This window comes from Oncorhynchus kisutch, linkage group LG2 (genome assembly GCF_002021735.2).
Source record: "Oncorhynchus kisutch isolate 150728-3 linkage group LG2, Okis_V2, whole genome shotgun sequence".
Taxonomy (NCBI): Eukaryota; Metazoa; Chordata; class Actinopteri; order Salmoniformes; family Salmonidae; genus Oncorhynchus; species Oncorhynchus kisutch.
The window spans coordinates 12,379,517-12,450,942 of record NC_034175.2 but is presented as its reverse complement, the minus strand read 5'-3'; the positions used below and the strand labels follow the sequence as shown (position 1 = coordinate 12,450,942).

Genomic DNA, 71,426 nt, shown 5'->3' with positions numbered 1-71,426 from the left:
TACTGTAGCTGCAACTTTGTAAACCTTCAATTGTCCTAATATTCTACCCACCTCCCCTATATCTAGGTATGTTGTCACTAAGACGTCAGACCATCTCCCTGACTCATGACAAACCTTTGCGTCCTAAGGCAAACCCTTGGCCGCCAATTGGCGTGCCAGAGGGAAATATGGCAGTCCCATGATAACATAATTATCTATGAGGATGACTAAGAGAACTAACCAAATAACATGGAAAACAGTCAGAAAAAATAGTAACAATAATAGATAATATTAATATAAATAATAACAGCACAATCTTATACAGGCTAATAGCATCTCAGCCCAGCCTGCTCAGTTCATTGGATTCAATTGTTCGTACAAAAAAAGAAAAGCAAGACATATTTAATGTAGTCCTCATTATATCCTGTTGTATTCCGACAAAAAAAAGGAAGAACGAAAATGGAACATAGATTCTAACGGCCGCTAATGACTGCAAGTACAGAATTTGTACAGAATTTGAATTTCCAGATGCTGTAGAGGAAGAAAACCGCTCAGGGATTTCACCATGAGGCAAATTATGACTTTGGAACAGTTACAGAGTGTATCACTTTACTGCAGTCAAATAACCTAGTGGCATCATGCAGGGAATGTTAGTCATATTCTTTCATAATTTCATCATTAATACACCTATTTTTGGTCAGAAAATCCAGTGTTTCCATGTCAAATGGTTTTGTTCTATTTCAGTCTTCTGTGATGTAATATTGGGATGCAAACTCAACATTATTACATGTCAACTCTATATCTGACATGGAGGACATTAATTACTTAAAAATCATACAATGTGATTTTCTGGATTTTTGTTTTAGATTCTGTCTCTCGCAGTTGAAGTGTACCTATGAGAAAAATTACAGACCTCTACATGCTTTGAAAGTAGGAAAACCTGCAAAATCGGCAGTGTATCAAATACTTGTCCTCCCCACTGTATTTCCAGGTCTCTCCAGAGATGTTAGATCGGATTCAAGTTCGGGCTCTGGCTGGGCCACTCAAGGACATTCAGAGACTTGTTTCAAAGCCACTCCTAAGTTGTTTTGGCTGTGGGCTTAGGGTCGTTGTCCTGTTGGAAGGTGAACTTTAGCCCTAGTCTGAGGTTGGGAGCGCTCTGGAGCAGGTTTTCATCAAGGATCTCTCTGTACTTTGCTGTGGTCATCTTTCCCTTGATCCTGACTAGTCTCCCAGTTCCTGCCGCTGAAAAACATCCCCACAGCATGTTGCTGCCACCACCATACTTCACCGTAGGGAAGCATGCTACATCACTGGGTCAAGCTTCCTGCCATCCAGAACCTATATAATAGGTTGGTGGTGGAGGAAAGCCCATAATATCATCAGAGACTCCAGTCACCAAAGTCATAGACTGTTTTCTCTGCTACCGCATGGCAAGCGGTACCTGAGCGCCAGGTCTAGGACCAAAAGGCTCCTTAACAGCTTCTATCCCCAAGTCAGAAGACTTCTGAACAATTAATCAAATGGACACCTAGACTATTTACATTGACACCCCCCCCCCCCGCCTCCATTTGTTTTTACACTGCTGCTACTCGCTGTTTATCATCTAAGTATAGTCACTTCACCCCTACCTACATGTACAAATTACCTCAACTAACCTCTACCCCTGCACACTGACTCTGTACCTGTACCCCCTGTATATAGCCTCGTTATTTTATTGTGTTACTTTTTATTATTTTTACTTTTTTTTATTTGGTACATATTTTCTTAACTCTCCTTGAATCTTGAACTGCACTGTTGGTTAAGGGCTTGTAAGTAAGCATTTCACGGTAAGGTCTACACTTGTATTCGGCGCATGTGACAAAGTTTGATTTGATTTTAAGGAGACTGCATTGCGCAGGCAGATGGAATAGAGTAAATAGGCATTTTAAAGTCATATATTTAGCTGGTGGTAACTTGTGGAATAGACACTGGCTGGAATGTGGTTTTAACCAATCAGCATTCAGGATTAGACCCACCTGTTGCATGAAGGAACATAGATTAGGTTACTTACATTGTCTGCACTTCTATTTCTCCAGGATATAATATGATTTACATGTCCTCTGTTGCTGATTATGAAAGGGAGGACCGGAGTGCTACGAAACCCAGTCTCTAAGCAGTTGATGAAGATAATCCTGGAACCCCTGTGGTTGGGGTGAATCACATCCCTTGTGCTTTTCTGTAAAACAATTACGTCCATTGTGGGATGGGTAAGAGACAGTCAAAGAATCAAGTAAAAACAGACAGAACTTTATTTTGTCTTGTCAGACCTGTCATAAATAAGAAATACAAGAACATTTGATTTCAAAAACTCTATATTTAAGAACTATTTGTTAAACATATTTCCTCTCACAAACAAAGCGTTTTCTGTTTGGAGCTCTTTTTTGAGTGTCTGTGTTGGAGATCTGCTGCTCTCGCACTGAGAAGGAGAGGCTTGGGAAAGATCCTTTTCACCCAAACATAATTTAAAAAGTGCAACTAGAACCAGTCAAAACAAAATGCATCGAAGACACTTGTTTATTTTGGACCGGTGCAAATATCTATACACTGTGAAAGCCTCCGGGTCAAAATGACCCCCAACATTCCACAACACATCAGTGTGTCCACATTTTGAAGTTAGGTTCATGACCCTAAATGAGGAAAAGTAATTTAATTTCATGGAGAAAAAGAGAGGTTAAGTAATGTTTTAGACAACTCAAAAGTAGAAATGGATCAAATTGACCAGCAACATAATAGGAGTTTTAAAGAGTGTTGATTGCTCCCACAGCAATGAAAAATTGTCACAAAAGAAGACATTCTTGTCTTTGCAGTTTCTTCAGGAACTTGTTTAGGGCAGCGAGGCAGCTGTAACATTCTAAACCCTTCGATAGCACTGCAGTGGGCCAGAAATGATTATTCTCTTCCCTGTGCCAACAAAGGTGTTCAAGAGAATGTTCAAGCTCTGTAAGGTCGCATCCAATTGACGGTCCTCTTTGTCCTTTCCAGTAACAAGGATGACATACAGGTAGCAATGTACTTCTGGCAAGCCACTCAAGATCTGATCCATTGCCTGAAGTGCCCCTTGTCTGTCACGACAGTCAGCAGCTCCTTTGACTTTTCATCCACATGCATCTGCAAGTAGGTGTGGCAGAGGTCAAAATGCTGAATTTATAACCCCCAGCTAAGCCAGGGAAAAGGTTGTTGATGTGTGGTATTGGATACTGCTCAGCGGACAACACAGGGTTCATTGTGAATTTAAACACCTAAAGTTGATGTCCCAATCCCCATAAAAAGATGTCAGTTTAATCCACCGCATCCGCCTATGTCTCACTTCTGCGGTGAAAGGTGGTAGAGCTAGAGGGGTGTTTGTCAGACCATGAGAAATCATGAAAATCGGTCTTCTCACAAAATAGTCTGTAGCATCCGAACGGTTTGGACTACAAAATTATTACCCCCTCTATGGAAAGATGGGACTCATGAACGCAATGGTGTTCTCTGTTTTACCCATACATACATTATTCAAACATGCTGGTAATTTATGAACATTTGAACATCTTGGCCATGTTCTGTTATAATCTCCACCCGGCACAGCCAGAAGAGGGCTGGCCACCCCACATATGCTCTCTCTAATTCTCTCTTTTTTCTCCCTCTCAGAGGACCTGAGCCCTAGGACCATGCCCCAGGACTACCTGACATGATGACTCCTTGCTGTCCCCAGTCCATCTGACCGTGCTGCTGCTCCAGTTTCAACTGTTCTGCCTTATTATTATACGACCATGCTGGTCATTTATGAACATTTGAACATCTTGGCCATGTTCTGTTATAATCTCCACCCGGCACAGCCAGAAGAGGACTGGCCACCCCACATAGCCTGGTTCCTCTCTAGGTTTCTTCCTAGGTTTTGGCCTTCCTAGGGAGTTTTTCCTAGCCACCGTGCATTTACACCTGCATTGCTTGCTGTTTGGGGTTTTAGGCTGGGTTTCTGTACAGCACTTTGAGATATCAGCTGATGTACGAAGGGCTATATAAATAAATTTGATTTGATTTGAAGCGTCTTGGGACTCGTCTGAAGTTGGTACAGCCAATCCACCAACTGTAGTGTCCGAACAGTTTAGGCTACACACTAATATGACCTATCTGTTGAAAGGCGAGACTCTCACAAACAAGTACATGTTGGTTGTTTTGCTCTAGGATGCCCAATGTCCTCACAAGACTCATCTGAAAGTCCACGGTACAAGTTGTATAAGGGCACAAGGCGAGACCCAAATGCAGACACAGGAGATGGCAGATGTTAGAGCTCCGATATTTATTATAACAAAGGGAGTAGGCAAAGGCAGGTCGGGAACAGGCGAGAGTTCATAAACCAGTCCAAACAGTACCAGACGATAAGCAGTCTCGAGGTCAAGCCAGGCAGGGGTCAGAAACCAGATCAGAGTCCAAAACAGTACAAGGGGATAGGCAGGCTGGTAGTCAGAACAGGCAGAATGGTCAGGCAGGCGGGTTCGGAGTCAGGACAAGCAAGGGTCGAAACCAGGAGGACTAAAAACAAACAGAGACTGGGGGAAAAAAATAGGAGCAAGGAAACCCGCTGGTTGACTTGGCAAACAAGACAAACTGGCACAGAGAGACAGGAAACACAGAGATGTATACACCGGGGATAATAAGCGACACTGGAGGGGTTGGAGACAATCACAAGGACAGGTGAACCAGATCAGGGTGTGACAAGTTGAAAACATCTATGGAAGTATATATGGAGGTGCATGTAAAAAAAAAGTTTAAAAAAAAGGTTCCTGATTTTTCTTACATCACTCAAATGTAGGGCAAACACTACAGAATAAACTTCCTTTTCTATCTGTTGTTCTATGTAATGATTCTGTTATTCAATGTGTTTGTATGGGCTAATAGCATGCCAAATAGATGCCAAATACAGATTATTTCAAAGTAGCCACCCTTTACCTTGATGACAGCTTCGCACACTCTTGGCATTCTCTAAACCAGCTTCATGAGGTAGTCACCTGGAATGCATTTCAATTAAGAGGAGTGTGCAAAGCTGTGATTGGTCAGTTTTGTATACAATTACATTAAGAATCAAATGTTTTCAGGTAAAATTTACTTTAATTAAGGGCTCGATTTAATCCATAATGATGAAGGTCAGCTCCATAGTGCTATTGAAATTCTTCAGCGCTACTGATTGAATTGAGCCCTAATAAATGTTGGGAACATTATCTTATTGGACCATATTCAGTAAATAAAAACATTTAGCATACTCAGCTATTCCTCTCTTGAATCAGCAGCCAATATGAAACTTGTACAATATGTCTGGAGCATGTCCTCACTCACTTCACACTTTCCAATGATGTGAAGAATCAATATTTGAGGAGGAAGAGAGACGGGGAGTTACACAAAGGGAAAGTTAGGTGCATGTCAGTCAGCACCTCAGTACATTTCCATAGCTTGTGTCAGTACATTTCCATAGCTTGTGTCAGTACATTTAAATAGCTTATACTGTATCTCTCGTTGGCTGGCCCTCGCTTCATACTCGTCGCCAAACCCACTGGCTCCATGTCATCTACAAGACCCTGCTAGGTAAAGTCCCCCCTTATCTCAGCTCGCTGGTCACCATAGCATCACCCACCTGTAGCACGCGCTCCAGCAGGTATATCTCTCTGGTCATCCCCAAAACCAATTCTTTCTTTGGCCGCCTCTCCTTCCAGTTCTCTGCTGCCAATGACTGGAACCAACTACAAAAATCTCTGAAACTGGAAACACTTATCTCCCTCACTAGCTTTAAGCACCAACTGTCAGAGCAGCTCACAGATTACTGCACCTGTACATAGCCCACCTATAATTTAGCCCAAACAACTACCTCTTTCCCTTCTGTATTTATTTTATTTATTTATTTTGCTACTTTGCACCCAATTATTTGTATTTCTACTTTGCACATTCTTCCACTGCAAATCTACCATTCCAGTGTTTTACTTGCTATATTGTATTTACTTTGCCACCATGGCCTTTTTTGCCTTTACCTCCCTTATCTCACCTCATTTGCTCACACCGTATATAAACTTGTTTCTACTGTATTATTGACTGTATGTTTGTTTTACTCCATGTGTAACTCCGTGTTGTTAAATGTGTCGAACTGCTTTGCTTTATCTTGGCCAGGTCGCAATTGTAAATTAGAACTTGTTCTCAACTTGCCTACCTGGTTAAATAAAGGTGAAAGGTAAAATTTAAAATCCATAGCTTGTGCCAGTACATTTCCATAGCTTGTGTCAGAACATTTCCATAGCTTGTGCCAGTACATTTCCATAGCTTGTGTCAGAACATTTCCATAGCTTGTGCCAGTACATTTCCATAGCTTGTGTCAGTACATTTCCATAGCTTGTGTCAGAACATTTCCATAGCTTGTGTCAGAACATTTCCATAGCTTGTGTCAGTACATTTCCATAGCTTGTGTCAGTACATTTCCATAGCTTGTGTCAGAACATTTCCATAGCTTGTGCCAGGACATTTCCATAGCTTGTGCCAGGACATTTCCATAGCTTGTGTCAGTACATTTCCATAGCTTGTGCCAGGACATTTCCATAGCTTGTGTCAGGACATTTCCATAGCTTGTGCCAGGACATTTCCATAGCTTGTGTCAGAACATTTCCATAGCTTGTGCCAGGACATTTCCATAGCTTGTGTCAGTACATTTCCATAGCTTGTGTCAGTACATTTCCATAGCTTGTGTCAGTACATTTCCATAGCACGTGTCAGTACATTTCTGATATTGCAGAGTCACATTGTTGACACATCATCACAAAATAGTACTAAATGCTTTTATTTCCATACAGATATTGAAACAGACTACAGATATTACAAATGTAACTACTCAATCTCATATACACAAAATGTATTTCTACTGAAAAGGTGGACCTTGGTGGTCCTGCTATTGGAAGTATGGAACTATTACTGGGTATTGAGATTTGGGAGAGAACACTTTCCTGTTTATATTACCCTTTGGATTGTTCCACAAAAAGAGTGACTTTTGGGTAGTGTTATATTGTCAAAAAAACATCTTTCACCTAATATTATCATTCTGTCATAAGGAACACACATTCACATTCCCTATTCAAGAGGTCAAATTAATTAAAAAAATGGCAATTAAAGTAACAGGGTTGACAATTTGATCTTAAAACAGCCATAACCCCCTGCAAACTCAAAAAAAAACTTGAAACAATTCTAGCCCATCTATGCTCAACGCTAACAGTTTTCTACCACAAAACAAGAGAAAAAAAACCATAGAACCAGCTTATAATAATTTTTTATTTAACTAGACAAGTCAGTTAAGAACAAATTCTTATTTACAATGACGGCCTACACCGGCCAAACCCGGATGACACGGGTCCAACTGTGCACCGCCCTATGGGACTCCCAATCACAGCCAGTTGTGATACAGCCTGGATTTGAACCAGTGTGTCTGTAGTGACACCACTAGCATTGAGATGCAGTGCCTTAGACCGCTGAGCCACTCGGGGACCGCCGCACCACTTGGGGACCACTGTGCCACTCGAGACCGCTGCGCAACTAGAAATAGTTCCAGCATATTAACATTTGTCTAGTTTACATAACAGGCTTGACCTTAAAATGTGGGACAAACGTAAATGAATCACTAATGCAAGAAAAAAATATATATATATGTCAGAAAAACATGTCAAAATATAGTGTTTTGGCACCTTAGCGAATCTTTATTCATATAAAAAATTGGATATATTACATTTTCCATGTGGTTTGTATTAAAGGGCACTTCATTTAATATAGCAGGCTTTAAAATGTCTACTTAAAATATCAAAGAGACGCAAAAGGCACTCTATTTGAAGAACGACCCCGTTATATTCAGCCCTAAACCTCAGCTCACTAGGCTGAAGACAAAACTACATTCCAGTCTTTGACAGAGAAAAAAAAGTGCTTAACTTCAGACAAACACGCTTTTTAATGCAGGTGGTTCTCGGATGGCCCATGTCTATCCCATAGAAATAAAATCTCATGCTATACTGGACAAAAATATAAACGCAACATGTAAAGTGTTGGTCCCATGTTTCATGAGCTGAAATAAACAATCCCAGATATTTTCCATACGCACAAAAAGCTTATTTCTCTCAAATGTTGTGCACAAATTAGTTTACATCACTATTAGTGAGAATTTCTCCTTTGCCAAGATAATCCACCCACCTGACAGGTGTGGCATATCAATAAACTGATTAAACAGACTGATCATTACACAGGTGGACCTTGTGCGGGGGACAATAAAATGCCACTCTAAAATGTGCAGTTTTGTCTTACAACACAATGTCACAGATGTCTCAAGTTTTGAGGGAGCATGAAATTGGTATGCTGCTTGCAGGAATGTCCACCAAAGCTGTTGCCAGAGAATTTAATGTCCATTTGCGGGACCGTCTGAGGCGGTGCTGAGGAGTATTTCTGTCTGTAATAAAGCCATATTGTGGGGAAAACTTCATTCTGATTTGCTGGGCCTGGTTCTCCAGTGAGTGGGCCTGGCTCCCAAGTCCTGAGTTTATACCCTCCCAGGCCCACCCATGACTGTGTCCTTGCCCAGTCATATGAAATCCATAGATTAGAGCCTAATTTATTTACTTCAATTGACTGGTTTCCTTATATGAACTGTAACTCAGTAAAATCTTTGAAATTGTTGCATGTTGCGTTTATATTTTTGTGGTCTATACATTTAATGGTATTATAAAGTACATAGCTTGTCAAACCAAACACTTAAAAAAATCCAGATTTCATAACATTGAAATGTGTCATCCTTGCTGGCTACTAGCAAGTTGGACTGAATTAAATGCCTGGTTTGCAACAGGCTGGCTGCGGTAAGTGTATCTTGTTCACTAATACCAATGGTTCAAATGTCTTCATGTCTTTAATAATTTCACCATAGAAAATACTACTTATAAAACATGAACACATCATTGTGGTACAGCAGTTAAAATAATAATTGTTCACACCAATACTTGGTTCACACTAACACCAACCTGTATTAAACATTGTACAAATATATTTACACAGTGTTTCCATCACTGTACAGTAGAACAACTTTGATTTTAGAAGTGGGGGGACATACATGTTTTTTTAATCCAGTCGGATAAACACTACAAACAGCCTACCTGACCGCTCGGAGGCTTCTGCATGGTCCTAAAGCACAGCATTGCCTCGTTTTTAAAATCCCATTCCAATGATAACATCAGCAGGGGACAAAAATGCAATTTCAGAATGTAGGGGGAACCTGTCCCCCCATCCCCAGTCAAAGTTGCGCCCCTGTTATTATAAATGGATGGTTTCAAATTGTTAACATGAAAAATGCTCACAGCATTACAACATGTTTGGCAATTGTTTCTGTGCAAACCCATACATTTTCCTGTAAAAAGAGTAGGTCTACATTGTATTTTTTGCTCGTGAATATGCACAGCACATTGGTACATAACCATTGGGCTGTATCCTAAGTCCAGTTGATGTGGATTCTATGACAGCAGTACAACACTACAATACTTTCTAATTAGAAGAGCACACAATCTTTCACACGTTCAGGAGGTGAAACGCTCTGGAATGTTGCAGAAAGAAATGCTTCCTATAAAGCTAACATGATTTCCTATTCTATATGACAGAGAATAGTGTCTGTTCTACATAATATATATCTATCTGAACATTCTGTTACATTGCACCCCAATGAGTATGATCCTGGTAAGAAGTCACTGATGGTGAATTGACAGCAAAGCCCATAGGTATAGATATGGTCTTGGTCCTGTTCATAGAGATTTGTTCATTATGTGAAATTATCAGTATGTTTGCAAACACTAAATCACATACAGCTATTGCTACAAGTTGTTCTTGGTCATTTGACACCAGTCAGACTGTATTCAGTCATAACCGAGTCAGATGAAGGTCTACCTTGTACATCCAGGCACTCAACATATCTCACAACTCATTGAGTAATCTACAGAATATCTACAGTAAACCAATGGGATACAAAATACTTCACCATAATGAAATTTAAGGGAAAAAATATCTTAAACATTTTGTGGCGCTTTAAATAAAGAGGGTTGACACACTGTGTCTCAAAGAATCTGCTACTGAAAGCTAAACATTAAAGGTCCAATGCAGCCATTTTTATCTCAATATCATAGAATTGATGGGTTACAATTAAGTACCTTACTGTGATTGTTTTCATTTAGAACGGTCAAAAATAAACCAAAATAGCTTCTTAGCAAAGAGCTATTTCTCAAGCAAAAATGTTGCTAGGACTGTCTTGTAGAGGTCTGAGTGGGGAAGGGAAAACTAGCTGTTATATGCAGAGGTTTGGATCTCTTTCTTATTGGTCTATTTACTAATTGACCATGCTCCATCCCACCAAACAGCTCTTACACTAAAAGGGGATTATAATAATGTTCCCAATTTCACTTTATTATTCCAACCTCATAGCCTGGAAATACAGTGCCTTGCGAAAGTATTCGGCCCCCTTGAACTTTGCGACCTTTTGCCACATTTCAGGCTTCAAACATAAAGATATAAAACTGTATTTTTTTGTGAAGAATCAACAACAAGTGGGACACAATCATGAAGTGGAACGACATTTATTGGATATTTCAAACTTTTTTAACAAATCAAAAACTGAAAAATTGGGCATGCAAAATTATTCAGCCCCCTTAAGTTAATACTTTGTAGCGCCACCTTTTGCTGCGATTACAGCTGTAAGTCGCTTGGGGTATGTCTCTATCAGTTTTGCAATTTTTTTCCCATTCCTCCTTGCAAAACAGCTCGAGCTCAGTGAGGTTGGATGGAGAGCATTTTTGAACAGCAGTTTTCAGTTCTTTCCTCAGATTCTCGATTGGATCATTGTCTTGTTGGAAGACAAATCTCTGTCCCAGTCTCAGGTCTTTTGCAGACTCCATCAGGTTTTCTTCCAGAATGGTCCTGTATTTGGCTCCATCCATCTTCCCATCAATTTTAACCATCTTCCCTGTCCCTGCTGAAGAAAAGCAGGCCCAAACCATGATGCTGCCACCACCATGTTTGACAGTGGGGATGGTGTGTGTTCAGGGTGATGAGCTGTGTTGCTTTTACGCCAAACATAATGTTTTGCATTGTTGCCAAAAAGTTCAATTTTGGTTTCATCTGACCAGAGCACCTTCTTCCACATGTTTGGTGCGTCTCCCAGGTGGCTTGTGGCAAACTTTAAATGACACTTTTTATGGATATCTTTAAGAAATGGCTTTCTTCTTGCCACTCTTCCATAAAGGCCAGATTTGTGCAATATACGACTGATTGTTGTCCTATGGACAGAGTCTCCCACCTCAGCTGTAGATCTCTGCAGTTCATCCAGAGTGATCATGGGCCTCTTGGCTGCATCTCTGATCAGTCTTCTCCTTGTATGAGCTGAAAGTTTAGAGGGACGGCCAGGTCTTGGTAGATTTGCAGTGGTCTGATACTCCTTCCATTTCAATATTATCGCTTGCACAGTGCTCCTTGGGATGTTTAATAAAGCTTGGGAAATATTTTTGTATCCAAAACCGGCTTTAAACTTCTTCACAACAGTATCTCGGACCTGCCTAGTGTGTTCCTTGTTCTTCATGATGCTCCAACAATAAATGTCGTTCCACTTCATGATTGTGTCCCACTTGTTATTGATTCTTCACAAAAAAAGACAGTTTTATATCTTTATGTTTGAAGCCTGAAATGTGGCAAAAGGTCGCAAAGTTCAAGGGGGCCGAATACTTTCGCAAGGCACTGTATGTACAAAACACAGGAAATCTTTTTGTTTTTTTACTGCACTGGGCCTTTAAACAACGCAATAAACCATTCACAATATTATTTGTTCGTTTTTCACTTCTGAAATATTTTGGATGTAGTTCTAAGCCCTGCTCAGAACCACAGCTATAAAATACAAAAGTTCACTATTATCACCCAGTAAGTGTTAGATGCCAAAGGACGACTAGGGCTAATGCTAGGTACAGATCTGGCGGTCTGTCCACCAGCAGCACAGCGGCAGAGCCAGCCTGCCCCGGGGGGAGAAAGAGGGCCTTTGGTTTGTGGTGTGGCATGAACCACTGCACCAGGAGAGTGAGGTACTGTTCTGTTAAGACAGCCATGATACGGACGGTAGGTTGTCGATCAGTCGATCCTATAACTAGCGGGTCCAGTCAGTCTCAGAGCCGTAATGTAGCAGCTCTGCCTTGTGTCACTCTGTCTGTCAACCAATACGTCGGTCTTTACGCTGACACAGTGCTGACAGTGCGCTCTCTCTTCCCGCTGGCCAGGTTCCTCTTCTTACAGTAGGTGTAGAGGGCCGTCAAAGGGATACAGCAGACAGAGGAGGCTAGGAGGAGGCCGATGAAGGCTTGGGCGTAGGGAGGATACTCCGTCACCACAGACTTCCCCTGGAGGAGGGGGAAGACAACAGGACAGGCAGAGATCAACATTGTATTTGGGTGCAGCATATTCTGTTCCAGTGCTTTTCTTTCATTCATGTATGACTGGTACAATCAAGTCTCCCTTTGGGGATGTATAAAGTAATACCTTATCTTACCCGTTTTTTGGGCTGAGTGCTTGTTAGTGTAATGACAGGGTTATTGATAAGATATTGGAGATAAAAAGAGAGGCCTTACCAGTTCTTTGTTCCAGGCCTGGTATGTGGGCGTTCCTCCCTGGATGTAGTTGACGATGTAGAAGATGAATAGGGCAATGAGGAGGATAGGACTGACTCCTGCCAACATGATCTTCCAGTAGCAGTTAAGACGATGACCTAACATGTCTTCTACATCCTTCTCAAACCTGGAGAGGGAAAGGTTGCAGGAGCATTGACATGAGGACTCTGTCGATTAAGGCAGCCCCCCGCACCGCTCTGATTCAGAGGGGTTGGGTTGAATGCGGAAGACACATTTTTGTTGAATACATTCAGCTGTGCAACTGACTAGGTATCCCCTTTCCCTTTCTAAAATACTTTCATATATTTTGTATGGGCAAAAGACAACCATGGTATTTTAGTTTAAACATTCATTCAACATTCAAAGGAAATTGCTTATACGCTTCTTAAGCCATTTTGCTTTTAATAAACAGTACAAGCCCAACTTAAAAAACTACAGTGCAGTTCAGTCAAAATCCTGAGAGAAGAGTGAAAGGAATGTGAGGTATTTGTAGATGATTATGCTAAGTGTTGTTTGGCATTACTGGTCACAATACAGCTTTTATGAGGTACTTTAAAGACTTAACTCTACTGGCTGCTAACACAACTGCAGTAGGGCTACACATTCTCCAGTAGAAACTGTTTCAAATAATGTCAGCTCAACTATTGATTCTTGGAGAAAAGGTACTGTATGACAAGATGTGTTAGTTTTTCTGATTTCGAACAGCAAAGGTGATGATGCTTAGAAAGCTTCTGAAATGAGTCATTCTTCATTATCAATATTGTACACACACACGCACGCACACACACCTTTTGATGCCATATATGTAGCAGACGGTGATAACTTCAATGAGGACGATGAAGAGCAGAGAGAAGGTGGCTCCATAGTCGTTGAACATGGTGAACCAGTAGTTCCCAGAATGGGTGGTGAAGCCCAGGCCAAGCAGCAGGCAGAATAGACACACCAGACCTACAGAATATGACAACACACCTGTTAGTCACACACACACCAGACCTACAGGTTATGACAACACACATGTTAGTCACACACACACACCAAACCTAGAGTATTGGCCCACTCCAAGGTTATCTCTGTCCTGGCAACCCAATGGTTGAACCAGCTTCCCCCGAAGTTAGGACAGCAGAGTCCCTGCCCATCTTCTGAAAACCTATCTCATCAAATAGTATCTTAAATAAGATAATAAATAAGACATAAGAAAAACGTACTTACTACGATGGTGTTATGTAGTTATCTCATCTAGATATTTTAAGATGAATGCACTAACTGTAAGTCACTCTGGATAAGAGCATCTGCTAAATGACTAAAATGTCAAATTTAGGATGGGACGACACACCTGTTAGTCTCTCTCTCACACACACACACACACACACACACACAAGACACGCCCGGGTCCACCCTAACCCTAGTTTCATGTTCACACCTTAGCTCAATTCTTACCCTCAACCACGACCATAAACCTAGCTTCATGACCACACCTTAGCTCAACCCTAACCCCCTCTTCCCCCCTTCCCCCTCACCATTGAGTGTTTTGGTGCTCATGTAGCGGCTGATGAACTTCAAGTCACTGAGGGGGGTGATGACGGCGATGACGTTGCCCAGCATACTGCCCATGCCCAGCAGCAGCAGCATGATGAAGTAGAGCACAGACCACAGCTGAGACACGGGCATGTTCTTAATGGCCTCACTGTACACTATGAAGGCCAGGCCTGTACCCTCAACAGCCTGGGAGGAGGGAGAGAGATGGAGAGAGAGAGTTTAGTGGATATTCAGTCCTGCATAGTGCAAAAGTTTCAAGTCAATATTACATTTTTTGCTTTCCTCCATTGGAAACTTAAGTGGGATGGTTTATTAAAGACAAAACGGAAAATCCAGAAGAGCATTGAAAAATGAAATATTAGCATTAATTGTAACTGCAACAGCCCATGATATTTGCCACATCTCACTACCACCACCACAGAGTCAAATAAAGTTGCATAGGTGACATTGAACTATGATTAAATATGAAATATTTATAGAATGGTGAGTGAAGTTTTGATTGCCTCACGGTAAAATCAATGTATTTTGTTGCTACATGATAACATATTGTCAGGAAACCAGAGGTATGTTGTTAGATTAAGGGCTCGATTCAATCCATTTTGCGGAAATTCTGAGCTATAGCGCAAAAATGTTAAGGTAAGATCAGATTGAGACGACTTATGCAGCATTTACCCTGAATGCTGTCTCCGTTAACGCGGGAACATTGCATTTCAATTTCAATCTCGCTATATCGCAGAACTTCTGCGATTCAGATTGAATCGAGCCCTAAGAGAAGTAGCAAATGAAGTTGTCTTATCAGTATTTTGCACAAGTTTTCCTATTAGTTCATTTGAGTTGTGTCTCATCATGACCTACCGTGTCTAGTTCAGCCTCTAGGTCACAGGTCTCCAGCCTACCTCCCAGACTGGCAAACTGTTCTGGGTGTGTCCTGTTCAGCTCAGCGATCCAGTGGATGACATTCTCCAGACTGATGGTGTCCTCTGCTAGATCAAAGGTGTTCAGGAGCAGCAGTCGCACCCTGGGAGAAGAGAAATGTCAGTGTCATGAAAGGACAAGTGGTGTAGCGCAGTTTCTCTGAAACTTTTTTTTAGGTGGGGGAGGGGGCCAGGTAACTTCCTGCAATTCTACAGATTTTGCCATGGGGCAGAGAGAAAAGTGTGCAGTTTTAAAGCAAATTTCCTGCTATTCTATGCATTTTGCCATGAGGTTGAGAGAAGATTTACCAGTTTTATAGCTAATTTCCTGTAATTCTAAACGTTTTGCCATAGCTTATGACATTTAGACATTTTTGGTTTGGGACCCCCCAGCCCTTTCCAGTCGCTGCATGCTACGTCACTGGAAAGGGCATTTATGATCTGAATCATACAGTATATCTAGCCCCTTATACAATCCCTCTCATCGCTGATCTAGATTTCAATGCCTTCCCAAGTCCAAGCACCTGCCATTTCTTCCATTTGTATGTCTGCAGAAACTGCTACAGTCTACAGACGTTAAATTAATTGTATATGTTTGACCTAGAATTTTTTACGTTTGTAGTGGCTTAGTGCTGCTGACTGGTGTCACCTACGTCTCTGAGTTGAAGGTTCAATGCCAAAGTCAATGAGACAACCAACCAGACCGCGACCCCAACCAGGGCCTCACCTCTCCAGGCAGCTCTCGTAGTTGAAGGTGGCCTTAAAGCCATAGATGGAGAAGGTGACGATACTGGCGAAGATGGAGGTGCTACTGTTGACCATGGACACGACGATGGCCTGCTTCTCAAAGTTGTTGTTGTACTGGTTGTAGCTGGCAAAGGCGATGAGGGATCCAAAGCCCAGGCCCAGAGAGAAGAAGATCTGAGTGGCTGCGTTGATCCATGTAGTGGGGTTAGCCAGCTGTTCCATCTAAGACAGCAAACACACACACATTAGTAAAGCATATTAGTAGCACACACACATACAGTGTCAAGAAACAGTATGTTAACCCTTTGGAATTACCTGGACTTCTGCATAAATTTGTCATAAAATTTGATCTGACAACAATAGACAAACACAGTCTGCTTAAACTAATAACACACAAACAATTACTGTATATGTTTTCATGTCTTTATTGAACACACTGTGTAAACATTCACAGTGCAGGTTGGGAAAAGTATGTGAACCCTTGGATTTAATAACTGGTTGACCCTCCTTTGGCAGCAATAACCTCAACCAAACATTTTCTGTGATCTGCGGATCAGACCTGCACAACGGTCAGGAGGAATTTTTGACCATTCCTCTTTACAAAACTGTTTCAGTTCAGCAATATTCTTGGGATGTTTGGTGTGAACTGCTTTCTTGAGGTTATGCCACGGCATCTCAATTGGGTTGAGGTCAGGTCTCTGACTGGGTCACTCCAGAAGGCGTATTTTCTTCTGTTGAAGCCATTCTGTTGTTGATTTACTTCTGTGTTTTGGGTCGTTGTCCTGTTGCATCACCCAACTTCTGTTGAGCTTCAATTGGCGGACAGATAGCCTTATATTCTCCTGCAAAATGTGTTGATAAACTTGGGAATTCATTTTTCCGTCGATGATAGCTAGCTGTCCAGGTCCCGAGGCAGCAAAGCAGCTCCAAACCATGATGCTCCCTCCACCATACTTTACAGTTGGGATGAGGTTTTGATGTTAGTGTGCTGTGCCTTTTTCTCTCCACACATAGTGTTGTGTGTTCCTTCCAAACAACTCAACTGTTGTTTCATCGGTCCACAGAATATTTTGCCAGTAGCGGTGTGAAACATCCAGATGCTCTCTTGCGAACTTCAGAGTGGCTTCTTCCGTTGTTTCCTGCCATGAACACCATTCTTGTTTAGTGTGTTACGTATCGTAGACTCGTTAACAGAGATGTTAGCATGTTCCAGAGATTTCTGTAAGTCTTTAGCTGACACTCTAGGATTCTTCTTAACCTCATTGAGCATTCTGCACTGTGCTCTTGCATTCATCTTTGCAGGACGGCCACTCCTAGGGAGAGTAGCAACAGTGCTGAACTTTCTCCATTTATAGACAATGTGTCTTACCGTGGACTGATGAACACCAAGGCTTTTAGAGATAGTTTTGTAACCCTTTCCAGCTTTATGCAAATGAACAATTATTAATCTTGGGTCTTCTGAGATCTCTTTTGTTCGAGGCATGGTTCATTCAGGCAAATATGTTTGATGTCCTCTGTGCCCATATGAATAACCCCTATAATGTAACTGGAATGATGAGATCGATGTTCTTCTTTTATGTTTAGGTTTTATTATTTCACTGCCATACTGTGTTCCATCTTGTCTAGCCATCTTGTCTCAAGAGGACCACAATGGAAATAAGTCCCAGACATTATAGTGTGTTATCCTCGATGATTTTATTCATGTGCATGTATGGCTTTTAGGTTTAATGTGTGCTTGTTTTTTTAAATGGTCGAATTAATAAACTAAACCAAACTAGATGCTTCTTATGAATAGCAAACTCAAATGTTGTGAGTGTTTTTTTATAGGGCAGGGCAGCTCTAACCAATATCTCCAATCTCGTCTCAATGATTGTACTCAAGGTTAGCTGACTCCTGACTCCAATTAGCTTTTGGAGAAGTCATTAGCCTAGAGGTTCACATACTTTTCCCAACCTACACTGTGAATGTCTAAATTATGTGTTCAATATAGACAAGAAAAATACAATACTTTGCGTGTTGTTAGTTTAAGCACATTGTATTTGTCTGTTGTTGTGACTTAGATGAAGATCAGATCTAATTATATGACCAATTTATGCATAAATCCAGATAATTCCAAAGGTTTTACGTACTTTTTCTTGCCACTGTATGTAAAGCAGGATTAAACATAACAGAACAATGTACATGAGCTACCATACCTTGGCTGTGAAAACGTAGATCTATTGCATCTCATCTATGCCGCTCTGTCTTTGCTCATCAATAAATGTATATGTACATATTCTTATTCCATCCTTTTACTTAGATTTGTGTGTATTAGATAGTTGTTGTAGAATTGTTAAATTACTTTAGATATTGTTGCACTGTCGGAACTAGAAGCACAAGCATTTCACTACACTTGCAATAACATCTGCTAACCATGTGTATGTGAACAATCAAATTGTATTGTATTTGATCAATAATGTTCTTTCATTCATCTAATCATTCGTACCTTGGGCGTGAACATGTACTTCACACCGTTGATGGCTCCGTGAAGGGTGACCCCACGGATGAGGTAGATGATGAGGACCAGGTAGGGGAATGTGGCTGTGAAGTACACCACCTAGAGAGGGGAGAAACATCAGGGGGATTCAGGGTCAAAGTTCAACTATGCTGCACTGATTGCCTGTTTTCTAACACAGATTTGGCCCACTTGTCCTACGGTTTTATAACATTGCTCGCTGAATTTACTGTGAAGTTGTAGGTGGAAATGAACTTGTTTGTGTATGTCTTTCCATCAATTGATAATGATGTTATTACTTTTCTGTTATTTATCTCTGTATTGTTGGGAAGGGCCGTATGAAACCATTTCACTGTTAACCTACACATGCTTACGAAGCATGTGATGATTAAAATGTGATGTGATTTATTTTGATGAACCTCTAGCTGCGTGCCAGCTATTCTTCATGGAACAGTTTCATTTAAGTCTCCTTCCAGACTCACATTAAGCATCTCCAATCCAAAAATAAATCTAGAATCGGCTTCCTATTTAGCAAAAAAGCATCACTCACACATGCTGCCAAACATACCCTTGTAAAACTGACTATCCTACCGATCCTTGACTTTGGCGATGTCATTTACAAAATAGCCTCCCACACTCTACTCAGCAAATTGGATGCAGTCTATCACAGTGCCATCCATTTTGTCACCAAAGTCCCATATACTACCCACCACTGCAACCTGTAAGCTTTCGTTGGCTTGCCCTCACTTCATATTTGTGGCCAAACCCCCTGGCTCCAGGTCATCTATAAGTCTTTGCTAGGTAAAGCCCCACCTTATCTCAGCTCACTGGTCACCATAACAGCACCCACCCGTAGCACGTGCTCCAGTAGGAATATTTCACTGGTCACCTCCAAAGCCAATTCCTACTTTGGCCGCCTTTCCTTCCAGTTCTCGCTGCCAATGACTGGAACGAATTGCAAAAATCACTGAATCTGGAGACTCATATCTCCCTCACTAACTTTAAGCATCAGCTGTCAGATCAGCTCACAGATCATTGCACCTGTACATAGCCCATCTGTAAATAGCCCACCCAACTACCTCATCCCCATATTGTTATTGATTTATTTTTTGCTCCCTTGCACCCCAGTATCTCTACTTGCACATTCATATTCTGCACATCTATCACTCCAGTGTTTAATTATTAAATTGTAATTACTGTAAGGGTGTGAACTGGTGTCAGAGAAGTCAGACACAGGAGAGAAATAACTGTGTTTCCAATGGCGCAGTTTATTTACAAAAAAATAATAAAAATGGGTAACATAACCCGACGCACACCAGTACAGACATACACATACACTTACAATAAACAATCACCGAAAAGGACATGAGGGGGAACAGAGTGTTAAATACACAACATGTAATTGATGGGATTGGAACCAGGTGTGATGGAATACAAGACAAAACCAATGGAAAATTAAAAATGGATCAGCGATGGCTAGAAGGTCGGTGACGTTGACCGCCGAACACCGCACGAACAAGGAGAGGGACCAACTTTGGCGGAAGTCATGACAATTACTTCGCCACTATGGCCTATTCATTGCCTTACCCCCCTAATCTTACCTCATTTGCACACACTGTATATAGATTTTTTCTATTGTGTTAATGACTGTACGTTTGTTTATTCCATGTTTAACTCTGTCGTTGTTTTTGCCGCACTGCTTTGCTTTATCTTGGCATGGTCGCAGTTGTAAATGAGAACTTGTTATCAACTTGCCTACCTGGTAAAATAAAGGTGAGATAAATAAAACAATTGTAAAAAAATAATAACGTTTTTGTTTCTCAAAATTACTATCACATGGTTAATCAGAAAAATCTGAATTAAAATGATAAAAATCTCACCTAATGCAAGAGCACCAGCCTTGGACACATGGACACATTGATACACTGTGATCCATTGGCGGCTAAAGAAATTAGCACATGGAACTCAGAGATAGCCTATAGGCCAATGCAGCAGTAGGCCTATAACTTTCATCGTCAACTTAGTAAAATAGGCTTAACACAAATTAAAACAGTAGAAAATATCCTGATATAAATACTGTTTTTTTCAATCGGATTAATCTCTCTGCCTGTCTGCCTCCCTTTCTATCTGTCTTGATTTGAGCTATCGCTAGTGAAGTGAAACATTGTATCAACTCAGCAGGTTGGCGTGCTCAGATGTGTGCGCTCCCTCCATGTTATGATAGAGAAACCATACACATGCTCATTTCTCACATTGAGCACTCCAAACAAAATACATAGAAAAAATTAGCAAAACTCCTAAATAAACCAAAACGTGTTTCTCACAAGTATAGCAGGTTGTGAACTCTGCAAACAACGTTTCCACTCCAAGAATGAGAGTAGTAAATTACTGTAATACATGAATTAACAGAAATGTCTGTAACTGTTGGGGTTCGTTTCCTTGTTACTTATCAATCATTGGCTCATTGGTGAAATTAGCATTATGACAATATCTTTAATTAAATCATTCAAAAACCTTTATTAATGTAATTGCAGACAGAAGTTGACACCAGGAACATAGCACGCATGTTTCCCAGTAAGTTCTGCAAAATATAAAAGGTCCCAAGTTATTTTATTAAACCTGAAGTCTAGCCCTAGTGATGTCACTGCCTACATCATTATCTTCTACTCCTGATACCAAAACCATGCCTACTCATCACTAAAACTCTTGTTTATATAGCGATCTAAAAGCCTACCAGTAAATGTCCAAGTTGATTTAGAGTGGAATGTCTGACTAATCTCTTATCTCTTACACTCCCCTGCAGAGTTCTGTCTTCACAGTCACACATTTCTCAGACAGTTTCTTCATAAGTGGCAGAGAGCCTAGAAAAGTACTGTGGAACAATATTAAACCTCATAATGTATATATACTGTTAATCTGTAGTCTAGGACCCTATAAAAGTAAGGAGGGAGGGGTCTTATAACCCCTCCCCTTCTCTTAATACAACATAAGCATAATCAATTATTATAATACATCAAACATTTGGTACAGCCCCTATCATGACCCCTAGGTGAACCCCTTTCATAACCAAATGACAGGGGATTAACGTCACCTTGACATGGCTTTACATGTTACATACTGTATGTAATGGGGAATTGATCAAAAATAAACAAAGGGAAAACAATTCACACAATAAACCAATGAATGTGCAAGAATTGTTGGAAGACATTGGAGCACAATATTGAGAGCTGAGTGCATGCATTCTGGAGAGAGACGCAGACACATTTTCACCACACGCGTTCCCTTATTCTTGTCTCAACATTTTCAATTATACTCAAGACACATTATCTTCACACATTTTAGATGCTTTTCACGGACATATGCAACTCAATAATCAGCTAGGCCTGCGAAAGTATTCACCCCCCTTGGCATTTTTCCTATTTTGTTGCCTTACAACCTGGAATTTTTATTTTTCATTTTTTATGTTTGTGTCATTTTATTTACACAACATGCCTACCACCTTGAAGATGCAAAATATATTTTGGGATGAAACAATCAAGAAATAAGACAAAAAACAGAACTTGAGCGTGTATCACTATTCACCTCCCCAAAGTCAATACTTTGTAGAGCCACCTTTTGCAGCAACTACAGCTGCAAGTCTCTTGGGGTATGTCTCTATAAGCTTGGCACATCTAGTCATTGGGATTTTTGCCCATTCTTCAAGGCAAAACTGCTCCAGCTCCTTCAGGTTGGATGGGTTCTGCTCGTGTACAGTAATCTTTAAGTCATACCACAGATTTTCAATTGTATTGAGGTCTGGGCTTTGACTAGGCCATTCCAAGACATTTAAAAGTTTCCCCTTAAACCACTTGAGTGTTACTTTAGCAGCATAATTAGGGTCATTGTCCTGCTGGAATGTGAACCTCTGTCCCAGTCTCAAATCTCTGGAAGACTGAAACAAGTTTCCCTCAAGAATTTCCCTGTATTTAGCGCCATCCAACATTCCTTCAACTCTGACCAGTTTCCCAGTCCCTGCCGATTAAAAACATCCCCTGGGGATGGTGCTCTCAGGGTGATGAGAGGTGTTGGGGTTGCACCAGACATAGCGTTTTACTTGATGGTCAAAAAGCTAAATTTTAGTCTCATCTGACAAGAGTACCTTCTTCCATATGTTTGGGGAGTCTCCACATGCCTTTTGGTGAACACCAAACGTGTTTACTTATTTTTTTCTTTAAGCAATGGCTTTTTCTGGCCACTCTTCCGTAAAGCCCAGCTCTGTGGAGTGTATGGCTTAAAGTGACCCTTTGGACAGATACTCCAATCTCCGCTGTGGAGCATTGCAGCTCCTTCAGGGTTATCTTTGGTCTCGTTGTTGCCTCTCTGATTAATGTCCTCCTTGCCTGGTCTGTGAGTTTTGGTGGGCGGCCCTCTCTTGGCAGGTTTGTTGTGGTGCCATATTCTTTCAATTTTTTTATTATGTGCTCTGAGGGATGTTCAAAGTTTCTGATATGTTTGTATAACCCAACCCTGATCTGTACTTCTCCACAACTTTGTCCCTGACCTGTTTGGAGAGCTCCTTGGTCTTCATGGTGCCCCTTGCTTAGTGGTGTTTCAGACTCTGGGGCCTTTCAGAACAGGTGTATATATACAAAGATCATGTAACAAATCATGTGACACTTAGATTGCACACAGGTGGACTTTGTTTAACTAATTCTGTGACTTCTGAAGGTAATTGGTTGCGCCAGATCTTATTTAGGGGATTCATAGCAAAGGGGGTGAATACATAAGCACGCACCACTTTTCCATATTATTATTATTATTTTTATTTTTTATTTTTTTAACAAGTAAGCTTTTTCATTTCACTTCACAATTTGGACTATCTTGTGTATGTCCATTACATGAAATCCAAATAAAATCCATTTAAATTACAGGTTGCAATTATACAAAATAGGAAAAACACCTTTTCAAAAATGCTTTTGCAAGGCACTGTATTGCCATGCGCGCTGTCAAAATTGCTGGCTTCCAAAATAGGCACAGGCCTACGCACTTGTGATTGGAAACAATCAACAGATAGATTTTTTTTTAAATGAAGAACTTAATGATCCTCTGTGGCTAAGTCAAGTTCTCTGGTAAAGTATTTTGAATGATTGTATTTAGACAGGAGTAATTATGTAATTTTGGCAAAACATCAATTTACTTTAGGGGAAGTGAGCAAGTCAGTGCACTGTGCACCCACCAACTTTCCTTTCTAATTCGCAAGTGGCTGAAATCAGAGATTTGTATATAATGACGAGATTCTCATTTCTCCACACTAACAATGCGAGTCGTTCAGCCAAAGGAATGTAGGCTACAAGCTTAGGTCTGCATATTATGACTATAGAAACGCATTGGGCTTATTCAGGACAGATTTAGTCAAGAATGAGCACCCTGGATAAGAGTGTCTGCTAAATTACAAAAATGTAAAAATGGAATGTAAAAATGTAGCAGATGTATCAGATGCTGTCTGGCCAGAAAAAGTAAGGCATGCCATACTCCTTTTGTCCAGAGAGCATCAGATACATGGTCTACACATAAGGAGACAGAGGGGTGCTGTTTCGCTCGCTCGGATGCTTTATCTGAGATTGATGCATCTTTGTGTCTGTGCGCATCTCGGTCAAATAAATCATTCATATTTCAATATTTCATTTGGACGGGCAAGGAGGTACGGCAGGGCGTGCCAGACCCCCTAGGGCCCGCCCATAACACCAGTTCTGCCATGAATCCACTGTGAACAGCAGACCAGAAAACAGTTCTCTGTCTGTGTTGACACGGTATCCTTTACTTTCACCCTGGCTTATCTCCTCAGAGACTCCCACTCTACATAGTTATGTAATGAAGTAGGCCAAGGTTGTCAAAAATCACTCTCTCAGCTGATGTTTTCCTAAGTTCAGTAAAGATCCATTGGATCTGCTTCTCCTTTCCCTGCTACATAATTCTGAGTTGGCAAACTGCAGCCACAAACTTTGACTGTTTTATTCGCAATGCCTCAATGGACAACTATCTGACCATATAGAATATTGAACTGTTTGTACCTTGTCTCGCCATTACAAATAACTTTCTTGACCCTTTCCTTTGTTATCGAGGTCACCTCTCAACTGACTTTTTTCCTCTGCTCAGTAAAAATACAGGTAACTGCCAAAATTAAGGAAACACTTGACTAAATGAGGGATACAACGTATACTGAAAGCAGTTGAGTTAATTAAGCAATTTACATCCCATCATGCTTAGGGTCACGTATAAAAATGCTGGGCAGGCCATTATTTTGGCCACCATGGCTATGCCCACATAGGATGGCAATGCCCCCATTCACAGGGCATGAGGTGGCACTGAACAGTCTGATGAGCATGAAAATGATGTAAACCATATACCATGGCCATCTTATTCACCAGATCTCAACCCAATTTAACAGTTATGGGAGATTCTGGAGCGGTGCCTGCAAGAGCGTTTCCACCACCAGCAACAAAACACCAATTTATGGAATTTCTCATGGAAGAATGGTGTTGCATCCCTCCGATAGAGTTCCAGACACTTATAGAATCTATGTCAAGGTGCATTGACGCTGTTCTGGCTCGTGGTGACCCAATAACCTATTAAGACACTTTATGTTGGTGTTTCCTTTATTTTGGCAGTTGCCTGTATGACACAGTAGACAATAGTGACCTATGTCCACTAGATATTCAGCTAGCATGACATAAGGGTACCATAACTGTCTTGACCCTGTCCATCATTACCGAGCTGATCTCTGACCTCTCACCTTCCCAGTGGACTTGACCCCCTTGACGATAAACAGGTAGACAATCATCCAGGCCAGCAGGAGGCAGAGTGCCTGTCCCATGTGAATCCCTCCGTTCTCCTCAATGGACCCGGAGATGTCCAGGGTCTCTCTGTAGAAGAAGTACTGAGTGGGCGTGGCCCGCTCACACTCCTCCACATGGCCAGTCAGGTTGCTGTTAACCGGGCACTCTGCCCATGGCAGGACCGACTGGGGCAGAGTGGGAGGAAACAGCACAGGTCAGGTCAGGCACAGGATGTTACAGATAGCACTAGAGCAATGAACTGCATTTTCTAAGATTCCAAACAAAACAGTCTGCACAGGACCAATAGTGTGTCCTCAAAGCTGAGTGAGCCTGTTGATACATCTGGTAATAAGATTGTAACAAGTTATTGAAGATCGTCTACATTTTATGATCGCATCATACATCTGAATGGAGGTCAAATACTATGAATTGCTCTATTGAAAATAAAGATCATTTTGCCATTGTGAGACTGGAACTAACCTGGAATGAATGAAAGAGGTACCAGAAACTCCATGCATTGATGACATTGTAATAGAGACATAGGTACATGGAGGTCACAACACTGGCCAGACCTGGAACCAGCAGAGAGAGGAACAGATACATTTAAACTATAAGCAGATATGATCTAATTTGCATCTTTGATAAGGATACTTTTATTAGGTTGTTGAAATACATTTGCAGTGTTGGGAAGAAGTAAACTACATGTTTTTCAACTATTCATTTAATTACATTTAGCTTACATTTTAGTAGCTTACATTTTAGGGTTCTTTGGATGTCCCCATAGCAAAACTCTTTTTGGTTGCAGGTTGAACCCTTGTTAGTTCCAGGTAGAACCCATTTGGGTTCCATGTAGAACCCTCTAGTTAATTACTTTGTTGCCATGTAGAGGTGTAGTTAACTACACAAACTACATACTACATTATTTGCAAAAAGAATAGACAATATGTAGGCAATACTTTCCTTTCTTTTTCAGTCAGACCTGCCTAATTCTCACTTGAAGCATAGTTTTTGTGTTTAATAAGCTAAATTACACATTTTGTTAACATATGACCCCAAAGTGATCTGTTCTTGCAATTTGAAGTCAACGACATTTTAGATTTACGTATGATAATTTGTATGTAGTGAACTACTTTTTCAAAGTAACTTTAGTTAAGTAAACTATATTTTTCTTCCAGTGTGAAGAAATTAGCTTAAACTATAAACTATATTATTAGAGTAGCTTGACAATACTGTACATTAAACACAAAAGTACTGGTCTAAATGTAACAAAACCATTTTTAAAAACGTGTGTAATGTGATAAATTAAAGGCAAATGTATGTACTTTATTCAATGGCAGTGTGCACCCATACATGTGTAGCACTCTATGTGCAGTGTCTACTGTCCCCAAAAATATTATTTAAAGTAATAAAGAAAAAAATGAAAAAAGACAAAAATGACTGTGGACCGTCGCAGGAGGTCCCGGACTGTGGACCGTCGCAGGAGGTCCCGGACTGTGGACCGTCGTAGGAGGTTCCGGACTGTAGACCGTCGTAGGAGGTTCCGGACTGTAGACCGTCGCAGGAGGATCCGGACTGTGGACCGTCGCAGGAGGATCCGGACTGTGGACCGTCGCAGGAGGTTCCTGACTGTAGACCGTCGCTGGAGGTTCCAGACTGTGGACCGTAGTAGGAGGTTCCTGACTGTAGAACGTCGCTGGAGGTTCCGGACTGTGGACCGTCGCAGGAGGTTCCGGACTGTGGACCGTCGCAGGAGGATCCGGACTGTGGACCGTCGCAGGAGGATCCGGACTGTGGACCGTCGCAGGAGGATCTGGACTGTGGACCGTCAAAGGAGGTTCCTGACTGTAGAACGTTGCTGGAGGTTCCGGACTGTGGACCGTCGTAGGAGGTTCCGGACTGTGGACCGTAGTAGGAGGTTCCGGACTGTGGACCGTCGCAGGAAGCTCTGGACTGGAAACTGTCGCCGGAAGCTCTGGACTGGAAACCGTCGCAGGAAGCTCTGGACTGGAAACAATCGCCAGAAGCTCTGGACTGTGAACCTTCGCCAGAAGCTCTGGACTGTGAACCGCTGCCGGAAGCTCTGGACTGGGAATACGCACTGGAGGCCTAGTGCTTGGAGCCGGCAAAGTCGGCACCGGACTGGTGACACGCACTTCAAGGCGAGTGCGTGGAACAGGCACAGGACGTACCGGACTGGGGAGGCGCACTGGAGGCCTGGTGCGTGGAGCCGGCACAGGACGTACTGGGCTGTGAAGGCGCACTGGAGACCTGGTGCGTATAGCCGGCATCAATTGTACCGGTTCGATGACACACTTTGCACGGCAAGTGCGAGGAGCTGGCACAGGACGTATTGGGCTGTGAAGGCGTACTGGAGACCTGGCGCGTGGAGCTGGCACAGATTTGACCAGACTGATAGCACGCTCCTCAGGACGAGTACGGAGAGCTGACTCAGGTGGCATTAAACTGATAACACGCTCCTTAGGGCAAGTGTCGTGCTAGTGTGCTCCCTCTCCGGCCTCTAGGTCACCAGGCTGCTCGTTATGACGCACACTTGTCACCATCGTTACGCGCACCTGGACTCCATCACCTCCCTTATTACCTTCCATATATATGTATGTCACTCCCTTGGATTCCTTCCCCAGGCGTTATTGATTCTGTTCCAGTGTCATGTCTGTGTGTTGTTCGTGTTACTTGTTTTACGTTGCGTTTATTTATTAAAACACTCACTCCCTGAACTTGCTTCCCAACTCTCAGCGCACATCGTTACAGTAGAAAATAGTAAAAATAAAGAAAAAGCCTTGAATGAGTAGGTGTGTCCAAACTATAGACTGGTACTGTATATTCAGTACTCACCCACTCCCCCCAGATAGGGGTTAATAGCTCTCCATGCTCCAATGCTGCCCAGACGCATCTTCTGGCCAATGGCTAACTCCATGTAGAAGAGGGGTACCCCCAACAGGACCAGCATAAGCAGGTATGGGATCAGGAACCCACCTGAGGACAGAAAAAGGACACACATACAGTATATTTGACCATTCAAAACACCTGCAGTAGCAGAGACAAAAACACACACATGATCTATAAGGTGATGCACCGAGCTTCAGATTCATATGACACCCAGAAAATGTGTTCTCATTCTTAATAGTTCTATTTCATTTACATAATGCATGTGGCCTTGGTCCTTGTATTCTGTTGCATTTTTCTTCTCCCTATATATTAATGGAAAGAAAGGGTGCAGTGCAGTGCAGTGCTTCCTTCATTATTCTTTGATCAAGGGTCTAACATCTAAACAAAGCCTTATTCATGTTTCTACTGGGTTCTGTTCCCCCTGGACTTTCTCAGTATTCATGACAATCACAAAAAAACAGTCTGGCCTGGGTCACCCCATGACCCATGGGACTGAAAGCAAAGTGACCTGTCTACTGTGATTTCCAGTCTGCTAGTCTGAGTCGTCGACAGTAATTACGGTAAGCAGGCAGTGGGGCAGAGAGTGAAGGGGGCAGGGGGTGAGGAGGGACAGGGGAGCAGGGGAACATGCTCAGTGACACAAACACAAAGTCAAAGAGAGTTTAGAGAAGGGTCAGCCACTGGAACCCCTTTGGGATTCATTAATTCACTCGTTCATTTATTTACTCATCCATCCGTCCATTCAATTTTAAATTAATTAATTCATTCATTCATTCAGTGGGTGAACATAATGGTATTTAAAAGCATGTCATTGTCCATAATTTAGCAGTTAGATGGAAGATTCCATGCTTCTAGCACTCAAATTCTTCATGCTACCTTCCCTTGACTGTAATGAACCCTTGTGAATGAGTGTTCACACAGAAACAGCATGTATAATCGGATAAGGATTAGACGGAAGTTGAAATAGTTGGATATATTGGAATAAATAGCTTCCCTGTACTGTAATCTCAGATTCCTCAAGATGTTGCACAAGAAATACATGATTGTAAAAGCACGTTATTGTGATGTGTATCAGGTGATTATTTACACTATGACAAATCATTTTTTGAACACTGTAAAATAAATAATGCACAACGCAATGGTAACATAACCTCTAACCTCTAATGTCCCATCTTTCTGTTTTACGTTGTGATCTGTTAACAATGAGAGGGACATGACATTTTATAGGATTTTTGGGACCTCCTGTCATTTGTCAACGCTCATGATGTACTGTTTGTCCTACATGTATGCTTGAAGTCCTGTCATTAGGTGTAAGCTTGCTGTAGATTATTAGTATTGAATAGGTTCTCCTAAACCAGAGCCTCATAGGGATATGCAAGGGTAGAGCAATTTACATGGTAGAATAACAAAGGTTTACCATTTCATGAGGTAATTCAAGTCTATTTTTCTTCTGTCATCTTATCTCTGTCAGTGTCAAGTTGGTGGGGCATTGCCTTAATGTTACTGTCCAGTGTTTCCAGAATTCAATTAAATATGACCTATAATTGAACTTTAGTTCCAAAAGGCTATATCCCCACATTTTTCATATTTGTGTTTTTTCACCAAAAAAATGATTGCTTATGGGTACCTTCATCCGTGTGTAAAATATTACTGTTGTCAGATTTTCTATTCATAGATTTTTTATGTATATTCAAATGTTTTTGTTTTTTTGCAAAACACCATGTATCCACTGGAATGGAATGTTCATATCCTGTATATATGACAGTGATATATGGCTGTCTCACCTATCTTAATGCACTAACTGCCACTCTGGATAAGATAAGAGCATCTGCTAAATGACTAAAACGTCAAATGTAAATATTTTACATACAGATCTCACATTACTATAGCGATTCATTTTTTATTAAAAAAATTATAATATTGATTTTACAAATGTATAATTTGTACAGTTCTTTAATAAACATTTCGTTATTTGTCACATTTAACTGTATAAAACCCAGCAGTAGTACTTATTTCTCAAGTTTTTCAAAAAAACATGATTATTTGTTTCTCTGAAATGAAACCATTAAGTGATTTTAAACAAATACATGTCTGTCAATGAACAAGCACATGCCCTGATTAGATGGTGAAATAACACAGTCATCTCTTTCATAAGTTCTTTAAACAATAAGACCTAATTTACCAACATTTCTGGAAAAAATATATATAACATTTTGGAAGGAAACTCTTCAATTACTTACAATATGAGTGAAACAGTTTTCCTACCAAAAATGGTATGTTAAAAAGCAGCTTTTCTGTGTTGGAATGGTGTGGGCCAGTGGAGGCTGCTGAGGGGAGGACGGCTCATAATAATGACTGGAACGGAGCAAATGGAATGGTATTTGATACCAGTCCACTCATTCCACTCCAGCCATTACCATGAGCCAGTCCTCCCCAATTAAGGTGCCACCAACCTCTTGTGGTGTGGGCATACCCCAACAACAGAATGTTGTGGGTGTATACCAGTCATTCAAAATATTAATGCGAGTAGATCACTGATTGGCCAGCTCATGCCCCTCTAGACCGCTGATTGGCCATCTCATCCTCCTCCACAAACTGATGATGGCACTAAGATCACACTCAAACGCACTCAACACGCTGTATAGAAAATCCACATCCAGAAAGGGCGCTTCTCGTGGCCGGGGATTTGAATGCAGGGAAACCTAGAGTTTAGACTCGTTTTTACCATCATGTAACCTGTGCAACTACAGTCAACAAAACTCTAGGTCACCTTTACTCCACACACAGAAACGCATTCAAGACTCTCCCTTGCCCTCCCTATGGCAAATCTGACCGCATCTCTATCCTCCTTATTCCTGCTTACAAGCGAAAACTCAAACAGGAAGTACCAGTGATTCGCTCAATACAGAAGTGGTCCGATGAAGCGGATGCTAAGCTACAGGGGCTGCTTCGCAAGCACAGACTGGAATATGTTCTGGGATTCATCCGATAACATTGAGGAGATTACCACATCAGTCACTGGCTTCATTAATAAGTGCTTCAACAACGTCATCCCCACAGTGACCGTAGGTACATATCCCAACCAAAATCCATGGCTAACAGGCAACATCCGCACTGAGCTAAAGGCTCAAATCCTACTACGTTGGCTCTGATGCTCGTCAGATGTGGTAGGGTTTGCAAACGATCAAGGATTACTAAGTGAAACCCAGCCGTGAGCTGCCCAGTGACGTGAGCCTACCAGCAAGCTAAATGCCTTCTATGCTCACTTTGAAGCAAGCAACACTGAACCAGTCATGAGAGCATCACTGTTTTCTCATTCACCATAGGCGATGTGAGTAGGACCTTTAAACAGGCTAACATTCAAAAAGCCGCAGGGCCAGAAAGGATTACCAGGACACTTACTCAGAGCATGCACTGACCAGCTGGCGGGTGACTTCACGGACATTTTCAACCTCTCTCTGACCCAGTTTGTAATACCTACATGTTTCAAGCAGAGCACCATAGTCCCTGTGCCCAAAAACGCCAAGGTAACGTGTCTAAATGACTATTGCCCTGTAGCACTCACATCTGTAGCCATGAAATGCTTTGAATGGCTCACATCCACACCATCATCCCAGACACCCTAGACCCACTCCACACTGCCCTGTCCCACCTGGACAAGAGGAAAACCTATGTGAGAATGTTTTTCATTGACCACAGGTCAGCGTTCAACACCATAGAGCCTTAACAAGCTCATCAATAAGCTCAGGACCCTGGGACTGAACACCTCCCTCTGAAACTGGACTCTGAAATTCCTGACGGGCCGGCCCCAGTTGGTGAGGGTAGGCAACAAACAACACATCCGCCACACTGACCCTCAACACAGGGGCCCCTCAGGAGTGAGTGCTTAGTCCCCTCCTGTACTCCCACGACCACACTTTCATTAAGTTTGCTGACGACACGACGGTGATAGGCCTGATCACCAATAAGGATGAGACTGCCTATAGAGAGAAGGTCAGTGACCTGGCAGTATGGTGCCAAGACAACCACCTCAAAAATAAGCTGATCGTGGACTACAGGACATGTAGGGCTGAGCATGCCCCCATCCACATCGAAGTGGCTGTAGTGGAGCGGGTCAAAAGTTTCAAGTTCCTCTGTGTCCACATCACTAAGGAATTAACATGGTTCAACACAGCAGACAATGCCTCTTCCCCCTCAGAAGTCTGAAAAGATTTGGCATGGGCCCTCAGATCCTCAAAAGGTTCTATAGCTGCACAGTTGAGAGCATCTTGACTGGCTGAATCACCATTTGGTATGGCAACTGCTTAGCATCTGACCGAAAGGCCCTGCAGAGGGTAGTGCTTACGGCCCAGTATATCACTGGGGACGAGCTTCCTGACATCTATACCAGGTGGTGTCAGAAGAACGCCTTCAAAATTGTCAAAGACTCCAGCCACCCAAGTCACAGACTGTTCTCTCTTCTACCGCACGGCAAGCGGTACCGATGCATCAAGTCTGGAACCAACAGGATCCTGCTTCGACCCCCAAGCCATAGGACTACTAAATAGTTAACCAAATAGCTACCCAGACGAACTGCACTGACCCTCTTTTTACTAACTATTTTGACTCATCACATATGCTGCTGCTACTGTTTATGATCTATCCTGTTGCTTAGTCACTTTACCCCTACCTATATGTACATAGTGTATATAGCCAAGTTATCGTTATTCATTGTGTATTTATTCCTTGTTTATTACTCTGCATTGTTGGGAACGGCCCGTAAATATTTCACCTTTAGACTACACCTGTTGTTTACGAAGCATGTGACATTTTCTGTTGATGATTTGATTGATTTGAAATAGCCAACATTTTTTAAACTGTCTGTTTGAGATACACGTTTGGGTTTTTGAAGTGTATTTTATTCAATTTATGCTTTGGAAACAAATACGAGTGAACAGTATTAGGATGAGACAATATTATTTGGGTATGCTTTGGGTAACAGAATATTAACTTTTACATTTATTTTGTTACTGGACAGTTACATTAAGGCAAAAACTCTACAATAATAAACTATACTAGCATACCACACCTGTATTTATGTATTGGACATATTGGCCTTAAAGCAACTGAAGCATCAACGAGTCTTGTATGTGAACATTTTCTAGGAATCTAGGAATGGAACAACACAACATAAACACCTGTTGACAGTTAGGCTACTAATTGTAAAACTTTGCAATCAGTTGAGACCATTAAAAGCGAAATGTAAAAGCAAATGTTGATCCATTGTTATTCTGTGACAAACAACTGGGCTTTTGAAAGTCCTTTATGTATGCGCTTTGGTACATGCATACCCTCTGTTTTTGAGTGAACTAACTGTTCTCAGTGACTTATGGGGGAGAATATGAAAAATATGAATTGAACTAACAACTACGTGAGATCATTTCAAAAACATTGCACATTTCCTGCACCACTAACTTTTAGAGGAAGAATAGACTGCACAGTAACACTCACTAGAAATGTTTAACAAGGTGACTGACGCTAACCAATATAGTAATCGTTCCGATTCCCTGTAAATTAATAATAAACTGATAACGTTTCACCCAGGGTAAAATAATAACTAACCCATTCTACAATCGCACAAGATCAGTGTGCCATTGCGCATGGATAAAGGTGAATAAATTGGACACTGACTGGCTATTCATATAGCCTACATTACCACGTTTAATCAGTAAACACTAATTGTAATTCATTCATTTTACACAGTGTCCAATATTGCAGTTCGATATTTAATCAAAAATAACTGTAGGCCTAAATGTACAATATATTATGGATTAAACCGTAAATTAGGCTATGCGCTGCACCTAAACAAATAAATATTGCTTACCCCCGCCATGCATTTGACACAAGTATGGAAATCGCCACACATTTCCCAGTCCAACCGCGTATGATACACACGCCAGGACAAATTGCATGGGATTGTCCCACTCTGCTCTTGCGGCGTCCTTCCCCATCGTTGAGTCCTGAGCACACAATCAAGCCAATGTTCAGGTCCGGTCGAGTCGGTGGCAGTGCGGTGCCGGTGGACAACCTTGACAGTCAGCAAGACTAAGTCTGAAGTACCGGGAGTAGGGATGGCACTCCTGTCTGGATAATATAACAAATCCAATGACAGCGTCCTATGGGAAACAGGGAAAGTGTGTCAACAGGCTGTTCGTGTCAGACACATTTGCAATGGCTAAAGAAATAGCATGGAGTTTATAGAACGCTTGCCCATTCTAATGAGGTACCCCTACTTGAGAGGGAGGGCCTAATGTTTCAATAGGTAGGCATAGGCTAGAGAGTTTACATAACCCAGGTGAATGTTTGATTTTCCCAGCTCTTCTTAAAACAAGAGTTTATAAGCCTGTCATAGAGATAGTGGACCATCACCAATACCTTTTATATTCCTTAGGGTATGCTTCAGATAGCATGTGTTTGCTTTTGTACAGTGTGATTTACAAGTACAGTACAAGATTCAGTGCTGGAAATACTGTATTTATTTTCCTTTTTACTGTTCATACAACTTGAAATATAGTACCGGAGACAGATGTGCAAAAACAGCACAACCAGTGTTAAGGTATCAATGATTCGAATAGCTGTTTTCTGTAAGAAGTCAATCAGTAAGAAGTTAATGCACATTATTCTACCTAAAAAGGGAGATTTCCATTACAGTTTTATTGCATTTAAATGAAAAAGCAAAGGAAAAAAAGAACCGTGAGAGATGAGAGACAGCGAAACAAATGTGTGAATATACACACAGTGACGATACAGTACAAATAAAGGATGAAAGATAGACCCAAAAGAAAGGAGAACGGAGACAATGTCCTCCAGGGGTGTGTCTATCTGCAGATTTCCCTGAAACCCCCTCTCACCTTGCCACCATGCATCCACTGATGCAGGTGGGTTCAGAGTCCAGACAGGCAAGGGTCACAACCGGGAGGACTAGCAAAAACAGAGCGAAGGAAAAAGCAGGCGAACGGAATAACACCCAGGTTGACTTGACGAACCTGCAACAGACAAGCAGGGAACACAGGAATAAGTACCCAGGGACTAATGAGGAAAACAGCTGACACTTGGAGGTGGATGGAGACAATCACAAAGACAGGTGAAACAGATCAGGGTGTGACAATAGACCCCTAAAATACTTCTATCCCCAAGCTATAAGACTGTTAAATAGCTCTTTAGGCTAGGGGGCAGAATTTTGATGTTTGGATGAAAAACGTGCCCAAAGTAAACTGCCCATTTCTCAGGCCTATTTATCAGACCCAGAAGCTAGAATATGCATATTATTGGCAGATTAGGATAGAAAACACTCTAAAGTTTCCAAAACTGTCAAAATATTGTCTGTGAGTATAACATAACTGATATGGTAGGCGAAAACCTGAGGAAAATCGATCCAGGAAGGGCTGTTTTCCTGAAACTACTCTTTTCCATTGCAAGCCTATCCTCCATTTAAAGGGATATCAACCAGATTCCTTTCCCTATGGCTTCCACAAGCTGTGAACAGTCTTTAGACATAGTTTCAGGCTTTTATTCTGAAAAATGAGCGAGAATGTTCACATCTCGTCAGTGGATAGCCAGATGTCGTCAGATTTGTGCATGCACGCACGTTGGGAGCGAGACCTTTTCTTTCTCTCTTCTATTGAAAAGGCTACCGTCCAGTTGAAATATTATCGATTATTTATTGTAAAAACAACCTGAGGATTGATTATAAAAAACATTTGACATGTTTCTAAGAACTTTACGGATACCATTTGGAATTTTTGTCTGCCCGTCGTGACCGCACGAGCCTGTGGATTACTGAACAAAACACGCCAACCAAATGGAGGTCTTTATCGAACAAAACAAACATTTATTGTGTAACTGGGAGTCTCGTGAGTGCAAACATACGAAGATCATCAAAGGTAAGTGATTCATTTTATTGCTTTTCTGACTTTCGTGACCAATCTACTAGCTGTTTGTAATGTTTTGTCTGCTGAGAGCTGTCCTCACATAATCGCATGGTTTGCTTTCATCATAAAGACTTTTTGAAATCTGACACGCCGGCTGGATTAACAACAAGTTAAGCTGTGTTTTGGTGTATTGCACTTGTAATTTCATGAAAATTAAATATTTTTAGTAATTTAATTTGAATTTGGCTCTCTGCAATTCACCGGATGTAGACGAAAATGATCCTGCTAAAGGGATCGGAGCGGCAAGAGGTTTTAAATAGCTACTATGACTGAGTTGACCCTTGTATTTTTTTTGTACTGTCTCTATGCACACTCACACAGTCACTCACATTGACACTCCAATACACACAACAGGTACACACATTTATACTGACTCTACACACACGGACACACCCCCACATATAGTCTTTATATACGCTGCTGCTACTCTATTGTACATCCTGATGCCTAGTCACTTTAACCCTATACATATGGTGCCTTCGGAAAGTATTCAGACCCCTTGACTTTTTCCACATTTTGTTAAATTACAGCCTTATTCTAAAATGGATATAAAAAAAATTAAATCCCTCAGCAATCTACACACAATGCCCCATGATGACAAAGTGAAAACAGATTTTGACATTTTTACAAATGTATACAAAATAAAAAACAGAAATACTTTACTTACATAAGTATTCAGACTCTTTGTTGTGAGACTTGAAATTGAGCTCAGGTGCCTCCTGTTCCCATTGATCATCCTTGAGATGTTCCTACAACTTCATTGGAGTCTACCTATGGTAAATTCAATTGATTGGACACCTGTCTATTTAAGGTCCCACAGTTGACAATGCACGTCAGAGCAAAAAGCAAGCCATGGGGTTGAATGAATTGTCCGTAGAGCCCCGAGACAGAATTGTGTCGAGGCACAGATCTGTTATCAAAAAAATGTTTGCAGCATTGAAGGTCCCCAAGAACATAGTGGTCTTCATCATTCTTAAATTGAAGAAGTTTGGAAACACCAAGACATCCTAGAACTGGCCGCCCGGCCAAACTGCGCAATTGGGGGAGAAGGGCCTTGGTCAGGTAGGTGACCAAGAACTTGATGGCTGCTCTAGAGCTCCTCTGTGGAGATGGGAGAACCTTTCAGAATTACATCTATCTGTGTTTTTGTTCTACTTAATGTTATTTTTTAGTACTACATTGATAATGATGGGTTTAGAGCTTGCAAAAATACATTTCACTGTACTTGTGCACGTGACAAACTTGAAATTGAAACAAACAGCTTATGAACAAGTCTAACACAATTATCACCATATATTTCCCAATCCCTACTGTGACAATCCTTCCACTCATCCACTTCAAACCAGGGTCTCAGATGGGGGTTAGACTGGTTGTGCAATGGTCGCCTGAAGGGTGCACGTGCGGTTTGCTGCTTGCTGCACATCCCACTTAACTGTTGTTGAATCCGGCCCAGATGAGGCTGGTGGAATAGTTTGTCAGGGAAGTTACGGAGGCAGTGGCCATCTTTTTGGTGGGACACTGGGCTCTGCTCAAACAGCGATAGGTGTAGACCTCACATCTCAGCCCTAAATGGGACACAACAGGAGTTTATGGTCGGAGCTGTCCAGTTGGGACTGGAGCCGCGTGGAGGGAGGCCATGGGACCATGTTGGAGGAGCTTTATGAGGGAACAGCAGGATTGGTTACGGGCGGGTTGGGGGTCGGTGGAGGGCGGGGTCAGAGTGGGGTTCACAGTGAGGGGTGCAGCTGTACAATTGAGCTGAATTCTGTTTTCCATTGCTCCCCACTGACATAACACAAATGCATTGCTATTTGTTCCAGATGACATCCCCCTCTCTGATGCATTAGCTGTGTTTATTTGGGATTTCATAATGGTCCTAGTTGGACAGTTAAGGAAGACACCCACGGGACTGGTGTGGCGTGATCATTGGGGTGGAGGGAGGAGGGAGAATGTCTGAAGGACAATGAACGCAGTAGAGGAAAGCAACCCAGCCTGCATATTTACAATCGGAGAGGGGTTGAGGGAGAGGGGACATGTTTTGTCAACAGATGTGGAATTTAGCAAGAGCTGCTCGCGGGAGGTCAACATCATATCCTCTTGTCTGTAACCCAGAACTGGTCTGTATGCACCATGGTGAGCTTTCAACTGGTCACATCCTTCCAAATAAAAAGCAGAAAGGCCAGAGACTGGAGGCTGCCTGGGATTGGGTCAGATCTGACCGGAAAGATCTGGACAAAACGTCCACCACAGTGAGGCACAGTCCGTCTGGGTTAGGGTTCTGACGGTAAATGCTTTAACAGGTCCTGACATCGGCATCGCTGTGGCTGCTGCGAAGAACAGAGACCCCATGCCTGCTCAGTACAGGAACACTACAGGAACGAGAGCCAACTCCTCGCTGGCCCATAGCCCTGGCAACAATGGACAATTAGTGACTGTTGCGGTACAGACTGTCTGAAAAGTTAAGACGCCATTACATAACAGTTCTCTCACTGGGTCTTTGTCTCTCACTGGGTCTTTGTCTCTCACTGGGTCTTTGACATACGGCTGTTCTGTCTCTCCAAGCAATGTGCCCAGTCTGCTCTTAAATCTTGTACACGGGTCACAAGATGGGTTCATCAGGTGGGAGCATTTGCATACACTTAATGAGTGTATTGTTTGTTTTCCCTCATTCACAATTTGACACTTGTTTATTTACAATGAAATATAATTGCTTACATTTTTTTGCTGTTGCGAGAGTCACACCACAACACTGCATCAACCTTTTGGCTAAGATCAAGTATAGAACCTGAGTCCCATGTGTTGCTGCTGCTAATGGTATTGGTCTGGAACACCATCAGGGCAGCATGACTCTTGGCTCGCCCCGCGTGGGAAAGTCTGGCCAGAGGGTGTACTACTGCTCGGTGACAAAACACCCGGAACTGATTTTTGCCATGGTAACCATGTCAGCTCCCCTCTTTGTGTTGAGATATTGTTTGTTTCCATTATTTGTTTGGGATGGGGTTCTGACACATTCACCAATGTTTCAAGGCAAAGACTGGACTACGGAAATACCAGAGCCATATATCTGAACATTCCGACAGCGCCACTTTCTCCTCCATAGCTGTTGCTAAATAATAATTTGACACTTCTGCATTGTGCTGTTTATTTCTGATAGTTTTCAAAACCTATGAAGATTTCCATTGAAAGCAAATATGCAATTTGTTGACAGCACAACACAGTACAGACTTGGATACACATTGAATGGTAATCAATAAAAACATCTGTCAAATTCACTCCTATGTTTGCTTGTTTAAAGCAGGTAATTTCATAGGGAACGAGGCACTCTCGTATTGTTACATCATCAAAATGTCAAGAATTAAGTTCTATTTGGGCACTAACATGGCAGCCGTTTTAAAAACATGGCCGAACTCTCTATATGGAAATGAAAAGTTTATGGCTCAACTCAACCAGAAAACAGTGCTTTTCAATGAGGAGGCTGCCACCACTAAGGCTTAGCATGTCCAAAGCTCTATACCAGGGATTTAAGTTAGTAAGAGTTTTTCAGCTAGTTTGACTGATTGTGGTGAAGGTTTTATTTCCATAATAATAATACAATTCTATAATCATAACAGCATCTTTTTTCAAGGAGTTATTTTTCCCTTGTTCATTTTATTGGGGATTTGATCTAATCCAACGGTGGATGTGATACTGTATGTGACCATTTCAAACGCAACACTGCCATCTACAGGAATAAACAGATAGGGCAGACAAAGGGTGACTTTCTGTACAAGTCTGAAACATTTAACAACTGATAGAAAAATAACCGGCTTGGTCAGTTATAAACCTATACTTGTTTATTGATGGACTTGACATTTGGAAACAAAACCTGCTGTAATGTTTCCAAGGATCATGTAAGATCTTTGGATATCCTACCAGCTACAACTTTAGCAGGATCCTTCCTTAAGTATCTAGCTATTCCATCCAGACCCCAGTCAAATCTTGCAAACATGTCTAGCAGAACTATTGAGTCACTTTGCAGACCCACACTATCCCACAGTTCCATTGGTGAAAAGTTGTACCCCCCCTGTGAGCTGGAGGACCTGAATGGAGGAAGGTGCTCCAGCCCCCGACCCTGGACCCCTCCCTGGCTCCATACTGGGGCTCTCTCTCACCCCTCTTCACACCAACTCAGGACAAACGTGATTGGGCCTGAGTATGAGACAGAGAATGTTCTCCAGTAAAACCGGCAACATCATCCATGGCTGTCCATGCTTATGTCTCTAGCTTTATCCATGCAGGATATAATGGATATATCAATAGGTTGTTGGAAGGAACAAGGGTGAGATGAATGAATTAATGCAGACCGACAAAGACAGTAAAAGAAAAATGATACTGTGTGCAAACCGTGATAAATAAAACAAGGAGAGAAATGTAGAAATAAGTGAATGCATTCAAATGGCTAAATGAAGCAGCTATAACTGAGTTGCCACTTTAAAACACCCACCACCACAATGTAACCAACATTACGTTTATTTTATTGTACCCCCTCACTTGTCAATGTGTCCCTCACATGCACTTGCACATGCTACAATAAATCAAAGAACACCAGCGACACACAATTGGAAGATATTCTAGCCTCGAGGCTCAGTTCTGTAAAATATCATTGTTATTGATCAACAATGCTCTTGATCAATATGTGAATGTTACAGAAGCATTCTTCAAGTTTAAAAATGATAAATCACAATAAAAACCTGATTGATATTACCTTTGTATACGCTGGCCAGGAGTGTTGTCTTCCTATCTGCTTGAATGATAAACAAGCAAATATAGGTTTTATTAATAATTCTACCTTTTTATCGCACAAAGAAATCAGGCGTTCTGCGCACACAACATTATTTGAATTAAACAAACAAATCTACTTTAATCAACTCCAGTATGTAATCAAATGTTCTCCTTCAAGCACAATTAGTTTATGTATGAAACATGCTCCGTTTCAGACTTCGCAGACAGATAATTACAGGTTGTGGTCCTCCTGTTTGTGATGGATTTTTCCACTCCGCGGATGGATGCGAGAGTACGACGTAGTCTGGGCGCTTGCTTCCTATTAGTTAGTTCTTTCTCAAAGCCACATAGCGAGCCCACAACAACGGACCGATGTACAAAGAATAATCACTCACAAACAAAACATGGGGAACAGAGGGTTAAATAATAAACAAGTAATTGGTTGAGTGATGCCAGGTGTGAAAGACAAAGACCGAACAAATGGAAAATGAAAAGTGGATCGGCGGTGGCTAGAAGGCCGGTGACGTCGCCCGCGGAACGCCGCCCGAACAAGGAGAGGGACTGACTTCGGACCGGGTCGTGACATGTCATCTGAGATGGATTACCTATCAAGCTAGCAAGGCAAGGTAAAATATCACAAATAGAGCTAGATAAAGCAGGAAGAATAATATACTTGTTGAACATAGCAATCAGTGTTGTGTTTTCATGGTGATCACTGTTAAAGGACGAATATATATTTTTACAACCAGATCTTTATTTCTGATGTAAATGGAATGTTATAGAATGGTCCAGCCACCTTTTTTGTGATTTCATGTTTTTGAGAAACTTACCCCAAATAGCAAATCACTTCATCATCCTCATTGAGTAGTATGGGGGCCTAGAAAAAAACATGAACAAAGGCACCAAAAATGTCCACGTATGTCCTTTTAGAAATGGCAAACATCTCAGTATATATATATATATTTTTTAACTAGGCAAGTTAAGAACAAATTTGTATTTAAAATGACTGCCTACCTACCCTGGGCCAATTATTCATCACCCTCTGGGACTCCCAATCACCGCAGGATACAATACAGCCTGGATTCGAACCACGGACTGTAGTGATGCCTCTTACACTGAGATGCAGTCCCTTAGACCACGGTGCCACTCGTGAGCCCAAATACAGGTCTTTAGATGTTTGACACAATTTCATGTGTACATCTGCAATGTTATATTCCCGTTTGTGAAACTCAAGCCATTTCCCCTATCCAGCTGTTCCATTGTCATTGTAACATATTGCTACAGGTAACTGCCAAAATAAAGGAAATGCCAACATAAAGTGTCTTAATACAGTATTGGTCCACCAGGAGCCGTCAGAACAGCTTCAATGCACCTTGGTATAGATTCTGTAAGCTTCTGAAACTTCCTGTGTGGAAGCACTCCATGCATTTAATATACTTTGTATCCCTCATTTACTCAAGTGTTTGGCAGTTACCTTTAGAATGGATGGAGAGGTATTGCTAGAGTGGCAACAAAATAAATTAGAACGTTGCAGATACATTTCGGGATGACACAATTTCATGTGTACAACATCTAGACCTGCATCACTATATGAACTTTGCTGTTTCCAACATATTTTCAATAACCCAAAATAGTGTATATTAAGCTGTTTGAAGCTGGTGTACAAAACCAAAAGTAAAACGACGCAAAAGCTAAACTTAAAGATGGGAAGCATAGAAATAGCACACAGAACAGATATACCGCGCATCAGACTTGCTTTCAATAGGAATTACCAATCTATAACTCACTTTTCTATGTGAATTTGGTCAGATCGCACACAAAGTTACCTACTGGACCTTGATGGACCAGCCATGTTTAGCCTTCCATTCCCGTGACCAGTAATGCTTCCTATACTTTCAATGCATTTTTCTCCAAAAGATTGGTAAAGCTTGGCACAAAATAAAAAAGGTGTGTAAACTTAATTTACCCTCCACTGCACCAGTCAGTGCCAATGACATAATTTCAAAGTTCTAATGATATTTCTTTGTACATAATTGAGGTTTGCCTGATTACCATCGGCGGTGGAAACATAAATCCATGTGCACGCAAGCAAACATGAGTGATGGATTGGCCTATTTGTCAAAGCATCAGCTGCAACACATCACTAACTTCTCTGCCCACATGACAGTGCTATGCAGGCTTGTTGCAGCACACTGTGAATGACATGCTGGTGTGACTGTGAGCTCAGCCAGCTCAGGCTATAAGGCTCAGCAACCAGCAGGCTGTGTGTATTGTGTGGCAGTGGTGGGTACAGCACAGGCCAGGCCTGTTGGATTAGCATGAGAATGGGGAGTCAGTGAGTGGAGAGAGGGCTGGTATAAAAGAGGGGGAAGCAGAGTTTAATCTCTGTCACAATAGCGCCTCTCCTTGACCTCTCCTTGACCTCTCCTTGACCTCTCCTTGCGTCTCTGCTCCAAGCACTCTTGCTGACTGTGGTTTCTCTCTATTCTCTCCTCCACCTCCTTGTCTTCCATCCACTGTGTGGCCAGGCTCAAGGTATGACCCAACCTGACCTGACTATAAGGAGGACCTGGGAGGACACCTGACCTTAACCTGACCCTCTCTATCTCTCCTTCTCTCCAGGACTACAAGCTGATATTTGGGAACTACAAGGCTCTGGCCAGTGACCGCTGGCATGGGGGAGTGGCGACCATCGAGAACAGCCCAGGGGAAGAGATGTGGGGAGTGGTATGGAGGATGAACGTGGCTGACCTCAAGTCTCTAGACAGGTAAGATACCTTTAGTTCACCTAATCTTAGTTGGCACATACTGTGTCTACTGTATCCGGTTTCACAACCGGCCATGATTGGGAGTCCCATAGGGCGGCGCACTATTGGCCCAGCGTCGTCCAGGGTTTGATCGGTGTAGGCCATCATTGTAAATATATATTTTTTTAATATTTAAAAAATACTGGGTCTGTTGTGTCATTCTGAGTGCTTCTTCATTGTGGTTGATGTGGTCTAGTTCTAACCAGTTCTAAAGTTGTGTGGTTGGGTGTATTCATATTTGTGTGTGTGTGTGTGTGTGTGTGCAGCCAGGAGAACGTGAGACTAAGGGCCTACAGCCCTGTGGAGGTGAATGTGAAGACTCGGGGCCAAGAGCTCATCTGTCGCACCTACATCATGAAGAGCTGTGTTTACGCTCCACCATCGCCACAGTACCTCAAGGAGACACAACTCCTTTTACACTCTTCCCCCCCCCCTCTCTCTATCACACACTGTCTTACTTTCTCAATCTAGTTATATCTCTTTTATTCAAAATACATTTAAGAACATGGACTTGCCACTGAACTCTGTAAGACGTTAGATACCTTCCAAAGTGTAGAGAGGAACGTTGTTAATGAAACTGGTGCTCTCCATGGATAAACAGTGGGACAATGAATAGAAACGCAGAAAGTTGTCTCTGAAAAGGTATTTACCAACAAATCTTTTTTCAAATGAATTGTAATAAAACAATATAGTCTATATTGTCAAAGGAGAAGCTGAAGGCCATCTAGACCAACAAGTATGAGGGCCCACTGCCTGTCATGGCTGAGCTGGAGCAGATTATGAAAAGAGACAAAGAGAGAGCCAACCACCGATCTGACGCTTAACAACACCTTGAACAAACTGCCATGTTTAGGAACTCAACTCCTGGTAGGACAATATAAGTTTGCTTCAACATCTTCCATTGTCCTACCAAGAGTTGCTGAATATCTTCTCATCTCCAGTTTGCTCCACTGTTCATGCACCTTGGTTTGAAAGCAAGTAAGAGACAGCATATATTTTTCTCTGGGAACTCAAACCTGCCTAGAGAGAGAACTGTGTTCACGAACTCACTGGTTAAAGAAACCCTCAACATTACATCTATAAGTCCTCTTCAGGAATAGTTATTTACTGACTAATAATGATGATGATGATGATGACACTGAGCATCCCTCAGACTGTATAGGGATTAAATGTAGAATAAGATCATGTGTATTTGTACAACTTCGGCAGACAATAAAACCTCCCTGGATGTTCTGTGTTGATCTGTATAGAGTGTACAAAGGCATTAAATCAGCCTCATTCAAGATAGCCTGGTCTCAGATCTGTTTGTGGTGTCTTTCCAAATCGTACGGGTCAGTGACATGACCACGTTGTCAAAACAGCACAGAAAGATATGGGACCAGGCTACATTCAAGATCACTTCTTCTCCCCCCCCCCCCTTTTGTATGCAAATCCATAAACTTCATTGTTAGATGAGAATGTGTTTCCTTGAAAACATATTTTGAACAATGGAAGTCTGTTTACTGTATGTGATTGAAGGTCTTTGAAGGTCTTTGTCTCCCAACCGATAACGGTTGGTCGTTGTATCAACACAGTTCATACAAAGTTCATTGGAAGCAGAATACCACTGTCTAGACATGTACACAAAATAGGTGCTTTCTTAAACCTTAAATAGTTATTTGGCTCATCCCTGTAGGAGAACCCTTTATGGTTCCAGGTAGAACCTTTTCACCCAACAAAGACCCCTTTTAGAACCCTTTTTAAAAGAGTGAAGTACTGAATCTGGTCACTGGCCAGGGTGTGGTTCAAGAGGGACCAGTTTGGTCAACAGATGGTCCCAGAAGACAGGCTGCATGGCCTGGTCCAGGTAGGTCCTGGGGATCACAATAATAACTGATTATTTGAATTAAAGAATAAAGTGTTTTTATCACACCCAAGGCATTATACAACACAGGAAAGAAAACATACTCAAGTCATAATGAACATAGAATTTAGAAGACAAGCCTTCAGGTCTTCAGGTCAAATTCCTCAACACACAAGGTCATAGAAAATATATACATTCGGAAAGTATTCAGACCACTTCACTATTCCCACATTTCGTTATGTTACAGCATGATGCTGCCACCACCATGCTTCACCGTAGGGATGGTGCCAGGTTTCCTCTAGAAATGACGTTTGCCATTCAGGCCAATTGGTTTCATCAGACCAGAGAATCTTGTTTTTCATGGTCTGAGAGTCCTTTAGGTAACCCTTTGGCAAAGTCCAATCGGGCTGTCATGTGCCTTTTATAGAGGAGTGGCTTTCGTCTGATTGGTGGAGTGCTGCAGAGATGGTTGTCCTTCTGGAAGGTTCTCCCATCTCCACAGAGGAACTCTGGAGCTCTGTCAGAGCGACCATTGGGTTCTTGGTCTCCTCCCTGACCATGGCCCTTCTCACTCGATTGCTCAGTTTGGCTGGGCGCCAGCTCTAGGAAGAGTCTTGGTGGTTCCAAACTTCTTCCATTTTACAATGATGGAGGCCACTGTGTTATTGGGGACCTTCAACGCTGCAGAATTTGTTGGTACCCTTCCACAGATCTGTGCTCAATTTCGAGTCTCATAGCAAAGGGTCTGAATACTTACGTAAATAAGGTATTTATATTTTTTATGTTTAATACATTTGCAAAAATGTCTAAAAACCTGTTTTCGTTTTGTCATTTTGGGGTATTGTGTGTAGATGTGACATTTAAAAAAAATTAAATATGATTTTTCTTCTTAAATTTCCTTCTTACATCAGCTGATATCTCAAAGTGCTGTACAGAAACCCAGCCTAAAACCCAGAACAGCAAGCAATGCAGGTGTAGAAGCACGGTGGCTAGGATAAACTCCCTAGAAAAGCCAGAACCTAGTAAGAAACCTAGTGAGGAACCAGGCTATGTGGGGTGGCCAGTCCTCTTCTGGTGGTGCCGGGTGGAGATTATAACAGAACATGGCCAAGATGTTCAAATGTTCATAAATTACCAGCATGGTCAAATAATAATAACAATCACAGTGGTTGTCAAGGGTGCAACAGGTCAGTACCTCAGGAGTAAATGTCAGTTGGCTTTTCATAGCCGATCATTCAGAGTATCTCTACCGCTCCTGCTGTCTCTAGAGTGTTGAAAACAGCAGGTCTGGGACAGGTAGCACATCCGGTGAACAGGTCAGGGTTCCATAGTCGCAGGCAGAAGAGTTGAAACTGGAGCAGCAGCACGGCCAGATGGACTGGGGACAGCAAGGAGTCATCAGGCCAGGTAATCCTGAGTCATGGTCCTAGAGCTCAGGTCCGCCGAGAGAGAGAAAGAAAGAAAAAAAGAGAGAAAGAAAGAAAGAAAGAGAGAGAATTAGAGAGAGCATACTTAAATTCACACAGGACACCGGATAAGACAGGAGAAATAGTCCAGATATAACAGACTGACCCTAGCCCCCCGACACATAAACTACTGCAGCATAAATACTGGAGGCTGAGACAGGAGGGATCTGGAGACACTCTGGCCCCATCCGACAATACCCCCGGACAGGGCCAAACAGGCAGGATATAACCCCACCCACTTTGCCAAAGCACAGCCCACACCACTAGAGAGATATCTTCAACCACCAACTTACCATCCTGAGACAAGGCCGAGTATAGCTCACAAGGATCTTTGCCATGGCACAACCCAAGAGGAGGGGGGGCAACCCAGACAGGAAGATCACGTCAGTGCACCAGTGCACCAGTGACTCTGCCCCTGTAATAGGGTTAGAGGCAGAGAATCCCAGTGGAGAGAGGGGAACTGGCCAGGCAGAGACAGCAAGGGCGGTTAGTTGCTCCAGTGCCTTTCCGTTCACCTTCACATTCCTGGGCCAGACTACACTCAATCATAGGATCTACTGAAGAGATGAGTCTTCAATAAAGACTTAAAGGTTGAGACCGAGTCTGCATCTCTCAGTTGGGTAGGTAGACCATTCCAAAAATGGAGCTCTATAGGAGAAAGTCCTGCCTCCAGCTGTTTGCATAGAAATTCTAGGGACAGTTATGAGGCCTGCGTATTGTGACCATAGTGTGTACGTGTATGTTTGTACGGAAGGACCAAATCGGAATGATAGGTAGGTGCAAGCCCATGTAATGCTTTGTAGAATAGCAGTAAAACCTTGAAATTAGCCCTTGCCTTAACAGGAAGCCAGTGTAGAGAGGCTAGCAATGGAGTAATATGATCACATTTTTTGGTTCTAGTCAAGATTCTAGCAGCCGTATTTAGCACTAACAGAAGTTTATTTAGTGCTTTATCCGGGTATCCGGATAGTAGAGCATTGCAGTATTCTAACCTAGAAGTGACAAAAGCATGGATACATTTTTCTGCATACATTTTGGACAGAAAGTTTCTGATTTTTGCAGTGTTACGTAGATGGAAAAAAGCTGTCCTTGAAACAGTCTTGATATGTTCTTCAAAAGAGAGATCAGGGTCCAGAGTAACACCGAGGTCCTTCACAGTTTTATTTGAGACAACTGTACAACCATCAAGATTAATTGTCAGATTCAACAGAAGATCTCTTTGTTTCTTAGGACCTAGAACAAGCATTTCTGTTTTGTCCGAGTTTAAAAGTAGAACATTTACAGCCATCAACTTCTTTATGTCTGAAACACAGGCTTCCAGCGAGGGCAATTTTGGGGCTTCACCATGTTTCATCGAAATGTACACCTGTGTGTCATCCGCATAGCAGTGAAAGTTAACATTATGTTTCCGAATAACATCACCGAAATGTACAGTTAATTTGTCAGAGGACACCCCATCCACAGAGACAAACGTTGAATCCATTTTAGAATAAGGCTGTCATGTAACAAAATGTGGAAAAATTTAAATGGTCTGATTGCTTTCCGAACGCACTGTATGTTTTCGCAAGGATGTTTCCTAGTTAAATAAATGATAGAGTGTAGTTCACAGAACCCCCTCTCCACATACTGTACGTACCTGGTCTTGACCAGCCTAGACAGGTGGTGGTGGGCAGACAGCTGGGGGGATTTCCTCCAGGAAGATAAGGATGACCCTTTGCTCCACCAGCAGACGGAGGGTGTGGCCAGTTACTGTTCAGGTAGTTACGACTCACCACACACACGGCGTAGCCGCTGCCTGGAACCAGACCAGTAAGAAGGATCATTAGATGGTGATGCCATAGGCTTGGTATTTTTAACCAGTGCGTCTGTATATAGTATTTCTAGTGGTCCAGGATACCTACCGTAGAGGCTGTCTGTGATGTAGTCCACAATGTCCTTCCCCAATTGGAAGTCCCTGCTATGCAGACATAGACGCAGGGAGACCCCCTCTGCTCCAGGCAGGGAAGCAGCTGCTCCACCACCCAGCGCTCCTCTCTCCCACTGTACAATACAAAGGCATCATAGCAATAGCCTCCGTACAGCCTCCTCCAGCCAGGTGCGGATGATGTGGCAGAAGGCCAGCAGGTATTCCCAAGCAAGCTGATGGAGCAGCACCACCAGCATGAAGAGGAATTAAATTCCTCTAACACTCTTTCTAACTTCCCTTTCCACAAAATAATGCATTAATGCATACACTAAATGTATTGCACAAATTACATTAAAAAATGACTGTATCGGTGGAATATAACTTTAGAATCCTTTTGGAAGTGAAACGTGTATAGTATTGGAAAATATAGTAGTTAACATAAACCTAATCTCCTAATCGTACTTCTTAACTTTAATCTTAAAGCTACAATTCACTGAATGGTTCTATTGAGAAAGGATTTACAGGGGGCTGTTGCTACGGATGTGAATATAAGCCCAACAACACTGCAAAAAAGTCTGGTTTCAACATTGGAAGAAAAAGTACCCAATTGTCATACTTAAGTAAAAGTAAAGATACCTTAATAGAAAATTGCTAAAATAAAAGTGAAAGTCACCTAGTAAAATACTACTTGAGTAAAAGTCTAAAAGTCTACACTTCAAAAGTAAAGGTACAGTTGAAGTGGGAAGTTTACATACATTTAGGTGGAGTCATTAAAACTTGTTTTTCAACCACTCCAAAAATGTCTTGTTAACAAACTATCGTTTTAGGAAGTCGGTTAGGACATCTACTCTGTGAATGACACAAGTAATTTTCCCAACAATTGTAATACTCAGTTGAGCACACTCCAACACTCCAACATAATTTAGAAACAAAGCATTTGTGTTTAGTGAGTCTGCCAGATCAGAGACAGTAGAGATGACCAGGGTAGTTCTCTTGATAAGTGTGTAGATTGGACCATTTTCCTGTCCTGCTAAATATTCCAAATGTAACAAATACTTTTGGGTGTCAGGGAATAGTAGAAAGTACATTATTTTCTTTAGGGATGTAGTGGAGTAAAACTAAAAGTTGTCAAAAATATAATTAGCAAAGTAAAGTACAGATACCCCCAAAAACGACTTAAGTAGTACTTTAAAGTATTTTTACGTACTTTATACCACTGGGCTTCAAGTGGCACTATTAACACACTAGTTTAAATTGCATTAAAAAAAAAAAAAATTTAACTCTCTCATTTCACCCAGAATGGATACTATGTTTTGTTGTGATAACTGAATCATGTTAGAAATGTAATGAAAAAGAATTATCATCTTATCAACTGAAGGGGACAGGGTGTTCTGTCTGTTTTGTCTGTTCATGCATGCCCCTCCTCGTTTAGCGCTCAGCCAATCAGCGCGCCGTCACGCTGAGGTACAGTAGTCGAGCCCTTTCTCTAAAGACAGCAAGTAATAAAATAACAACATTACCAACTGGTTAACATACTCACCATCACAAAGCGGATAGACCATGTCATACCTTACTTACACGATTTTACTTGCACTGTTTCATCAACAAATTGCGTCAAAAGCGGTTCCTGCCACCGCTGAAAATAATGGAACAAGTGTTTCAAACTCATCCGTGTCTGACTACTTTATGTATTTCGCTTATGGAAGTAATCTGCTGAAGGAAAGACTGCAGCTGAAGAATCCATCCGCGGTTTTTGTTACAACTGGCAGTTTGAAGGTAGGCTTCAGTGCGTATGTTTTGTTGTGAAGATGCTGAGAAGTTGGCACCAAGCATTGTAGGTTGGCATCGGAGTTTACATTTGCCATGATACGTGTGCAAGCTAATAATTATGCTGTTAGCAATGCTTTAACAAATAATTGTGATTAGGCTACGTACATGTGATTATGAAGTTACTGTGTATGCTTTTGAATATTCTACTTGACAGGATCATGTGATTCAATTTGGATACTGGAAGAAAGAGTTCAACAACACCAACTCTTGGCATGGTGGTGTTGCTACTATAGAAGAGTCCAAGGGAGATGTGGTCTGGGGAGTGGTCTGGAAGATGGACAAGGACAACCTCATCAGTTTAGACAAGTGGGTGGCTCATTTACAGTGTTATAGGCCTGTCCCTATGGGGTGCGGTTTGTGAAGTTGAACAGCCCTGAATAGGAATTGTTGCTGAGATGATGTCCTAGGACCTGTAGTGGGATATTCCAAATGTACATATTTGCCCGAAAGGCTTAGTCAACGGAAATAAGCCCCTGGTTCTCCTAGTTCTCTTCCCTCAAGCAGGTCCTAATACAATTCTGGTGCCAGTGGAAAAAGTGGTACAACTGATGTCTATGGCATTTATATATAACATTCTGGATTGTTTTACAGACTGTAGAGAATGGCATGAATTTGTAACTTCAATCAACAGTATCTCCAAAGGATGAACAACTTCTATCTGCTCTTAACTGTGTGTTCTCCAGGCAGGAAGGAGTGGGAATAGGATTCTACAGTCCACTAGACGTTACCATTAACACAGACGAGGGAGAGGTCCTCTGTCGCACCTACCAGATGAACAACTTCACAGTTCACCAGACCTCGCCTCCATACAAACAGGTACGCTATATGTCTGTCTTTTGCTATAAAGCAGCCTAATCATACACAAATAATGATTGTTTTGATAGCCAGTTTGAAGGATGCCTCCATTGGCCATATCCAAATGCACGAACAATGCATTTGTGTTATATTTAATGGCAAAATGTCGAAACCCAATACAGAAGTAGAATGATTTATGCAAATACCCATGGGTCGTGTTATTAACAAAAGCAACTAACTTTGTCCTGCAGGTTGTTTGTCTTGGAGCAAAACAAAACGGCTTACCTCTGGATTACATTAAGAAGCTGGAGGCAGTGGAAACCAATGGCTACAGCGGTCCGTCCATTTTAGATGACATCACCGCGTTGAAACCTGCTGATAAAGGAAAAAGCTTGTAGATGGTACCAGGAAAGGAGGAAAGAAGATGAAAGAGAAATCACTTAATGTAACAACCTTAGAGGGAAATTGACATAAGACTCAGTTGTCTAAGTTCAAATGTCCATGTTGTACTTTTGTGCAACAATCAGCTTAAGTAAAAATGTGTTAGAGTAAATTTAAAAAACTAAGTGGCACACAGGTATATATTCCCAAATGTTCTGTGTAAAATGTGAGCCAGTCATTTTAGATGTGATACCAAATGAATTGAAAAATGAATGACAATGTCTGGCATAGCATTTTCTTTTACTAAAGTTTCTCTATTTTGCTTGGGAAGTGTGACACAGACACACTCTCTCTCTCTCTTACACACACACACACACTTGATTGATTGGGTACAATGTCAGGGCCGGTTCCAGACACACAGTGCATTCAGAAAGTATTCAGACCCCTTGACATTTTCGTAATTTAGTTACTTTACAGCTTTACTCTAAAATATATTTAGTTCCCCCCCCCAGCAATCTACACAAAATACCCCATAATGACAAAGCAAAAAAGGTTTAGAATTTTTGCCAAATGTAAAAAATGAAATATCACATTTGCATAAGTTTTCAGACCCTTCACTCAGTACTTAAGTTTTAATTTTTTTATACATTTGAAAATATATAAAAAATCTGTTTTTGCTTTGTCATTATGGGGTATTGTGTGTGTAGATTGATTAGGATTTTTTATTTATTTAATCCATTTTTGAATAAGGCTGTAATGTAACAAAATGTGGAAAAAGTCAAGGGTTCTGAATACTTTCCAAATGCACTGTATTCAGAACCCCTTTGTTATGGCAAGCCTAAATAAGTTCAGGAGTAAAAATCTGCTCAACAAGTCACATAAATTGCATGGACTGACTGACTCTGTACCCCACATGCAGATAATTGTAAGGTCCCTCAGTCGAGCAGAGATTTTCAAACAGATTCAACCACAAAGACCAGGTAGGTTTTCTGAATGCCTGGCAAAGAAGGGCACCTAGACATTGAGTATCCATTTGAGCATGGTTAAATAATTAATTACACTTTTGATGGTGTATCAATACACCGAGTCTCTACAAAGAAACAGGCATCCTTCCTAACTCAGTTGCCGGAGAGGAAGGAAACCGCTCAGTGATTTCACCATTAGGCCAATGGTGATTTTAAAACAGTTACAGAGTTTAATGGCTATGATAGGAGAAAACTGAGGATGGATCAACAACATTGCAGTTACTCCACAATACTAACCTAAATTATAGTAAAAAGAAGTTAGCCTGTACAGAATAAAACAATATTCCAAAAGATGCATCATGTTTTGCAACAAGGCACTAAAGTAATACTGCAAAAAATGTGGCAAAGCATTTCACTTTTTTCCTGAATACAAGGTGTTTGGTTTGGGGCAAATACAATACAACACATTACTGTGTACCACTTTCCATATTTTCAAGGATAGTGGTGGCTGCATCATGTTATGGGTATGCTTATAATCGTTAAGGACTGGGGATTCTTTCGGGACACAAAAAGTAATGGAGCTAAGCACAGGCAAAATTCTAGAGGAAAACTGGGTTCAGTCAGCTTTCCACCAGACACTGAGATGAATTCACCTATCAGCAGGACAATAACCTAAAACACAAGGCAAAATCTACACTGGAGTTACTTACCAAGAAGACAGTGAATGTTCCTGAGTGGCCGAGTTACAGTTTTGACTTAAATCTACTTGAAAATCTAGCTTGAAGTATTTTGCAAAGAGTAAATGGCTAAATGTCGGACAATTCAGGTGTGGAAAGTTATTAGAGATTACCCAGAAAAAGAGCAGCTTCGCTGGCAAAGGTTCTTATACAAAAATTGACTAGGGGGTGTGAATACTTATGTAAATTAGATATCTCTGTATTTAATTCTCAAAAATTTGCAAACATTTCTCAAAACATGTCTTCATTATGTCATTATGGGGTATTGTGTGTAGATGGGTGTATCACGACTCAGGATATGACCCAGATGCAGACACTGGAGGCGGATAGTATAGTTCTCAGATTATTTATTAGAAACACAGGGCAGCCAAAGGGCAGGTCGAGGGCAGGCAGAGGTTCGTGATCAGGTCAAGGTCAGGCAGGTACAGGATGGCAGGCAGGTTCGGGGTCAGGCCAGGCAGAGATTCGTAATCAGGTCAGAGTCAGGCAGGCACAGGACAGCAGGCAGGCTTGGGGTCAGGGCAGGCAGACTGGTCAGAACTGGGAAAAACTAGGAAACAGAACTAGAGCAACAGGAAGGTGGGAAAGAATGCTGGTAAGACCTGACAAGACAAGACGAACTGTCTGAGCTTGGTGCCTACCTGACTAGAGATTTGGGAGAGAACGGGGAGTACGTCAAGGACAAGGTCACTATTTCTGTCGGCTGGGTAGTGAGACAGACAGTGTGTGCGTAGCAGGACATGTGTGTGCGTCTGTTTGTGTGCATGTGTGTGGGTATGTGTGTATGTGCATCTGTTTGAGGTTGTGGACAGTTGTCTTTTATACTGATAACAAGTTCAAACAGGTGCCATTAATACAGGTAACGAGTGGAGGACAGAGGAGCCTCTTAAAGAAGAAGATATAGGTCTGTGAGAGCCAGAAATCTTGCTTGTTTGTAGGTGACCAAATACTTATTTTCCACCATAATTTGCAAATAAATTCATAAAAAATCCTACAATGTGATTTTCTGGATTTTGTTTCTCATTTTGTCTGTCATAGTTGAAGTGTACCTATGATGAAAATGACAGGCCTCTCTCATCTTTTTAAGTGGGAGAACTTGCACAATTGGTGGTTGACTAAATACTTTTTTTGCCCCACTGTACCTATTTAAAACCATTTATTTAATTCATAATGTTTAGTACAGACCTCTTTAAAACATCTTATAATTAATGCAAAACAATTTTACTGCGCAATATTGAAACATGCATGTATGTTTTATTTATAAACATTGGTTGTACAACAGTTACAGGCTATAATTACTTAAACATTTTCACTATTCCTTTATTACAGATAAAGGGGCAGGTTATTCCGGCTATATGTTTATACAGCCATCAGTTTCCAATTCACCATCGTCAAGACAGGCTCTCTTCGTCGCAGGATATCCCACACACGCTCCGTCAAGGCTCCGTATGTTTTCACTCCAGGGATAGATCAAACGTCTGGCATGTAGACGCTGGGTATGTCTTAAGGATAGAAGCGGCCAGCGCCGTAATTGTACACGATTTTGGAAAAGACTGTCCAGTTTATTCATCCAGGTTATGAATTTAGGGTAATCAATCCATTTAAAGCTAAACACTGGCATAAAAAAGTTGACATCCTTGCAGGCTTTGGAAAATACATATGAACTGACAGACTTCGTCGCATTTGTACTATCAAATTGTTCACATGCTAAAATTGTCACTTTGGAGTCGGGGCTATACACCATTGAAGAGATCCGTATGGCTTTAAAATCAATGTGCCCGTACACAAGCTCTTCCAATGCAAAGCCAGGCATGTTTGTACCACTCAGGGCCTGTTTATAATGCGTCTGCCACAAACACAATCCCCCCCGGACATTCCTGTTTCATAGACAACAACCCTAAGGGCAATGAAATATGGTGGGTGTAGGGCCATCCTCTTTGAAATGTTCAAACACATCCCCCCCAGTTCAACCAGGTCCCTACACATCAATCATCATGACAACTTCAAAGGAATAGATGCAATATAGATATAAAATAACACACACACTGTAACACGTGACAACAGGATGTACTTATATGGCCATAACCACGTGACACCTTCCCTCCAGGAGGTCCTGACAGGATGCCCATATATGGGTATGTTCGCGTCACCCGGACATAGGGTCATAAATCAGACGTTTGACGTGCACCGTCTACTTTATTCTCTCTCTATAGACCATTAATAGGCTATTCATCAAAGTAGCCTATTTTGCATTAATAAGCAAATATATTCTCAGTGATTGTTCAAACAATAAACCAAACATTGCAGCCTTATTTGAATTCCCCCCCAAATATATTTTGTTTAGAAGTAATAACTACTGATTCCAGGCTACTGGTAAAAACAGCTGCGAGATACAGTATGTGCTTTTTTCTCCCTAACCAAAACACGTGGTTCTATTTTTAGCTGATATGTGAATGAATACACAAGCACAATTTCAAACTGGGATAATGTTTTAGGTTACACTTGCAAATATAAGAACATTTCTCTGGTATATTTTGTTATTATAAATCGGATTATTTCACATGGAGATATGGGAAGCTAAAAAGACTGTCTAGTTTTCTATGTTTTTAGCCAGGCTAAAGCCAGCTAGCCAGGCTGCCAGCTAGCTACTACTAGCAAGGGAAGGCAACTTCATGTTTTCACAAAATGAAAAGACAAAAATAAAATACTTTTCTATTGCCCCCTTGTGAATGGGAGTGGAACCGGTGAGGATATAATTTTACCAAAAGGAGTTGACTACTCCAAAAATTCCACTCTGCCCACGTGCACGCAAGCACGTAGATCAGTGGAGTGGAGCTTGTAGTAACCTTAAAATGTACATTTCTCTCCACAGTGAAGAGCGGCCCCTAAAAATGTTTACCGCCAGCTCGGGTTCCCCCAACCAAATCTTGCTTAGGGCCCCCAAAAGGCTAGAGCCGGGTCCTGTATAATGTGTTTGCTATTATGCTTTGCTCCTGTTGTGGCAAGAGGCAGATAACACAGCATACCAAAAGCGCAGTTACACAATCCGAGGTGAAATTACAAGCATCCCAGGCTGTTTTGGGTTTCACTTCCTCATGGAAAGACCCAGTACAGTGTTCAGTGTTCAGTGTTTTTCCTCTCTTCAGAAAATAGTTTGAGACAAGACTAGATCACTCTTCTAACAGTCCGAGAGAAACGTTTGGTTAATATCCTGGTCTTAGAGAAAAGTTTAATTAATATCCTGTTGTACGCTATTTTCAACAGTTTCATAAGCAAAAGGAGTTTGTTTTAATGGAGAGCTGTGGTTCCCAAGTTTTTCCACAGCGGTTTGGGAGAGTGCCCATAAGAACAATGTAATCAACACGTTTTTGAAGGTAGGCTAAATGTTCCAGCCCATATTATACTGTATGTGATTCTGTACATTACACATTAACATGTCTTTTATCCGTTTTGTTGGATCCATATTTCTCTCCTAATTGATGATTCTCTGTTATTTGCTACAGGAGATAAATATGCACACAGGAGACAATTGTGAAATCTCTGCTTTATCCTCTTGAAATGAAACCATTCCGCTATTGAATTCCCCCTACTCTCTTCCAGTAAAAGCTGAAGTCCAGCTGCATGCATATTATGGGCTCCAATGCCGAAGAAGTCCGTGCTGGACAAACGGGCCATGTGTCCACTGTCCAACTGTTCACCTTGCACCGTGATCTACTGGTCTCCCAGGTGAAGAGCACGCAGTGCATTCTGGATAACCTCCTACAAAGTGGCTTTCTGTGTATTGAGGATACAGAAATCATCCAGCGCTCAGCCACCAAGACAGACCAGGTAATTTACCATAGGAGTGTTTCAGAGAGGATACATGTCCATTTGGACAACACACATTAAATGACAAAGTACCCATCACAAAGACACGCTCTTGCATTCACAAATAGCTTACTAGGCCCAAACTAATTGATTTTAAGATGAGAAAGTATAAAGACAAGACTTGATTTTGCAATACAATGGCATTTGGTATGTTGCCAGTATCTTATCTGTGAAAAATCCTGTTTGGCCACATTAGTCAAAATGTGGGAAGTAATATTAATTAAATATGAATCACTGGTAAGTAAATATGATTGCCATTGTGCAGGTGTGTAAAAAGGGGGAACTGTTAGCTGTCAAATTATTATTAAATATTGAATCACTGTAAAGTAAATATTATTTACTTATGATTGACATGGCGCAGGTGCGTAAAATCCTGGAATTGGTCCAAAGCAAAGGGGAGCAGGCATGTGAATACTTCCTATATATTCTCTACAAAGTTTATGATGCATACATAGACCTCCAACCATGGCTTAAAGAGATCAACTACCAGCCACCAGACTTCATACGGGACATACCAGTGAAGAACACGGACCCTAGTAAGTATGTCAGTAAACTGTATGGTGCTGCACTTCATATGTTATTGGAATTTTACTTAACAATAAAAAAATACAGTGCATTGAAAATGTAAGCTATTAGAGAATCACGGGAAACTACTGTATATTTTGGCTGAATATCAGTGGTTGAGAATCAGACTGCAGTGTATTCTCCCTACCCCCCTCCTCTCAGTTAGTAGGTACTGTGAGAAGCTGAGGCACGAGCTGGGCCGAGACACATTCTTCATTGCATCCTACGCCCAGCAAGAAGAAACCCTGCTGGAGGAGCTCTATACAGACACCCTGATGGAGCTCCTGAATGACCGCAATGAGAGCCTGGGCCACCTGGAGGGTCTGGAGCAGCTCCTAGGAGAGCAGGGTGTCTTTAACCCACAGGCAGAGACGGTGCTCATCACGGGGGACGCTGGGGTGGGCAAGTCCATCCTCCTCCAGAAGCTCCAGAGGCTGTGGTCCAATAGGGAGCTGGAACAGACAGACGCCATGTTCTTCTTCAAGTTCCGCTGTAGGATGTTCAGCACTTTCAAGGAGACAGACGAGATCTCACTCAGGGACCTGCTTTTCAAATACAACTGCTACCCCGACCAAGATGTGGACAATGAGGTGTTTAGCTACATACTCCGCTTCCCCGAAAAGGTTCTCTTTACATTTGACGGCTATGATGAGATCCAGGCTGATCTGAACCTGGGGAACGTGCCTGAGGTGGTTTCTCCAGAGGAGAAGATTCACCCTCTTCTGGTGCTCATTAACCTGCTCTGTGGGAAGCTGCTCAGTGGTTCCCGGAAGGTCCTCACGGCTCGGACAGGCACCGAGGTCCAGAGCAGGGTGATCCGGAAGAGGGTGGCACTGCGTGGGTTCTCTCCGGCCCACCTTCAAACCTACACCAACCTACACTTCAAAGAGCAGGAGCACAGGGACCTGGTCTCAGTCCAGCTGGATGCCAGCCCCGACCTCTGTGGCCTCTGCTCCATCCCCCTCTTCTGCTGGATCGTCTTCAAGAGCTTTAAACACCTGCACTCAGTCTATGATGACTTTGAGTTGCCAGAGGCTTGCGTGACCCTCACTAACATATTCCTTCTGCTTTCTGAAGTCTTCTTCAGCCGGGGGGCCGCTCCCCCACCGGGCCTCCTGACGAGAAACACCAGGTGCCCCGCTGATACCTTCAGGGCAGGGTTGAGGCCACTGACAGCCTTCTCGAAGCTGGCTCTGCTGGGCACGGAGAGAGGAGGCTTTGTGTTCGACCAGGAGGAGGTGACCTCCTGTGGCCTGACTGAGGACGACCTTCAGGTGGGTTTCCTCCGACCGGTCAGCCACTACGATGCCTGTGGAAACCCTTCTACCTTTGAGTTCCTTCATCTCACCCTACAGTCCTTCTTGGCTGCATTCTCCCTGGTTCTAGATGAACAGGCCAGCGTAGGCAACATCCTCAAGTTCTTCACTGAGTGCAGCAGGAGGGACAACACATCTTGTTTATCATGTGTCTTCCCCTGCATCGGTGGCTCCTCCAAACCCAGGGGAAAGGACCCGTTCAAGACCAATGAGCATCTCCAGTACGCCAACCTCTTCCTGTGTGGACTGCTGTCTAAGGCCAATGCCGGCCTGCTGGAGCACATGGTTCCTCCAGCGCTGCTGAAGAGGAAGCGGGCGGTCCTCAAGTCCTACCTGTTCACCAGCGTGAGGTCCCACCTCCGCGGTCTGCCACTCCACAGCACAGAGCAGGAGGGCAGCAAGGTGCATGTCCTGCCCAACTTCCTGTGGATGCTGCGCTGCATCTTCGAGACAGGAAGTAAAGAGGTGGCCCAGCTGACTGCGAAGGGAATCACAGCTGACTACATCAAGCTGGGCTACTGTAATGTGTCCTCTGGCGACTGCAGTGCCCTCAACTTTGTGCTGCAGCACCGGCGTAAGAGGCTAGGGGTGGACATGGACAACAACAACATCAGTGACTATGGGGTCAAGCAGCTCAGGCCTTCATTCAGTAAGATGACCGTGGTGAGGTGAGGAATTAGGAATATATGCAGATGGAAACACTATGTACTTTATGCCACTGTTTAAAAAAAGGCTACCAGCACTCACAAATAAAGTATAGCTTTTCAGCTAAATTCGTTTCTCCATTTCAGGTTATGTGTCAATCAGATCTCAGACAGCAGCATTGAAGTACTGGCTGAGGAGCTTATCAAACACAGAGTGGTGGAGGTGTTGGGGTGAGTCAGTGTCTATCAGGGTCAACTTGCCTGTCGAACTTTAGTACTGTATTATGCTGTATAACAAATTCATATGATGTGACTGTATTTCTGTTGTCTTGATTTTGCAGACTTTACAATAATCTCATTACGGACATCGGAGCCAAACTAATTGCTCATATCATTGAGGAATGTCCTAAGTTAAGAGTCGTCAAGTATGTAAATTAGTATGTCCAATCAATTATATAATTACTTGTGTATGAATTAAAATGTTTATTTTTGGCACTTTGATTTGTTCAAAGGGTTGGCAGCAACAAGTTCACCAGTGTGGGTGGCAGGTATCTGGCCAGTGCCATTCAGAAGAGCACATCTATCTTTGACGTGGGGTAAGTGCACTATTACAATATTTATTTATTTATTTAACAGAGTGCAGGGGATGGATTGTTCCTGTTTTTCAGAATGTGGGAGAACAGCATTGGTGATGAAGGAGCAAGAGCATTCGCAGAGGCCCTGAGGAATCACCCAAGTCTTACCAACCTCTGGTGAGATAGATGGCAAGATATCTCATTATTGTTTTTATTTAACTGAGTAAGTGTTTGGCACAGTAACCACATTCCCATCCACAGTTTTTATGCGGGTAAAGTCATACCGTATAAAAACAATCATGACAGCTGTGATGGAAACAGGACGTTTTGGTACAACTTTATAAATGCAGAGACATCATTGGTTTGTTGGACATTGTGGGATCTTTTAGTGTCGGTAAAATTAATAATGCAAGAAATAGCTGTTTAAACGCCACAAATATTGATATAATAACCAACATATCGAAGTAACTTGGAGTGGTGTTTTGATATGGTATGTGGCCCTCCCACTACAACTTGGGAGACCATGCAGTGTACTAGGCTACAGATGAAATACTTTAAGTATCATGAACTTCACAGGGTGCTGAAAGTGAACAGTGATGAGCTAGATGCTCCTTTCCAATAGATATTGAATGTCTTATTCTGGTAACATGATGATCGATGCTTGACTGCCGTTTGACAAATAGAAATATCCCTAATAATCTCATCATGTAGACTAGTCTACCTTCACTGTATCTGAGAACTGATGCTAGAGTGCACTTGCCAAGACTAGAGTGGGCAAATTTGCTATTTAACGCAACAGCTTTTGTGATCGGTATATTAGAATTTTATTTGGTACATGAAAACTTAGCAAAAAATAACATTTTGTGTGCGCTATGTCAACTTGCATTGATTTTTATCCACAACAAGTCCATTTGGTGGAAACCTACCACTTTTGGGAAAATATTTTCTTTTTAGGATATTCACATGAAAATGTTGTGCCAATTGAATGGAAACCTAGCTAGTGGCACTAATTGTGCCATGCCATTCTCAGTTATCCCACAGCTGTGGTTCATGACAGTTGATGTTAGTAATGATGTTGTATAACCCATTGGTGCATCATTTTACTAACGGACACTTAAGTGATGACGCTTGAGAAGCCGGTGTTTGGAGGATATATTGGCACGGGTGTTAGGCGGGAGACGAACTCGAGGGCCGGCAAACCATGCGAATATCAAATCAAATTTATTTATATAGCCCTTCGTACATCAGCTGATATCTCAAAGTGCCGTACAAAAACCCAGCTTAAAACCCCAAACAGCAAGCAATGCAGGTGTAGAAGCACGGTGGCTAGGAAAAACTCCCTAGAGAGGCCAAAACCTAGGAAGAAACCTAGAGAGGAACCAGGCTATGTGGGGTAGACAGTCCTCTTCTGGCTGTGCCGGGTGGAGATAACAGAACATGGCCAAGATGTTGAAATGTTCATAAATGACCAGCATGGTCAAATAATAATAATCACAGGCAGAACAGTTGAAACTGGAGCAGCAGCACAGCCAGGTGGACTGGGGACAGCAAGGATTCTTCATGCCCGGTAGTCCTGAGGCATGGTTCTAGGGCTCAGGTCCTCTGAGAGAGAGAAAGAAAGAGAGAAAGAGAGAATTAGAGAGAGCATACTTAAATTCACACAGGACACCGGATAGGGCAGGAGAAGTACTCCAGATATAACAAACTGACCCTAGCCCCCCCCGACACATAAACGACTGCAGCATAAATACTGGAGGCTGAGACAGGAGGGGACAGGAGGGGTCAGGAGACAGATGTTTGGAGAATATATCCTCCAAACATCAGCTTCAAGGGCATTATAACTTTTATACAACTGGTTACCAACATATTCAAATAATGGTTGACATTTTCATTAAACATGTTATTTTGATGAATTTATTCATATGTTTATTCATACTATTTCATCCTTCCACAAGATATAGTCCCGACACAAATCTGGGGTTGCTACCCAAGCTGGCTGGACATTTGTTCTATCGGTTTAGGTGCCAGACACACGACCCAGTCGTTCGTCCTAAATGTTCCATTTTATGTTCCAATGTTCCGTTCGTAACCCTTGCTGCTAGCTAGCCAACTACGGCTAATTTACAGTCAAGTCAAACAGTGTAGACAAACAGTGTAGCCAGAACAACAAAGTAGCAGCATTTGCTTAAGCTGTTTTCTAGTGACATTTATTTGGATACATCCATAATTATGGGTGTGAGCGGACCAAGTAATTTGGTTTCACTCTAAAGCGGAAAGGTGGAATAAACGAGTCAGGAGAAGGTTTTCTTGATTGAACACAGTTCTCTATTGAGGGATTTCTGTCAATACAAACACTCCAACACAATCAATGAGAATCTCCCAAGGAAAAACATCTCCTTTAGATGAAACAGGAACATAATACGATTATCTTTAAACTGTAACAAAAACCACAGGTTTGGCACCGTCTTAATGGTTCTTCTTGGATAGCTCCCCTCTCTTGGTGGCCATCCTCCAGAGATAGTTTATCTTCCCTCCTCGCTGGTTCCCTCCTCCCTCTTGTAGGGAAAAGATAATAAGTCATTAGTACCGTCAGCTGTCCTTCCACATGAGCTAATGAGGCACGATTTCATCTGGCATAGAAAATGTGCTCACTACTCAGGACACTGTGGTTCAGAGGAGCTAGCCAACAACACAGCTAACACAATCACATCAAACTGAAGCTGGAAAGACTGCAAACTAGCTGCACTTTGTTTAGTTTTTACCTGTTTTCTAGGGATAGTTCTTTGTATATATCCATAATAATTATGCTGATTCATGATTTCAAGATTTCGAATCCCGACACATTCATTACTATGGGACATGAATGACTAACATTTAGTTAACAGAAATGTGAGATAATGTCTAGATGCTTTTTATGGTGGAGATCAAGTTTATATATTGTCTAGCTGGGCTGATGAGACAGTGGATTGCGCAGTCAGTGGAACAGAGTAATTAGGCATTTTAACGTGATAGATTTAGCCGGTGGTAACTTGTGGAATAGACACCGGCTAGAATGCGGCTTTTAACCAATCAGCATTCAGGATTAGACTCACCTGTTGTACGTATAATCAGCTATACAGTATGGGTTATTGAACTCTTACTTTTAGATATACAGAGAAACTACAGTATCTGTTTTACACTATGTCACTCTGCTCTTCTCTCCCTCAGTCTCTCAGCCAATGGCATCACTTCAGAAGGTGGGCGGAGCTTGGCCAAAGCACTGAAAGACAATAGAGGGCTCCGAATTTTCTGGTAGGACTTGAATTAACCTTCATGTATGCCTGTCTCATGTTCACAATACTTCAAAATGTGTATCTGTGTCTTGGAGTACAGTACAGTTTAAATGTGTGTTGTGGTGTTCTAGGTTGGTGCAAAACGAGTTGTCAGATGATGTAGCACCAGACATGGCAGAGCTGATCAGATCCAACACGGGTCTATCTCACCTCTGGTAAGGCAGGCCCCATTCTCAACACACTCCCAACAACCAATAACGAAGTTTAGCTTTAGAATTAACCAGAAAGTGAACCAAATGTATTTCTGAATGTGAATAAAAGTTAGCCGGTTAACCTAGTGACCCCTCTGTTCCATTCTGCGCAGGTTAATCAATAATCAGCTGACAGTGGATGGAATCAGACAGCTGTCAGAGGCTCTCTCCCACAACACATCACTCAAAGAGATCTGGTGAGTGTACGCAATATCACACTCATGCTCGCTTAAAGGCACATTCCTCTATTTTAAACCAGGTTAATAATAGTATTTTATATATTAATATAGTATTTTATATATTAATAAATTGTTATTCCAAAACATCTTTCACCATTTCTACTTTGGCTGTGAGTCTTTGAATGCATTGCTGGTTCCTGATTATCATGTGTTCTGTCATCACTCACCCACAGTTTGAAAGGAAACTGTCTTTCTGAAGAGGAAGAGAAGCAGTTTGAGGCTGAGGGAAGGCTACGCTTCCACTGAGGAGACAGAACTGAGCTGGAGCGTGTGTGTGTGTGTGTGTGTGTGTGTGTGTGTGTGTGCGCGCATGTACATTGGTCTTAGAGGGTCTTTGTTTGTTTTGCACATACTACATTGGAAATATTTTTACATACTGTATATGTACAGTGCATTCGGAAAGTATTCAGACCCCTTGACTTTTCCACATTTTGTTACTTTACAGCCTTACTCTAAAACTGATTAAATAGTCCCCCCCGCCCCTCAATCTACACACAATACCCTATAATGATAAAGCAAAAACAGGTTTTTACAAAATGTACTCAGTACTTTGTTGAAGCACCTTTGGCAGCGATTACAGCCTCAAGTGTTCTTGGGTAGAACGTTACAAGATTGGCACACCTGTATTTGGAGAGATTCTCCCATTCTTCTCTGCAGATTCTTTCAAGCTCTGTCTGGTTGGATGGGGAGTGTCGCTGCACAGCTATTTTCAGGTCTCTCCAGAGATGTTCGATCGGTTTCAAGTCCAGGCTCAGCCACCCAGGAACAGTCAGAGACTTGCCCCGAAACCCCTCCTGTGTTGTCTTGGCTGTTTGCTTAGGGTCGTTGTCCTGTTGAAAGGTGAACATTTGCCCTAGTCTGAGGTCCTGAGCGCTCTGGAGCAGGTTTTCATCAAGGATCTCTCTGTACTTTGTTCCATTTGTCTTTCCCTCGATCCTGAATAGTCTCAGAGTCCCTGCTGCTGAAAAACATCCCCACATTATGATACTGCCACCACCATGCTTCACTGTAGGGATGGTGCCAGGTTTCCTCCAGACATGACGCTTGGCATTCAGGCCAAATAGTTCAATTTTACTTTCATCAGACCAAAGAATCTTGTTTCTCATGGTCTGAGAGTCCTTAAGGTGCCTTTTGGCAAACTCCAAGCGGGCTGTCATGTGCCTTTTTTCTGGCGACTCTAACATAAAGGCCTGATTGGTGGAGTGCTGCAGAGATGGTTGTCCTTCTGGAAGGTTCTCCCATCTCCACAGAGGAACTCTGGAGCTGATGTCAGAGGGACAATCAGATTCTTGGTCACCTCCCTGACCAAGGCCCTTCTCCCCCGATTGCTCAGTTTGCCCAGGCAGCCAGCTCTAAGAAGAGTCTTGGTGGTTTCAAACTTCTTCAATTTAAGAATGATGGAGGCCACTGTGTTCTTGGGGACCTTCAATGCTGCAGAAATGTTTTGGTACCCTTCCCCAGATCTTTGCCTCGACACAATCCTGTCTCGGAGCTCTATGGACAATTCCTTCAACATCATGGCTTGGTTTTGCTCTGATATGCACTGTCAACTGTGGGACCTAATATAGACAGGTATGTGCCTTTCCAAATAATGTCCATTCAATTGAATTTACCCCAGGTGGACTCTAATCAAGTTACAGAAACATCTCAAGGATGATCAATGGAAACAGGATGCACTTGAGCTCAATTTAGAGTCTCATAGCAAAGGGTCTGAATACGTATGCAAATCACTTTGTCATTAGCTTGATGAGGTGTAAAACATATTTAAATGTTTTAGAATAAGTTTGTAACGTAACAAATGTGGAAAAAAGGAAGGGGTCTGAATACTTTCTGAATGCACTGTAGGCTAAGTGCATGTGCACTTGATAGGTGCAAGTTTCCACTAAATTCTTAGCTGCATCTGATTCAGTAATAACTGTCACAAGGTTGTAATATCCTGTGGAAAGATTTAGGACACTAGGCGTCCGAGATTACAAAGATTGGAGGCTCAATAAACTCGAATTACCTTATTGTGAATATGCACTTTTCAAAATCTACACTCAATGTTGTTGCTTGCACTTGACCCCCAAAAGTGTACCATCTGGGTTAACTTGGTGGAGTTTACAATAACAGCTTGGACATATGTCAACCTCACTGACTAAGGTCTGCCATACGGGTGCCATCCCAGATTCTAATATTTTTGTTGTTGTTGTAAGTTTTGGGCGTCGACTTTCAGATGGGACGTTAAACAAGTGTCCTGACTCTCTATGGTGCCTAAAGATCCCATGGCACTTATCATAAGAGTAAGGGTGTTAACCCCGGTGTCCTGGCTAAATTCCCAATCTGGCCCTCACTATTATCACTATTATGGCCACCTAATCATCCCCAGCTTACAATTGGCTCATTCATCCCCCTCCTCTCCCCTATAACTATTCCCCAGATTGTTGCTGTAAATGAGAATGTGTTCTCAGTCAATTTGCCTGGTAAAAATAAGGGTTAAATACAAATTAAATAGTTAATGTGTACGTTGAACCTGCTTGCCAGCCAAGTGAGAGGTTAAACCCACAAGTACACCTCAGAGTACATTTAATATCTGCATGAGTAAAATGTAACTACTAGGGGTTACACAATATCTAGCTACTTAAAATTAAGTGTGTCATGAGAGGTACTTACTAGTAATTAATGTGTACTTATATAGTACATTATCCATACTGACAACCGGGCCCTCATTTTAAGGCTTCCGAAAGCACCATCCAAGTGAGAAAAGAAGAACACTTGCACACCACAGAGTACATGTAATATCGACATATGTACAATGTAATTACTAGTTGTTACACAGGATTTAGTTATGAAGGGTATCGTGAGGTGTACTTACTTTGAATTATTGTGTACCTACAAAGTATGTTACCCATTCTGACAATCTAATCGTCAGCTTCTGAAAGCACCATCCAAGTGAGAAAATAAACACATTAATACACCACAGAGTACATATCTGTAATATCTGGGTAAGTACAAGGTTGCCGCTAGTTCTTACACAGGATTTAGCTATTTAACGTGAAGTGTAACTTTATAGTTACCTATGAGCAATTTCTATAAAATTACTTAGTACTCATTACCAAGTGAAAATACCTGCAAAGTAAAGATGAGCAGCTACTTTAGTGAACTGTTTTGTAAAATGACATTCCATTGGATTTTTATTGTTAGATAAATAATTTGATTAAACAAATATATAGGCCTACTCAATTACATAAAAAAGAATTGCATGCATTATCATAGCTTTTGCTACTGGCATAGAGCAGTAGAGTAGAGGCCCTTGCAAAAGTTGCAAACATGGAGGGAAATGTTTATAGCCTATGCTCTGGGAAAATGTTGGCCTTTTATAATGGCATTTCATGCAATTCTACATCATTTTAGATGACTGAATAATTTAGCAGATTTTTTTTTATACCTCACAAATGATTGCAATGACAGTCTACTTTGACCCTGACAAACTGAGAATCTGAGCTCAATAAAAACAACCCTGTCTTGAATCCATCATTAACCTAGGCCTAGGTGTGTGGAGACACACCCATATTATACAATATGAGGAGGAAATTATAGTCGTAAAAAAGCTTTCCACTTTCAATGATGCACAGCTCACTCACCCGTGATTGCTGAGGCCCTTATGTAAAACAATGCTGTTGAAATATTGCGAAAGGTGTCACGCTGTATAATGATAGGAAACATGTGCAGGAATATGTAATAGGGGTGTTTATTTTCTCCACCCAAACAAAAGAGAGAGGTGTAAACCTCTAAATAATACACGGGACGAGACCCGTAAAACAAGTGCACAATAACATGTAGCATGGAAGCCGATACAACAGCACAGGTACTCACAAGACCAACGGACATGGTAACATTAACACGTAGCATGGAAGCCGATACAACAGCACATGTACTCACAGGACCAACAGACATGGTAACATTAACACGTAGCATGGAAGCCGATACAACAGCACAGGTACTCACAGGACCAACAGACATGGTAACAATAACACGTAGCATGGAAGCCGATACAACAGCACAGGTACTCACAGGACTAACAGACATGGTAACATTAACACGTAGCATGGAAGCCGATACATCAGCACAGGTGCTCACAGGACCAACAGACATGGTCAAAATAACCGATGGACAATGGGGAACAGAGGGCACATATATACACACATACTAATCAGGGGGAATGGGAACCAGGTTTGTGTAATGCGACAAGACAGTCCAGGGTTGGTGGTAATGAATCCAGTTCAGTGACGCCTAGAAGGCTGGTGACGTAGACCTCCGGAGCTGGTGAACGGAATGAGCAGCAGTACGGGAATCCGTATATGATCAGTGCATGTTCACTGACAGATTTGCCACACTCCTAACTGTAGGCAATCCTTATGAATTGGATACACACAATCCACAGCTAGGATCTTTTTAAAATTCAGAGTCTATCAGAGCAGAGAGAGCAAGAGAAAGTGAATGTCATTCTAGTTATGTGAGAGATACAGGCACGCTTCTCTCTCTCACCACAGCAATGGCCAAGGCAGTAGCTCCTCTTCCCGAGGTCAAGCTAAATTAAGGCAGTTTATACAATTTTAAAAACATTACAATACATTCACAGATTTCACAACACACTGTTTGCCCTCAGGCCCCTACTCCACCACTTCCACATATCTACAGTACAATCCATGTGTACGTGTGTGTATAGTGCATATGTTATCGTGTGTGTATGTATGCATGTGTCTGTGCCTATGTTTGTGTTGCTTCACAGTCTGCACGGTTCCATAAGGTGTATTTTTATCTGTTTTTTAAATCTAATTTTACTGCTGCATCAGTTACTTGATGTGGAATATGTAGTACTGTGCGCCTCCCATAGTCTGTTCTGGACTTGGGGACTGTGGGGACCTCTTGTGGCATGTCTTGTGGGGTATGCATGGGTGTCTGAGCTGTGTGCCAGTAGTTCAAACAGACAGCTCGGTGCATTCAACAAGTCAATACCTCTCATAAATACACGTATTGATGAATTCAATCTCTCCTCTACTTTGAGACAGGAGAGATTGACATGCATATTATTAATATTAGCTCTCTGTGTACATCCAAGGGTCAGCCGTTGGATGACCACACGACTGAACATTAGTCCAGGTACGACAAAACTAGGGCCTGTAGGACCTGCCTTGTTAAGGAGGTAGAGCAGAGCTTTATTATGGACATACTACTCCCCATCTTAGCTACTGTTGTATCAATATGTTTTGACCATGGCACTTTACAATCTAGAGTTACTCCAAGCAGTTTAGTCACCTCAACTTGCTCAATTTCCACATTATTTATTACAATATTTAGTTGAGGTTTAGGGTTTAGTGAATGATTTGTCCCAAATACAATGCATTTAGTTTTAGAAATAGGTAGGACTAACTTATTCCTTGACACCCACTCTGAAACTAACTGCAACTCTTTGTTAAGTGTTGCAGTCATTTCAGTCGCTATAGTAGCTGGCATGTAGAGTGTTGAGTAATCTGGATACATAGACACTCAAAGCCAGTGGCATGTCATTAGTAAAGATTGAAAAAAGTAATGGGCCTAGACAGCTGCCCTGGGGAATTCCTGATTCCACCTGGATTATGTTGTGGAGGCTTCCATTAAAGAACACCTTCTGTGTTCTGTTAAACTGGTAACTTTATCCACAATATAGCAGGGGGTATAAAGCCATTAACACATGTGTTTTTCCTGCAGCAGACTATTATCGATAATGTCAAAAGTCACACTGAAGTCTAACAAAACTGCCCTCGCAATGACTTTTGAATTACTTTTGCTTCCCTTCAAGCCTGGGGGCACACACTTTCTAGTAGGCTTAAATTGAAAATATGGCAAATAGGAGTGGCAATATCGTCCGCTATTATCCTCAGTAATTTTCCATCCAGGTTGTCAGACCCCGGTGACTTGTCATTGTTGATAGACAACAATAAGGTTTTCACCTCTTCCACACACTTTACAGAATAAAAAATTACCATGCTTGTCCTTCATTATATGGTCAGATATACTTGGAGGTGTAGTGTCAGTGTTTGTTGCTGGCATGTAATGCTAATCTTGCCAATGAAAAAATCATTAAAGTAGTTGGCAAAAGTAGTTGGCTTTGTGATGAATGAGCCATCTGATTCAATGAATGATGGAGCTTTAATTTAAGGTGCTCCAAAGCTTTTTACTGTCATTCTTTATGTCATTTATATTTATTTCACAATGTAGTTCTTCTTCTTTTTATTCAGTTTAGTTACATTTCTCAATTTGTAATATGTTTGCCAATTGGTTGTGCAGCCAGACTTATTTGCCATATCCCTCTCAACCATACCATTTTTCAATTCCTCATCAATCCACAGGGATTTAATAGTTTTTACAGTAATTTTCTTAATAGGTGTATGCTTATTAGCAATTTCATGAATGTGTCAAGTGCAGTGTCTGATTGCTTCTCATTACACACCACGGACCAACAAATATTCTTTACGTCAACAACATAGGAATCACTACAAAACTTATTGTATGACCTCTTATACATTATATTAGGCCCAGCCTTTGGAACTTTGGTTTGCCTAGATATGGCTACTATATTGTGATCACAACATCCGATGGATCTGGATACTGCTTTCAAGCTAATTTCTGCAGCATTAGTGAAGATGTAATCAAAACATGTCAATGATTTGATTCCTGTGCTATTGGTAACTCCCCTGGTAGGTTGACTGATAACCTGAACCAGGTTACAGGCACTGGTTACAGGTTGAAGCTTTTTCTGAGTGGGTAACTTGATGAAAGCCAGTCAATATTTAAATCACCCAGAAAATATACCTCTGTTGATATCACATACATTATCAAGCATTTCACAAATGTTATCCAGATACTGACTGTTAGCAACTTCCCAACAGAATGGGCTTTAGGTGAGGCAGATGAACCTGTAGCCATATTACTTCAACAGTATTTAACATGAGAACCTCTCTAATCTTTACAGGAATGTAGTTCTGAATATAAACAGCAACACCCCCACCATTGGCATTTATATATTTTCTGTAAATGTTATAACCTTGTATTGCTTCCACTGTATCATCAAAGGTATTATCTAAGTGAGTTTCAGTGATAGCCACCT

The 71,426-nt window shown here is 41.8% G+C and overlaps 3 protein-coding genes and 1 long non-coding RNA gene across 4 annotated transcripts; 3 read left to right on the top strand and 1 right to left on the bottom strand.

The window, feature by feature from the left end:
- Window positions 1–11,739: 11,739 nt before the first annotated feature.
- On the bottom strand, window positions 11,740–35,104 carry LOC109907698 (sodium- and chloride-dependent transporter XTRP3). The gene is made up of 12 exons (XM_020505821.2): window positions 34,999–35,104; window positions 33,972–34,263; window positions 28,055–28,195; window positions 25,682–25,773; window positions 25,159–25,386; window positions 18,378–18,488; window positions 15,873–16,114; window positions 15,087–15,249; window positions 14,213–14,417; window positions 13,484–13,643; window positions 12,657–12,822; window positions 11,740–12,428 (listed from the first exon to the last, which is right to left on the bottom strand). The coding sequence occupies exons 2-12, from the start codon at window positions 34,096–34,098 to the stop codon at window positions 12,261–12,263; spliced, it is 1,803 nt and encodes a 600-aa protein (XP_020361410.2). The 5' UTR covers window positions 34,099–34,263; window positions 34,999–35,104; the 3' UTR covers window positions 11,740–12,260.
- Window positions 35,105–35,124: 20 nt separating this feature from the next.
- LOC116353255 (uncharacterized) lies at window positions 35,125–45,374 on the top strand. Its single transcript, XR_004202615.1, has 3 exons — window positions 35,125–35,231; window positions 43,462–43,607; window positions 43,913–45,374. It is a non-coding gene; the product is annotated as an uncharacterized LOC116353255 (long non-coding RNA).
- Window positions 45,375–50,322: 4,948 nt separating this feature from the next.
- Window positions 50,323–52,148, top strand: LOC109901755 (gamma-glutamylcyclotransferase). The gene is made up of 4 exons (XM_020497721.2): window positions 50,323–50,637; window positions 50,846–50,997; window positions 51,375–51,507; window positions 51,738–52,148. The coding sequence occupies exons 1-4, from the start codon at window positions 50,422–50,424 to the stop codon at window positions 51,882–51,884; spliced, it is 648 nt and encodes a 215-aa protein (XP_020353310.1). The 5' UTR covers window positions 50,323–50,421; the 3' UTR covers window positions 51,885–52,148.
- Window positions 52,149–56,708: 4,560 nt separating this feature from the next.
- On the top strand, window positions 56,709–66,319 carry LOC109907706 (nucleotide-binding oligomerization domain-containing protein 1-like). Its single transcript, XM_020505835.2, has 12 exons — window positions 56,709–56,943; window positions 57,170–57,397; window positions 57,798–57,972; window positions 58,163–59,984; window positions 60,108–60,191; window positions 60,302–60,385; window positions 60,473–60,556; window positions 60,629–60,712; window positions 63,743–63,826; window positions 63,939–64,022; window positions 64,172–64,255; window positions 64,471–66,319. Exons 2-12 carry the CDS (start codon window positions 57,191–57,193, stop codon window positions 64,541–64,543), a joined length of 2,865 nt encoding a protein of 954 aa, XP_020361424.2. The 5' UTR covers window positions 56,709–56,943; window positions 57,170–57,190; the 3' UTR covers window positions 64,544–66,319.
- The last annotated feature ends 5,107 nt before the right edge of the window (window positions 66,320–71,426 follow it).

What these genes read in the sequence shown, in the direction of transcription:
- LOC109907698 (XM_020505821.2), bottom strand. Translation starts at nt 34,098, where the DNA reads ATGGGGAAGGACGCCGCAAGAGCAGAGTGGGACAATCCCATGCAATTT. An exon ending in CCCCTATCTGGGGGGAGTGG is followed by an intron (nt 25,774 to 28,054) that starts GTGAGTACTGAA and finishes TGCTGGTTCCAG; the next exon opens with GTCTGGCCAGTGTTGTGACC. An exon ending in AGGCCTGGAACAAAGAACTG is followed by an intron (nt 12,429 to 12,656) that starts GTAAGGCCTCTC and finishes CCCCTCCTCCAG; the next exon opens with GGGAAGTCTGTGGTGACGGA.
- LOC109901755 (XM_020497721.2), top strand. Translation starts at nt 50,422, where the DNA reads ATGTCATACCTTACTTACACGATTTTACTTGCACTGTTTCATCAACAA. An exon ending in AACCTCATCAGTTTAGACAA is followed by an intron (nt 50,998 to 51,374) that starts GTGGGTGGCTCA and finishes TGTGTTCTCCAG; the next exon opens with GCAGGAAGGAGTGGGAATAG. An exon ending in CCTCGCCTCCATACAAACAG is followed by an intron (nt 51,508 to 51,737) that starts GTACGCTATATG and finishes TTTGTCCTGCAG; the next exon opens with GTTGTTTGTCTTGGAGCAAA.
- LOC109907706 (XM_020505835.2), top strand. Translation starts at nt 57,191, where the DNA reads ATGCATATTATGGGCTCCAATGCCGAAGAAGTCCGTGCTGGACAAACG. An exon ending in AGTGAAGAACACGGACCCTA is followed by an intron (nt 57,973 to 58,162) that starts GTAAGTATGTCA and finishes CCCTCCTCTCAG; the next exon opens with TTAGTAGGTACTGTGAGAAG. An exon ending in ACGGGTCTATCTCACCTCTG is followed by an intron (nt 64,023 to 64,171) that starts GTAAGGCAGGCC and finishes CATTCTGCGCAG; the next exon opens with GTTAATCAATAATCAGCTGA.